General features: G+C 37.6%; 2 protein-coding genes and 2 pseudogenes across 2 annotated transcripts; all 4 read left to right on the forward strand.

Moving 5' to 3' along the window:
• The first annotated feature begins 2803 nt into the window (after positions 1-2803).
• Positions 2804-4448, forward strand: KRTAP24-1 (keratin associated protein 24-1). The gene has a single exon (XM_003927682.3). It carries the CDS (start codon positions 2822-2824, stop codon positions 3584-3586), a length of 765 nt encoding a protein of 254 aa, XP_003927731.1. The 5' UTR covers positions 2804-2821; the 3' UTR covers positions 3587-4448.
• Positions 4449-13401: 8953 nt separating this feature from the next.
• On the forward strand, positions 13402-16501 carry LOC101029247 (large ribosomal subunit protein uL2-like; annotated as a pseudogene).
• A 12260-nt stretch (positions 16502-28761) lies between these two features.
• On the forward strand, positions 28762-29863 carry LOC101029562 (farnesyl pyrophosphate synthase pseudogene; annotated as a pseudogene).
• Positions 29864-58687: 28824 nt separating this feature from the next.
• On the forward strand, positions 58688-60818 carry CLDN8 (claudin 8). Its single transcript, XM_003927683.3, has one exon. It carries the CDS (start codon positions 58893-58895, stop codon positions 59565-59567), a length of 675 nt encoding a protein of 224 aa, XP_003927732.1. The 5' UTR covers positions 58688-58892; the 3' UTR covers positions 59568-60818.
• Positions 60819-72089: the final 11271 nt, after the last annotated feature.

Consider the following 72089-nt stretch of genomic DNA (forward strand, 5'->3'; position numbering starts at 1 on the left):
CTGTAACAACTTACCACAAACTCAATGAAAAGGCATAAAACAATAAAAATTCATTTTCTTACAGTTACAGAGGACAATAGTCCAAAATCTGCTTCACTGACCTAAAGTGAAGTTATCAACAGTGCTGATTCCTCCTGGAATCCACGGGGAGAAATCCATCCCCCACCTTTTGTGGATTATAATGATTGCTGGCATTCCTTCGCTTGTGGCCACAGCACGCCAAACTCTGTTTCCATTCTCACATTGTCTAGGCTCTCTGATCTACTGTCTCCCTCATAAGAACCCTGGAAATTACGTCGGGCCCACTGAGATAAACCAACTCAAGATCTTCAATTTAGTCACATCTGTCCAGTCCCTTTTTGCCATGTCATGTAGCATTCACAGATTTCCCAGTATTAGAGGGCGGGCCTCTTGGGTGGGTGCATTATTCAGCCTTCTGCACACAAACAAATACTAATAAGGGGGGAATTAATGGAAGAAAATATCAACAATGAAAATAATATTTTACTAAGTAAAAACAGAGAAATGCATATGCCTCTCCGAAGTCTTCAGACCACAGTGCCATTCAAGTGACAACGGTCTTTATTGTCTGCTCAAGCCTGCCATTGCTATGAACCTGATGTTTGCTATTTTTCTGATGTGGGTGCGCTCCATCTCTTTCAAAGGTTGAGATTAGGGTACAAGATAGCTCTGTAGAGGTGTCATGTACAGAAAATGATGGCATGAATTGGATGGGGTGATGATTCCATATGTGTGTGATATCCTGAGTGAGGAACGAGATGAAACGTAAAAGCAAGTAAGAGGAGGTGAGCTAGGTTGTTTATTTGTTTGGAATATTATCTTACCAAAATCAATTAAAATCTGTTGTGACGGCTCATGCTTTGAATATTGGTTATGCCATATGATGTTCCACATTATTTTTTAGACTTACACCCGTGTGAATAAAATTAATTCAAACACCTCACTATTTAATGTTAAGATGGAAGGGAAGAATGTGGGTTTTACAGGTAGCTGACTTAACTCATCCTGTGTTTGCTAATGGTGTTTTCTCTCAAACGTGCTTCAAGGATGCCGAAGAAAAGAAGAGTAGAGACAACAATGGTACAAGAGAGAATGCACAAATAAAGCTTGATCAACCTCTGGCTTTTCTGTGTATCACCGGGGCTCAGTAATTTAGCAGAACTTGGCCATCAACTAACTGCCTATGTATCTTCTTTCCTATTTTTGCCTGCCTCAGGACTAACATTTTTCTGCACAAAATCCCAAGGCTCTCTATAGCCAAACAATTTGCTGTAAATATGCTTTCCCAATTGTGACCTTTGTCACCTGAGAGAAACTGCAGAAGGCAGCAAAACATGTTTAATACAGAGTTGCTTATTGTCAACTTTCAGAATAAATACTGAGAAAAGCACCGAGAAAATGGAGACTTTTTTTTTTTTTAAAAAAAGAGAATATCTGTAGGTTTAAATTAGTGTGCATTTGAAAAATATAAATGTGGTGTGCATTTGAAAAATCTAACTGAAAAGTAATAGAAAACAGTGAGAGAAATCTAATAGTTTGCTATTTAGAGGGTTTATTTTTAAAACTATCCTTATAGCAGATCCTACCTGAAGAAGTCTGTTCTATTCTATGTCTGAACACTTTTACTGTTAATAAATGCATTGTTTTTTTCAATTCAATGGAGGCTGGAAGTATAAATTATAATTTTATATTTTAAAGAACAAAATTTCAATTCTTCAGTTTAAATTAAAATCTTAAAATTCTTTACCCTTCACCATGAGGAGTAAAAAGTGCTCTTTAATATACACAGGGTTCATAAGAACTACACAGTTTATTCAGATAAAACTTTTAAGGAGTTATTTCCTTTTGTTGACATAAACTAAAAATAACTGCATTTTTTCAATACAGGAGTGAAATAAGGTGTAGGCGCAAAAGAAAACATGAAGAATAAGAGAACTAATTTGGGGAAAAATGGGAAAAATGTTTACATCTGACAGCAATTGGGGTTTATAGCAGGCGACGGAACACATGACATGTAATCTTAGTTAGGAAGGTATAATCTTGCAAAACTGGATATATTTAATAGTATATATTGCAGACACTTCTTTAAGAAGGGATTTAACAGAAGTCTCGGTTGCTTAGCAACCAATGCCCCCTGGGAACAAGTTCATTTTACGCCTGGTGTAGGTCACAGAATTTCGCAAGTATTGCTGTGAGTCTTACCTATGGACTTCTAATACATTAGATGAGAAGTTGTTACCACTATACGGCCTTGCACAGTAAGAGTATAGCACATATTTGTGGAAACCGATTCTTTCTTTTAAGAGATCAATGCCTGCTTTTGAGTAACTGTGCTGAGACAGGCAAACTACTTGGCTTATTTCAGAGTATATGATTACGTCCTTCAGTGTTTTACAATAGTTTAAAGGCTGGAAAAGTACAGGTTCCTTGCTTTTTACTTGAGTCCTTGTGAATCTTTAAATAACCACATTGCAGAAGCCCATAGACACCTGAACTCTTGTTAACCTCTGATTGACAGATGAGAGTTTGCCTATTAACATGAAAATCACTATTCGCTGAAGCTATGGTCCACAGATGATGAGTGATGGGTGATGGTCAAAGTGATGATTATGGATACTTTGAAGAATTATAATAAACTTATTTTTACATGTGTGAAAACATTAGCCTCTGTGGCTAAATAACACACTAATGAGATGTTGCTGTGTTATTGCCCCAAGCAGGGAGAAGGAAGTCTGGAGAAGCTTTTGACAGATATAAAATGTCCTAAGGCCACAGCCACACTGCACAGTGACCACTGAGCATGCATGCAGGCTCCATGTCTACTCTAGGCTATCCTGGAGTCTGCAGTACCACATCATACAGAACTCACTGCTATATCCCAGTGACTCCTTCTATGGCTCTTAGCTCCAATGCTGTAAGCCCTACCTTTGGACACTGCTTACCTAGTAGCTACCAAGGAAATCTCTGGCTCCTGGATTACTGCCAAGAATCCTACTGTGAAGCACCAAGCTGCGACCATCCCATCTGTGAGCCCAAGACCTGCAGCACCGCTGGTTGTGACCCATCAGACTCCTCCGTGCCCTGCAACGCCCCATCATCAGGCCAAGTCTTCAGTGTCTGTGAAACCACCAACATCAGCCACAGCCCCAGCTGCAGCCCATGCACGCAGACCAAGGGGTATGTATGCGATTGCCACACACCCACTCCATGTGCATCCAAAGCCTGCCAAACCCTATGCAATGGTTCCAACTGCTTTGGACAACTTAACTGCTCATCCAAGAGTCTCCAAACTCTAAGCTGCTGCAGACTGAGTACTCTGGGGTATAAAAGCTACCCAAATCCTTGCTTCATACCTAGCTACTCCTCACCATTATGGTATATTTCCAACATCAGCCAACCCCAAAGCTATTTAACGGAAAATTATCACTATTCAAGCTACAGGCCTATGAGCTGCCGACCGCTGAGCTATTTATCTAGAAGCTTCAGGTCTTTGAGCTGTATACCCAGTACCTTTCCACCTCTGAGGTACTTATGCAGTGGTAGCAGACCTCTGAAATGCTATTGACCAACTTACAGAATTTATAACAAGTGGAAGTTGCCCAGTGAAGAAGATTCTACTAAGTAGTAGAATGTCTAATTTTCTGCTGAATTGCTTTATTCATCCTAGGAATCTTGTTACATTAAGTTCAAATATAATCCCCAGGCTTATTACCCACAGTCAGTATTACCTGCTAGCTTTTTTTTTTTTTTTTTCTGTTTGTTCTGTTATTGCTCTTTGTACTAAAAGCTGATCCTGAAGGTAACATCATTATTTCTGAGATCTATTACAATGGACTTACCAAAGAGATTCCATTTGAAATACAAGCATCACCAGCTTTCTTACTTTGGCTGTCACTGTCACTTGTCTGACAATGTGATTTTCACCTACCTTTCCTGATGAAATGGGGCCTCCATGGTTTGACTGCGGATTCCAGCATGCAAGGTCGTTCAGATGGTTTTGTTTTCATTAATATTTTTGTCAATTACCTAACCAGCACCTTACTAATAAGGTGAGTGATAACATTATCTTGAGCATAGTATGTTGAACTATTTCATCCTTTCCCTACTGACTCATTATAAGAACAGGCAAATAACAACGGCAACTAGAGCTCATAAATAGAAGACTTCGGCAAATCGTCTCTTCCAAAGAAGCCATAAAACAGGATTCATTGGTACTCAGCTTTTGTTCTCCATGCCTGAGAAGAAGCCTCAGAATTAGCTAAAGCACGAACATTATTTGTTGAAAGAACAAATACTGTTAGAGACTCTTTACGATTATTGTTAATCTATGTTCAGAATTCTCCTATCATCCTGCCTTGCCAATCTATTGCATTCTGACTTTGGAAAATATCCTAGCTCCTAGTCAATAAACAAATTTCTGTCTGGAAGTAATGGCTTTCTTTATGCTTGATTTCACATTTACTAAAATTTCATCCATGTTCTGGGCAATATGCATAGCACTGTCAAAATGCTACTTTCCTGCCATTTAGTTAAAGAGTTTAAATTAAAATATAAAGAAGGGGCTGGATGCGGTGGCTCATGCCTGTAATCTAAGCACTTTGGGAGGCTGAGGTGGGTGGATTACCTAGGGTAGGGAGTTTGAGACTAGCCAGACCAGCCTGGTGAAACCCCCATCTCTACAAAATGCAAAAAAAGTTAGCTGGGCTTGGTGGTGTATGCTTGTAATCCCAGCTACTTGGGAGTCTGAAGTGATAGAATCCCTTGAACCCAGGAGGTAGAGGTTGCAGTGAGCCACAATCACACCACTGCACTGCAGCCTGGGTGACAAGAGTGAAACTCTGTCTCAAAAAAAAAAAAAAAAAAAAAAGGTAGAATATGGAATCCCAAGCTTCTGACTTGTTTTCTTCTGTTTTTAACATATGTTTACCTCACCTAGAATGTCTGTAATAATATTGATATATAGAAATTTGGAAATATATATAAAATAAATCAATTTAATACAGAGTACTTAGAATATTATATATATACATATACACATATATATTTCTCAGCACAGTAGTCTATTTATTGGTTTTGTAGATAAGGTTTGAACAGTTAAATAAATTTAATATTGAACCTCCTAGAAGTGGTTTAGCCTCTATAAAGTTATCATCCAAAAAATAAATATAAAATAATCTATTTGAGTGGTAAAAACAACATGGTAAGTACCCTGAGCATTTTTGTAAATAAAAAGCAAATCATATTTAAAGAAAAATAAAATGATCGCCAGAGATGGGTGTAATTGAAGTCTGGAAGGATGGAGAAGAATCCCCAATATCAAGAGTCTGTGTCCAAAATTAAACATAAAAATATTTTATTCACTGTTATTCACTAATACTTATTTATTCCCTAATATTTTATTCACTTTTTCATTAGGACTACTGTGTATACAAAGGGCTTTAGAAGAAATATTAATGCACTGCTTCTGCTTGAACACGTTTGGGGATAATGAAGTCACTCCTTTGTGAATTTGTTCCATTTTCAGAGAATCCTATTTGCTGAAAATTTCTTCTTTAGATTGAGAACAATACTGTATAGTTGTCCTTACCAGTGATCTATTGACCATAAAGGACCAGTTCACTTCCTTTAACCTAGGATAGGTGTTGAAGTATTTGGAAATAATTACTATGTGTCCCAGATGGGCATTCAGTTGTCCAAACTAAACATACATTTTTTTTCCCCCGTGACAAAAGTTAATGGTAAACATATTGTTTGAGACACTGAGTGAGACTCGTTGGGGATATCAAGATTTATAGATTCTGTTCTCAAGAGCTATTCTGAAGAGTAATATACTGAAACAAACATAATACTGCCTTGACTATTTTAAGTACAATATAAAAACTTCAGGGGAAAGAAAGAAGAATACTTTTTTTTTTTTTTTTTGGCAAGACTCTCTGGCAAGCAAAAAGATTGCTTCTTCTTGAAGAATAAGAGAACACTCAGGGGAAGAAATGACATGGAAGTGACATCTGCCTGCTGAGGTTACTAGGGTATGAGTACTCAATGGGAAAAACAAAGGGTGAGGTGATAGGAAAATTTAAAAAGAGGTGTAGGCTGGCCGCAGTGGCTCACGCCTGTAATCCCAGCACTTTGGGAGGCTGAGACGGGTGGATCACGAGGTCAAGAGATCGAGACCACCCTGGTCAACATGGTGAAACTCCATCTCTACTAAAAATACAAAAAATTAGCTGGACATGGTGGCGGGTGCCTGTAATTCCAGCTACTCAGGAGGCTGAGGCAGGAGAATTACTTGAACCCAGGAGGCGGAGGTTGCGGTGAGCTGAGATCACACCATTGCACTCCAGCCTGGGTAACAAGAGTGAAACTCTGTCTCAAAAAAAAAAAAAAAAAAAAAAAAAAAAAAAAAAAAAAAAAAAGATGTAGCTAAATTTAAGTAGAGAAAAGAAAGTCTAAACTAAAAAAGAGAAAATATAAGACGTTACCTTAAAGACTTTGGATAGGAAAGATTTTTTTTTTAAAAGCAAATACAAAGAAACAAATAAACAATAGTTGTAAAATAAAAAAATAGCAAATATGCCTACACCAAAATGAAAAGCTCCTGGTAATACGAGATATCAAAAAGAAATTAAAAATAAAGCAAGAGCATGTATAGGGATGGGGGATGATAACGGCTAAAAGAATTCCATGTACTTCCGACTCGATGTTTCTATAAATATTAAGCCTACAAAAATAGCCTATTAATGAAAAAATCAAGCTAGCAACAAAACATAGCAAAAATAGCCCGATATAGAGAAAATATATACAATATGTACCATAAAATTACCACCCATTTTCAAGAATGCCTACAAATAAAAAGAAAGAACAAATAATTCAATAAAAAATAATCAAAGTATATAAGCAATTACAAATATGATTTAATAAAAATATCAAAAAGTGTTAAACCTCATTAGTAATAGGTAATTCTAAACACAAAATATTATTTTTCATCCTTCATCTGGCAAACGTTTTTAAAGTTAATCATATGTCAACTTAAAAATATATTTTCACATACTGTAGATGGAAATGAAATTTAACAGAGTCACTGTATATGTGAACATTTAAAATACACTTTATGACGAGGTAAATTCACTTCTCAAAGTCTCTCCTATATGAACATTCTTTCAAGTTCTACATTATTCACCTCAGGACCACCTGGATACTGAAAAATTGAGAACAATGAAAAAAATCCATCAATTTGAGATTGTAACTTAAACTATAATATAGTCATATGAACAAATACTTTACAACAGATAAAAGGAGTGGCATAGATCCATATGAATTAATAGGATAAAAATTATAAAATTAACAAATAAGATTTATAAAATTACACAGAGTGGCATATTTTATGTATAATCACTCACATATAAACAAATATTTCTCTGTTATGTATTTTTATATTATAGTATATATATGTGTGTGTACATATATAGAGATAAGAAAAAAGCTTTACAAAAACACAGCCTACATAAAAATTGTTAACTTTGGAGAAGTTTTGGAAATGAGGATTGGAGATTCTTAAAGTGATTTTGAGACAACATTTATGTCTTGATGAGCAATTAATTTTTAACATTTAGAAAAAATAGCAGCACTGAGAAATAAAGTTGGTCCCATCCTAAGTAGTACTAGAGTCAACAACAAAGTATTATTAAGGGTTGAATAGCAAAATGAAATAGGCATCACAGCACATTGCCTTCTAGAAAGCCATAGAATGTGAGGGTTCGTATGTGTCCGTCTGATTCGTCTGATTGAATTTTAGTTAAATTTTAGTTAGGCAAAGAATGTGCTTAGTAAATAACACATTATGTCCATAGCTTCAGTGACAAGAACTCAGGTGAGAGCCTTTAAAGGTGTGTTTAAAAATATACAAATGAAACTTTTTTCCCATAAATTTCACTGCATAGTTGACCAAAATTTTCTACCTCCTAAATAAAAGCTATGCTAACTTTGTGAATAATTGTGAATATGCATGTGAGCTTATAGATGTGTGTGAATAAATACACATATATTTCTTTTCATCATGATTCTTAAACCTGTTATGTATATATCTGGAAGTCATAGTTCTACTATTTTTGAAAATACATATTGACCACTTTTTTTTTTCTGTGTTAATTATCAGTTTAACACTTGGGCATAATTATCATAATAATGTTATCCCCATAACTTGGAACCAACTGTTGATAAAGAAGAGAGAACTTAGCCGGCATATTTTTCTTCCTTTTTTCTTGCCTCTCTTGAAAGATAGGTAATAGAGATTTTAAGCATAGCGGTGCAATCCAGCCTGAGGCATGGAACATCCACAGTTCTCTTTGCTTTTAGAAAAAAAAAAAACCATAGTAGTGTTTTTATGAAATATTAGTAGAAACATAATATAAAAACACAAGTATTCCAGGGAACGGGTATGACAGCTCTATCTGATCAAAATAGTTGTGGTGGTTTTCAAGGAACATTTCTCTGCTCATTCCAGAGAACACACATGAACTCACTTGTCTAAAAAGTACCTAACCAACCTGAATGTAAAGGCACAGTGAAGGTGTTCTCAGCCACAGCTATACCGTGGAAGAAAAACTCTTATGTACAATTTCTGGGAGAACTGGTCATGTTGGCTTGATTGAGCTTGTAATCTCGGCTACTAGGAAGGCTGAAATGGGAAGATGACTTTAGGTATGGAGTTCAAGACCCGCCTGGGAAAAATAGTAAGACCTTACCTCTAAAAAAGTAAAAGAATATAAAAATTACCTGGACATGGGTATGTCTATAGTCCCAGCTATTGGGAAAGCTGAGACAGAAGGATCACTTAAGCCCAGGAGTTTGAGGCTGCAGTGAGCTATAATTGCATCCCTCTGCACTCCAGCCTGGGCAACAGAGCAAGACCCCTGACTCTTAAAAAATAAATAAATAAATTAATTAATTAATTAATGACAAATATTCTGCAAAACATTTCCAGGAGGCACATACTGAAACAATAATTTTAGATGATGATGGCAAAACCAGACACAAAGCAAGCCCAAATCTTCCTTTAATCTAAATTTAGGGCTTAATTTTATTCTTTTGATTCCAGTGTAGATTCTCTACGCTAATGAAGAGCATAAGGAGTCCTCAACCCCACTCTCAAACCCTGAAGTACTGTTGTTCTCAATGACCGCAAAGCATCAGTCCATGCTGTCAACATCTGTTTACCAAGTTATGTAGTTTTATTCCGTACGTGAAAATTTGTGCGTATTTATCATCATCTCCATGTAAATAGCTTTAGAAATGGTTATGCAACATATTCTAAAATAAACTGTTAAAGGCAGAAGTTTTCATGATCACTACCAAATAGGGTTGAGGATGTCAGTGAACAAGATGGTTGGAACCATTGTGTTGATTTTAAAAGTCTGAGTCTGATCACAGGCATGCCCTATATATTTTGCTATCCTGAGACAGAACGTGGAACCAAAAAAGCAATTTCAGGGGTCATTTAAGTCTTTAAAATATAAAAGCAATGATTTTTTTAAGTGAGCAATCCTTCAACTTTTCTACATAAAATCTAAAGGCCATTTGGATAGCTGCCTGGTGACTTGTGGGACCACACACATATTTGTGGGAAGGGGAGATGATGCCTGTCACCGCAGCCAAGTCAGGCAGATGACTGTAGACAAGAGACACGGCACAGCGTTGTACAAGGAGACTGCGCTTGGGAATCAGAGGTTATTCTTTAGTTCTGGTATTGCCACATTTTGCTTCTGGGCCTCAGATTCCCTACCAGAAGAAAAAAAAAAAGGTTGAATTTAATGAGCGCTTGTACCTTTGAATATGATGATTCTATCACTCCTGACACAACCTGTGTTAAAATATTTAAGGTGTTTGACTATGCATTCCTTCCACATGTTCCCTTGCCGAAGTGCTTATCAGCATCCATCCAAGCCTAGGCAATGTCTTTTAATGATACAGGCATATTTTAATTACATGTCACAAATAAACCATGACATCAGTAGAGACGCATTTAGTTTTGTTACACCTTAATTACTCAATTGCCAAGAGCTACCAATGCAAGCTTTATACCTAACTTACGTATTTCCTCAAGACACTTTGTTTGGGCTAATGCTAGTTTATATTTCAAGATAAGAAAAACAAAGGAAGTGCCGTAAGAGACCAGAATTTCCTCCATGAGTTAATTTTCGGAAGAGAAGCTGCAAACTGCAGTCATTTCAACTCAGAGACTCCGTCCTTCTTGTAAAACACATGTACCTAAGTGTACTAGTAAAATCTGCCTGGGCTCCAGGCCAGATGGCTAAAGCTTTCAGTAGACACCAGGCCCTATGTCTGATGGAACTGATTTCACAACTAAAGACACTAAATATCTGGCTCAAGCCTGTAATCCCAGCACTTTGGGAGGCCGAGGTGGGTGGATCACGAGGTCAAGAGATCGAGACCATCCCGGTCAACATAGTGAAACCCCGTCTCTACTAAAAATACAAAAAATTAGCTGGGCATGGTGGCACGTGCCTGTAATCCCAGCTACTCAGGAGGCTGAGGCAGGAGAATTGCCTGAACCCAGGAGGCGGAGGTTGCAGTGAGCCGAGATCGTGCCATTGCACTCCAGCCTGGGTAACAAGAGCGAAACTCCGTCTCAAAAAAAAAAAAAAAAAAAAAAAAAAGACACTAAATATCATAATCAGGTAATAATAAGGTACGCTCTAACCTTGCCCATTTAAATTCTACAATTATTAACCTTTTAAAAGAGTAAAATAATAAAATATCTGATGTATTTTTGCAAGCAACATATTAACGCTAGCTCGGTTGGGCTAGACTTTCAATAGCTGGTGAGAGAGCTTATCAAGTTACGTATTTCTCCTCGATATGAAGATCCAGAGACAACATGTGTGTATTTCTACAGCCATAAAATAGAAGGAAACTGCAAAGAAAAAAAGGACAGGCACACTGATAGATGAAGTCATCATACTTAGAAACTCAGGGAATGTTGAGGATCAAAAGTTGATTATAGCCAAGCACCAGAATATACGTGATCACAGGGAGAGATGGTAAGCAAAGAGAGATTCCATGAAAGGATTATCATTAAAAACAGTAATCTTTCACAGGCTAAATAAAAATGAAAATTTTAATTTACTTTTTCAAACTGCTGTGTGAGATTTATTATAGTTGATAAATCAGTCTGAAGAATGGAATTTCAACATAAGGCAACAATGAGCAGTTCTGTTCCCTTTGCCCCCTACCACTAAATATCCTTTTTCTTTGTCTCTTTCTCTTTTTATCCTTGCCTAGAGGCAACTTTAGTTGTAAAATAATGTATCTGAGAAAGAGTTTTAAGGAATGCATAAATAATTTAAGTGAATTTCTCAGAAACCAGTTCATATTGCCGGCTTTTGACTCTTGCCCTAATTGCAAAGATACGATGCAATAAGTATGGTCAAGAGTTTTTGTTTGGGAACTTTTCTTCTTTAACATTTTACTTCTAGAAGTGCTACTGACCACCAGTCTGTTCACAGGACTACTGATTTGATGAGTGGGTGACACTGACATGTTCTCAAACTGACTTGGATAATGGACGTTATCTATTAGCTGTGGACCCAGAATGGCTGGAGAAAGACCCTTTGGGAGTTTAACTTTTCCTAAATGTATATGATATGCTTAGCATTTGGCAACTGCTCAGAGTCCATGCAGGAGAACAGAAAACAGGGCAATTTACTATAGAGGATCGATAAGGCAAGCATTAGAGGACTAGAAACGCCACGAGGAGGGGGATAGTCATTGCAGGAAGCAGCCTCGCCTGTGGGATCCGGGACAAAGGGAAGAAGCCAGGGTTGCTAGAACCCAATGAGCGCTAGGGGAGTGAGGCTCTGAGCTCTGAAGACAGGCACAGTTCAGACGGTGGAATGGGGGACCCTGTGGGACCCTGAGCCAGACATCTATGGAGGGGGCACTGCTGTTGGGATGTGCTGGTCTCTGTGGTGGGAATTCAATGGGACTAGTTCTTCGAATCAGAAGGTGGGAGGAGACTGGAACCAACTGCCATTGCCAGGGTGACGTTAACAAAAAGAAAGTCAAAGAAGGGAGAGTTGCTTTCTTCTCCTGCCTGCCAGTTACTCTCTAGTGCCCCCTGTTGACAGAATGTAACAAGTAACATCTGAAAACGGTCTATAGCTTCATAACCATCACAGACTGACTCTGCTCTTCTGAGCTAACTCTGAGACTTTATGCTATATATTTGTCATTTTAGGTTACCTCTATAAAATCGTAAGTGCATTTAATATGTAGTTGAACAGAAGACTTTTTTTTTTCTTAAAGAAGAAAATATTTTAGGATTTTGCTAAAATTATATCTCAAAGGCCCATGGTATGAGTCACTATCCTATAGCTATGTGAATAAACTCTTGGGTGAGTGTTGGAATAGGCACACATTGTAATAAATCTCTGTCTGGTGAATTGTAATATTATTTCAGTATGAAAGATGCTTGTTTAAAAAGCAAGACTGGCTCATTATTAAAAGCAAACTAATACACAAATAAGACATAGATAGCAAATCAGAATTTACATGACCTTAAATTAGGGAGTTCAGCCTTCATATCTTCTAAACTACTCTTGCATGTTTCTATAGGGCCTTAGAGTTTTGCTACATAAAAATCGATCTTTTCTTATAGTTCTGGAGTCTGGAAAACAGCAAGGCACTGGGAAATCCAGTATCTGATGAGGGCCTGCTTCCTGGTTGAACACTGTAACCTCACTCTATCTGTCTCTGTATCCTCACAGAGTTCAAGATCAGCCTGTGCAACACGGTGAAACCCTGTCTCTACTAAAATACACAAAATTAGCTGGGTGTGGTGGCATCACCTGTATCTACCTACTAGGGAGGCTGAGGCAGAATTGCTTGAACCCAGGAGGCTGACGTTGCAGTGAGCCAAGATCACAACATTGCACTCCAGCCTGGGTGACAGAGCGAGAGTCTGTTTAAAAATAAATAAATAAATAAATAAATAAATATATAAATAAATAAATACACTTCTGTTATTCATAACACACTGAATTGATGCTACTTCTGTTATAGCAACCCCAAAGGGCTAAGACATCCACCTGGAGACGGACAGCACGAGACCACTGGAGGCCTAATCACACTTAGGAGAAAAGTAGAGGAGAACAGAAGGAAAGGGGGTGCTGAGCAGGCGTGACTAATTCCATGTTCAAGCCTATTGATCCAACAAGAATGTCTCCCTCTACCTGCCTAATGGACAGAGGGAGGTCAGAAACTTTATCTTAGTGACCCTCCTATCACATGGATGTCAACACTGAGAGCTGAGACTTGGAAGGGTCATTCTACAGATCCTCTAACCCCACTGGTGATAACGCCATGGAGATCGTAAAGATATCTGTCTTGCCATCAGATCTTCAGTGCCTAGATTCTTGTCTGGCAATGAATAATCCCTTAATAGTCATTTGTTGAACAAGTTGAGAGATCGATTCTTACATTTATGGAAGTGTATATGTTTAGAAAACTTAAATTCAAATTCTGGTTTTGATACTAACAAACAGTGTTACTTTGGGCAAGTAACATCTCTAGACCTCAATCACTTGTCTGTCATATGGTGTGATAGGTCTTTCTCTAAAATTAATTCTGGGATGCATTCCAATTTCACAATTCTGTTAGTCATCTTCTCATTAGTGCTTTGGATAACCTGTGGCTGCTTTTATAATCACGGTTTGTAACATAAACAAATGCTAAAATAAATATGTTTAGTGGGTAGCCAGAAACATATGGGCTGATTCTCCATACAGGGGTTTCCTTTGTTTTCTATTCTCTTGGTATTTTATTCTTCATGAGAATAGTACCAGAGGTTAGAAAAGAGGACTTATTATCCTACGTCCTGCCTTCTAGGTGCCTTCTTTGACTCTAGCATGAACATTCAAAGTCCAGTGCAGTATTTGGGCACATCTATCAAGTAACCAACATGAAATCTATAAATGAGTGTAATTTCTAAAGAAGTGGTTATAGAAGGCAGTGCTGATAAGCAGAAATATCATTTTAAATGGTAGAGGAAAAACATCTGAGCTCTCTTCAAACCTTGTATTTCTCTGTGGAAACTTATGGAAGTCATTTGAATGCTCAGATACTCCAGTTTTACCATCATAAAATAGGAGGCTAGAGTACCTCTCTGTATTCTTTCACCTCCAACATTCAGCAATTCAGACTAATGCACTGAAAAATTCAGTGTATTTTATGGCTAAAATTTGTCCCCAGGAATACACATTTTAAAACCTGAGATTTTGGTTTTCCTGATCGAGTAGGTAGAAGAAAATAAAATACAGAGCACCACTAGTGTTAAATATTTCTGTTAAAAATTTAAAAAAATTTAAATTATATAACTGCATAGTACTTGTAAATATTTGTGGGGTAATGAAATGTTTTGATACAGGTATGCAATTTATAATAACCACATCATGGAGAATAGGCTACCCATCCCCTTACACACAATCTTATTATACTCCTTTAATTCTTTTAAAATATATGACTAAATTATTATTGACAATTGTCACTTTTTTTGGTATAAAATAGTAGGTCTTATACATTCTTACTAACTATAATGGGAGTTAAATTTACAGAGAGCCATTTTAAGGGCAATTTGAAATCAGTTGCTAAAATTTAGAATATGTAAACCTCATGGCTCAGCTCTCCTTCATCGAGGAGCAGTATAGAGTAGTAAAGCATAGTCTCCAGGCAGAAGTGCCTGAGTCTGAATTGTAGGCCTACAAGCATGTGGCCTCGGTTGCTTCTTTTAGCTTCTCCATGGTCAGTTTCCTTATCTGTAAAATGTGGATTGCAGTAAAGTTCCATCAAGTGATGATAACAGCTAAATGAGTCAATACATATGTTTTAAAGAGCTTAGAAATGTTCCAGGAATAATGTAGCCCCTCAGCGAATGATAGGTATTACCACAACTACTGTTATTACAGGTTGAGTATCCCTTATCCAAGTGCTTGGAACCAAAGGCATTCTGGAATTCAGATTTGTTCGGATCATGGAATATTTGCATTAAAATGGTTCAGCATCCCAAATTTGAAAATCCCAAATCCAAAATGTTCCAATGAGCATTTCCTTCGAATGTCATGTCAGTGCTGAAAAAGTCCTGGGACAGATGCTGCAAACCACCATGGCACATGTTTACCTATGTAACAAACCTGTGCATCGGCACATGTATCCTGGAATCGAAAACACAATTTTTAAAAAAAGTTTTTAATTTTGAAACATCTTGAATTTTGGATTTTCGGATTAGGGATACTCAACCTGTATTATTATCATAGATAATGGTGTGAACCTGTTCACAGAACACATGTTTAAAGATTTTCATTTAACAAGGCTTTCAATGAAACCACAAAAAACGATCAGCTAAATTACTGCCAGTGGTGGAATGCAAGTTAGGAAGATGACAGAAGATGAATAATTGATATGTGATACGGGTTCAAACCCAGCCATGTGAACATAACTGTAAAGAGAAAGGAAAGGAGATACCACTGAGAAATTTACGGAGAAGTGTTTAGGAATACCTGGAGAATAGAAGGTGATTCTGAGCATGTGTAGGAAAATGACAGCTTGGAGCAAAGGGTTTGCTGCCAAAAATAGGGAGAGAGAAAGGTTAGGGATGTCGACTTGTTTTTGCACTACTCTTATTGCTAAATGTTCTGAAAAGATCATTTCCTGCCCCATGACAAAAATTGCTCCATCAGCACCAGCCCAGGGTCTTCACGAAAATCAGAATGGAAGGTGAATCAATCAAATTCAGCAAGAGAGGGACTTGCCACTGCAAACCTCCGTTGATTGTGGGAAGAGGTCGCATTTTGTGGAAGAATATAGAGACATAGTCTTTTAAAAAATTCTCGTTAAATTTTCAAACTATGAATTGAAATTCTAGTGCCATTATTATAAATTATTCAACCTCATTTTAATATTCGATACTAAAATGTCACCCAGCTCAACACTGGCAATGCTTTCCCTGTGGGCACCAGACCTGAGGGTAAATCATGTGCTGCGTGGTAAAGAAGACTAGAGACCGTGGCAAGCTGACCCAGGGATCAGAGAACTATGCCATGCTTCTCTCTTACAACCCTGAGACTGAGAAGACCCATGCAAAGCTGCCCCTTGGCTCCAAGAAGACTATCTCATCAGCCAACAGAGTTGCAGTTGATGTGGTGGCTGGAGGTGACCGAACTGACAAACCCATCTTGAAGGCTGGCTGGGTCTACCACAAATATAAGGCAAAAAGGAACTTCTGGCCACAAGTATGGGGTGTAAACACGAACCCCGTGGAGCTTCATTTCAGAGGTGGCAACCACCAGCACATCAGCAAGCCCTCCACCATCCACAGAGATGCCTCTGCTGGCTAAAGTGGGTCTCACTGCCTCCCGCCAGACCAGATGTCTTAGGAGCCAAGACAATGCAGGAAAAAGAAAACTAGTGCTGAGGGGCTCAGTAAAGTTTGTCCTTATGCCACCACAAAACAAAAACAAAAACAAAAACAAAAACAAAAACAAAAACAAAAACAAAAACAAAACAAAAACAAAAACAAAAAACACACAGAGAGAGAAAATACAAAGAAGCTGTGAATCATGGTAATTGGTGCTAAATCATGAAGAACTTTTGCGATTTTTTTTTTCCTAAGGGGAAACTTGCAATCCGAGATTGCATTTATACATCTGTTTACATTTCCATCTCTCTATCTTTACTAAGGGCCTATGGTAGGCATAACGAGCAGAATAAAACATATCTCAGCATAGAGTGGATAATGTCTACATGGACATATCGGATTCAATATCTGACATCTAAGAGTGTTGCCCGTATCTCAACTACCCTAAACTTTCATTGTGGATATTAGATGAGATCTCTGGGATCAATTAATTGTTTTTCATTGTTGTTGTTTTGACATCAAGTCTCGCTGTTGCCCAGGCTGGAGTGCAGTGGCACCATCTGAGCTCACTGCAGTCTTCACCTCCTGGATTCAAGCGATTCTCCTGCCTCAAGCTCCCCAGTAGCCAGGCACCACACCCAGCTAATTTTTGTATTTTTTTAGTAAAGATGAGGTTTCACCATGGTGGCCAGGCTGGTCTTGAACTCCAGACTTCATGTGATCCTACCTGCCTTGGCCACCCAAAGTGCTGGGAGTACAGGCGTGAGCCACTGTGCCCAACCTGGGATCAATTAATTTCTAACAGTACTTTCAACCCTCTGCCAATGTTCAGAATCCATAGGAGAGTATCTATGGCAAAGTGAGTAGACACCTGATTTTATTTAAGAAGTTCTTGATTGGATCGAAGGATGCCTAGATAGCTGGTAAAGTATTGTTTGTGGGGGTGTCTGTGAGGGTGTTGCCAAGGAGACTGACATTTGAGTCAGTGCACTGGGGACGGAAGATCCATTCTCAGTGTGGGCGAGCACTATCCAGTCAGCAACCAGCATGGCTAGAACAAAGCAGGTGGAAGAAGGTAAGGCAAGCTGACCCATGAGTCCTCTGGCTTTCACCTTTCTCCCATGCTGGATGCTTCCTTCCATTCCTCCTGCCACTGGACATCAGATTCCAGTTTCTCTGGCCTTTGAACTCTTGGACTTACAAAAGTCCACGTTTGCCGGGGGCTCTTGGGCCTTCGGCCACAGACTCCAGACTTCACTGTCAGCTTCTCTGCTTTTCAGGTTTTTAGTCTTGGACTGAGTCACTGCTGGCTTCTTTCTCCCCCAGCTTGCAGATGGCCTGTTGCGGGACTTTGACTTGAGATTGTGTGAGCCAATTCTCCCTAATAAACTCCCTTATATGAAAGGAACGTTATTATAAATTAGTTTATTATATATTATTAAAATTAGTTTATTATATATTATATATTATATTATATATATTAAAATTAGTTATATACAAAGAAGTTAATCAAGGCTGGGCATGGTGGCTCACCCCTGTAATTCCAGCACTTTGGGAGTCAGGTGGGTGGATCACCTGAGATCAGGAGTTTGAGACCAGCCTGGGCAAGGTGGTGAAACCCTATCTCTATTAAAAGTACAAAATAAGCCGGGCATAGTGGCACATGCCCATAATCTCAGCTGCTTGAGAGGCTGAGGCCGCAGAAGAATCACTTGAACCCGGGAGGCGGAGGTTGCAGTGAATAGAGATCGTGTTATTGCACTCCGGTCTGGGTAACAAGAGTGAAAGTCCATCTCGAAAAAGAAAAAAAGAAAGAAAATAAAAAGTTAATCAAAACATTTGGAGAAACATTTATCATCAAGCGTAAAAGTCCCTGAACCTATTTCTAATGACAAGGGCAACCCAACTACAAGGAACCATTTATTTACACCTTGTGTTGATTTACTGATAGGAAACTGGTAGTAAATTATTCAACACCTTTTTTTCCTGGAAAATGACAGGAAAGAGATTGGCAAATCTTCTCCTTGTTAAATTAGTTGCCTTTTAAAGAGACTACAGACTCTCAAGTTTTCAGTGCAGAACCCAGCAGTTAATAAGTTAGAATCATCTTCTTGACAGTTAATAAATAATTCTATAAAATAACCATAAGTTATTCATGGTTGTGCCTTAAGCATGATTAAAAAGGACTAATTTGATTTGGAAGAAGTAGGTGGGCATTCGAGGGAAAGAAGGGGAAAATGAGATTTTTTTCTGTAAGGGACAAATAATACTCAGATGGAACCTGAGACTGGAAAACTTTAGAAATTATTCATTGTTTGCTTGTTCATATGTTGTTTCTTTTCTGTATTTCCAGAACTCAGAAATTTTTTTTTTTTTTTTTGCTTTAGACAACCTCACTTTGATAACTCAAAGCCTTACTTTAATCTCTCCCTGCTCTAGTTTTCTGCAGGCTTTCTTTCTCAATGAACAAATATTTATTGCACACATATATTATATCAGAAGTTTGCGAGAAGTTTGTACGGGAAACAAGACAGAGGCACATTATAACTGATAATGTATTTTCATATCGCCCCTCTTTAAGGACACCAAAACTGGTCACAGAAGATAACAAAGAAACACTATTATGATTCTCATGTTGGCTCAGTCATTTTTATAGACATAAAAATAATACCTGTAAGGGTTCAAGTTCTGTAATATGAAGGCCTCCAAAATGTTAATCTTCCCTCAAATATATTATCAGACAGACACAGAGTCTTTTTTTATAAAACAAAAAACGCAGAAACTTTTCTTTGGATTTGTTAATTCATTCAACATATATCTGTTGACGATCTATTTCACACGTAAGTCTTCAGGGACTACAAGCCTTATTTGGGTCTGCTCTGCTTTCTTTTTTTAGAAAAGTTTTATTTTAAGTTTAGGAGTATGTGCACAGGTTTATTATATAGGTAAACCCATGTCATGGGAGTTCGTTGTACAGATTATTTCATCTCCCATTTACTAAGCCTAGTACCCAATAGTTATTTTTTCTGCATCTCTCCCTCCTCCCACTCTCTACCCTCAAGTAGGCCCCAGTGTCCATGGTTCCCTTTGTGTCATCATTTAGCTACCACTTATAAGTGAGAACATGTGGTATTTGATTTTAGGCTCCTGTGTTAGTTTGCTAAGAATAATGGCCTCCAGCTCCAACCATGTTCCCGCAAAAAATATGATATCATTTTTTATGACTGCGTAGTATTCCATGGTGCATATGTACCACATTTTCTTTATTCAATGTGTCATTAGTGAGCATTTAGGTTGATTCTGTGTCTTTGCTATTGCGAATAGTGCTGCAATGACAATTTGCAAGCATGTATCTTTATGGTAGAATGATTTGTATTCCTCTGGGTATATATCCAGTAAAGGGATTGCTGGGTCAAATGGTAGTTCTGTTTTTAGCTCTTTGAGGAATCACTCCACTGCTTTTTTTGCTTTCTAAGAGAGCAATCTAAGCTAATAGATTATCATTTGTTTTATTCTTCTATGGAAACCATAGAAAACCATCTATTTCCGAGATATGAACCTTTCACAGATATTTTATTCCATTTCATTCTCCTTTCTTAATAATCATATAGAATATCTTGTCTTTTCCCCTAAGTATCTCTGTTAGAGAATAGTTTGGTTGTAGGTACTTAGATAAATAACCCAGATGGCATGTGTCTATGATACAATCTCTATAACACTATGATCAGGGTCTGTATCTCAGACTTCTTCCTTAAGTAAGGCAATTATATGTATATATAGTTTAGTAACCCATTTGTAACTCAGGTATCTTCCATCTCAGCTTAGGAAGCACAGTCCCCTCTTACTGTGGAATCTATTTATATTATCTTATTTCTTTCCTTCACTTTCCTTATATCTAAATTTAGAATCCAATAGTCCACAAAATACATTCCAATTCAGTGTATTTTGATCTACAAGGCTCATACCAAGGCACAAATCTCTAATCCCATGATTTTACTGCAAAAGTTGTAAAGTAACATAGGGTTGGATTTACTGCAATCCTTTCGAAAGTGTCGACAATGTCGAAAGTTCATATGAGTAAATTCTGAAGGAATACTGTACCTAACAAGATGCTCTAGCTAATTAGACATGTAAATTGGGTGTGGTATTTGGGAAAGATAGAGGAAGAAGAGAAAAATTGAAACCGATTTCTACCTTCAGAGAACTTCAGTGTGTTCTCAGGGCAGTCTCTGTCTACATTATACAAATCACCCAGGGTACATCTTTACATATAAAACTATAAAGCAATTTTCCATTATCTTATTAGTAGTTCATAGTAAAGAGACGAAGTTCTTTGTTTTTGAGAACATAAGTTCTTGGGTTTAATCTAAGTTTAACTTTAAAGTTGTTCCATTTATATGTTTTTATTAAGATGAAGTTGCAGAGGAGATAAGCTTGTAAAGTTGGGTAGACACAGAGCTGTGTTTGAATTAATTTTTTTTTTTTACTATGAAGAACTTTTCCCAAGAATTCAAGAAATTGCTTGTGGTAATGAGAACCAGAGAGAAGACATTAAAGGCCTTCAATGAATGATAGACCCTTGAGATGCCTAAGTGCCCATGACAAGAGCTGGCCAAGTGCTGCAGAAAGATCCCTGTTATGGTCCGCTCCCTTAAACACTGATGGATTTGTGAGCACCTAAAGATAGCAAACTTGACACAAACATAAGATATCTCAAGAGAGACAGTATTTACAGGACAGTGGAAAAAGTCTTTCTGCCAGCTCCAAGAATAAGGACATTTGACCCAAGGGAACTGAATCAGGAGGGGAATGTTTGATGGCATTCTGTAACTATTTTAAGTGACTATTTGCATATATACTGAGTTATTTTTTGGCATAACAGAAATATTTAAGCAACAATTTTCGGTTATGAAACAAAGTTACTAAAGGCATACAATTGTGCCAATGAGTAGCAATGCAAGAAATGTCTTGCTTCTACTGCAGAATGGTTAAAATTGTATGTAAATTTTTTGTATCAAATACATTTTTTATTAGAATTCTGGTATATGTCTTTCAATTTAATTTGAAAAGGTCTTTATTCCTTTTGAACTGAGAAAGGTTAATAAAAATAGTGATAATAATAACATGTATAGTAAATGCTTAATATGGGGATACTGTGGTAAGTGGATAAGCGTTTTGTATGGATTAGTTCATTTAGCCATTACACCACCCTAAGGTGAAATTTCTAATTTTTACTATTGTATATATGATGATACTTAGGTATTAGAGAACCTAATATATAGATTTAGGATACAAAGCAAGTCCGATTAACTCCAGAACCTTTGAACCAATACGCCAGGGTCTGACAACCTCAGCACAATTGATATTTGGACTGGTTTATTGGTTAAAGATGGGACCTTTACTGTGTATCATAAGATGCTCAGCTGCATCCCTGGTTTCTACACACTACATACCAGTGGTGCTGGTACCCTCCCAAACACACACACACACACACATGTCTGCACACACACACACACACACACACACACACACACAATGTGAAAATTGCCAAATGTGTCCTAGGTGCGGTTGGAAGGGAGGCGAATCACCTGTGTTGCGAACCACAGCTTGACACTATATTGCTTCCCTGCAAATTCGGCAGGTGAAATGGGAAGCACAGGACCACTGGGAGAGATACTTTCAGTAACCCCTGAAAGTTTTAGAAGACAGGGCCCTGAACATGGCCTGGGAATTATGGGGAGCACCTAATTAATTTGATGTCTGTGCTCCTTATCTACCCTTACTTAAGAGTTGAGGATTCAGGAAAAAAAGATAGAATTTGATGTTAGCGTTTCATGCCCAGTTTGTTTGACATGTCTTTCGCATTGGGGTTTCTGTAAGCATATTTTCTACCCAACCTGGCCCAGCTAATGGCTTGAGCCAAGAGCAGTTTGAGCAGATAATGAAAATATCCAAATCAGAATTTAAAGTGGAAAGATAAAACAGAGAGAGTAACTGAGAGGTTAAACTATCAGGGTGGCCAATGGAGAAGCTACATCAGACCTTGTTTTGTGGCCATTATCTCTTTAGGACAGAATAAAAGGTACCTCTCACCTCTCCTAGGAGGGCAGCCAAGCTTTCACTTTCTTAAAGACAACACATTTTACCACCAGGCAGCAGGTGTCAATTAGCCTTCTGAGTGTAAGTTGGGCAGCCCTGGATGCTAAGAACAGAGAAAATCTGCTATTTGGTCAAGTTCAGTATGAAACTCTATATTGGGGGTAGGAAGTTGAAGATTGAGAAGGAGAGTGCTTTTTGCCACCTGAATACTGAGATTAGAAAGGACAGCATCTCTGGATGTTCTGAATCCGGAGACCTAGGCCTGTTTGCTGGTGAAGGGAAGATCAATGCTGCAGTGAGCCGCGATCGTACCACTGCGCTCCAGCCTGGGTGATGGAGTGAGACCCTGTCTCAAAAACAATATTATCATTTTCTAAAGGATTTAAGAGATCTTTAACAGTAATGTTAAAGGTATGCAATTATTTCCATGTGTTATGAAACTGGATCTTATTCTCCGGATTCTTTTTTTGAAAAAAAAAAAAAAAAAAAAAAAAGGCTGGGAAAAATTTGGTAAGGCCTTGAATAGCTTTATCAGATTTACCCTTCATTCTATAAATTAAACCCACTTCAGAAAGATTAAAGAATAAATTTTAATCAAATTTGGGGCAATGAAAAATCAGAATATAAGTGAGTCACAATATATATGTTTTTAACTTACACAAATCTAACACTGAATTCAGCAAAAAATTATACCAATTTAAAAAATGAATTATATATTTTCTCATGTTTTTTGTTTAATGCATATAATCATGTACATTATATATTTATCGATATATATAACTGTCCAGATTGTACACAAACAAATGCATATTGGATATTTGCTGAAACACGAAGCTTGTCACATAACAATGTAATTGATGTATTAGTTATTAATCCTGTTAATAATGCTGACCAGGTGCAGTGGCTCATGCCTATAATCTCAGCACTTTGGGAGGCCAAGGCAGGAGGATCACTAGAGAAACAGAATCAAAAGAGTAGTTATAGATAAAGAAATTTATTATGACAGGTTAGCTTATGACTGTGTGGAGGCCGAGAATCTCCATGATCTGCTATCCACATGCTGGAGGGGCAAGAAAACCAGTGGTATAGTTCCAGCCCAAGCCCAAAGGTCTGACACCTGGGGAACAAAAGGTGTAAGTCCATGTCCAAGTTGAAAGGCCAGAGAGCTCCTGAGATCTAATGTTAGAGGATAAAAGAAAAGAGATGCTCCAGCCCAGCAAAGGGAGTGAATTTGCCCTTCCTCTGTCTTTTTGTTCTATTCAGGCTCTCAGCAGATTGGATTTTTCCCACCCACGCTAGGGCAGGCCATCTTTTGTACTCAGTCTACGGATTCCAATACTAATGTGCTTCGAGGGACACCTTCACAGACACACCCAGAAATAATACTTTACCATCTATATGGAGATCTCTTAGGCCTGTCAAGTTGACAAATGAAACTGACTGTCACATCTGATAAGGCCTATCCCCTAAACTAGGTACCCACAGCCTAAGTGCCAGCCACCGTGGGCAACGGGGAGCTCCTGGAATGGAATGTGTCATGCTCTTTCAGGCCCCTTCCTATGCTACAGAAACACTTCTCTTCTCTTCTATCTGACTTGTAAGAGTCTTTGTGGAAGCTTTTCTTTGCTTCCCTGGTGACATTAGTTCTCTTCCTTCTCTTGGCCCATGGGAGTTTTCTCATTTTTCCTTCCTTGTCCCTCTCTCTGCCTTCCCTTCTTCTACCTCTGTCCTATTCCCTCTCTCTGTTCCCCCTTCTTTCCTTCCTTGCATTCTTTCTTTTCTTTCTACCTTTTCTTTCTTTCTTCCTCTTCTCCCTAATCTTTATACTAGAATTATTTGTTGATATATTTGTGCTTCTGAAAATCTGTGAGTTCCTTGCAACAAGGCACTTTGTGTTACAAAGAACCCGTTTTTTTGTTTGTTTGTTTGTTTGTTTTTCTTTTTTATACTTCTGGAATTAAAATAAATACAACCAAAATGTGAGACAAATATCTAAATGTGAAGTGCTTATATTTGATATGATAGAGGTATAAAGAGGTTAATATCTTCGGTACATAAAAGGCTCACTCAGATGTGTATAAAATACTGTAACATTTTATCAGATAAATGGGTAAATAATATGAATAAACATTTGTTCAAGGGAGAAAAGGAAAAAACACTTGGGAAAATTTGTCCTCACTGATATTCAAATACATGCAAATGAAAACAATTTGACATTACATTTTTTACCTGTTGGAGAAATGCAAACATTTTAAAGGAATTAATACCATTCTACATTTCTATTCAGTGCACATTTATTGCTGATAGAATTGCAAATTGGCATACACATTTTGGATGTAGATTTGAGAGAAAATACTGAAATTTTAAGTGCCTGCCTTATTCTTTGCCCATTTCTAAGGACAACAATTCCTAACAGTTGTGTTTGCATTGTTTGTCATGGTTCACAGGAATCTTCTAAACCCTCCCTTAATTCCTGGCTCCTCACAGGGATCAGTGAAAGTACAAAGAGTAAGTATTACACATCGGACATGAAAGAAGCCAACAGCCTCTAATACATCAGTGAAAAACATTTCCCACTTTAGTATTTCATATTAGAGAGTAGCAAACTGACCAAATCAGATTATTTTTATTGGGAAGTATGAATGCCAGTGTGATGGTTAATTTTATGTGTCAACTTGCCTAGGCTGTTGTGCCCAGTTATTTGGTCAATTATCAATCTAAATGTATCTGTGGAAGTATTTTTTATATGAGAGTCACATTTACATCAATAGACTTTGAGTAAAGTAAAGCAGATTATGCTCCATATTATGGGTGGGTCTCATCCCGTTTGGGGAAGGCCTTGGGAGAAAAAGACTGGGGTCTCCTGAAGAAGAGGGAATTTTTCCTCCAGACTGCTTTTGGGCTGGCAATGCAACATCAGTTTTTCCCTGGGTCTCCAGCCTGCCAACCTGTTCTGTGTGGGTTTTGAACTTGCTCGTCCTCACGATCATGTAAGCCAATTCTTTAATATTCCTTAAAATAAATCTTGACTAATTCATCTAGGATAGATCACCTAAGACCAAGTTAACTATTGCTATATTCTTCTCCTCTGTGATTCTATATAATAGAACAATCTTGAAGGCATACCACTGGAGTGATTTATAGGAAAGATGGAAATAATCTGTGCATTCAATTTCAATCTATTCTTATTACTAAGATAGAAATCCATGTAATGATTATTCTCATTATCAGATCATATCAAACCTGAAAATTGTGTCAAGATCATAGTAGTGTACATAGCCATATATCCCATACCTGAAAAGTCACTTAAAAAATAATAATCAGGAGGGCTATTATCTCACTTTTTTAAAGGTCTTTCATTCATCAGCTATATAAGCCACTCAGAAACTTGATGGTACCAAACTGATGCAAACCAGTAACTTTGTCTGTTCAGAGATAAAAGGTTTACTGGTCTGTTTTCACACTGTCAATAAAGACCTATCTGAGACTGAGTAATTTACAAGGAAAAACAGTTTTAGTAGACTCACAGTTCCATGTGACTGGGGAGGCCTCACAATCATGGTGGAAGGTGAAATGCGCTTCTCACATGGTGGCTGGCAAGAAAAGAGCGCTTGTTCAGGGAAACTCCCCTTAATAAAACCATCAGATCTCATGAGACCTATTCACCATCACAAGAATAGCACGGGAAAGATCTGTCCCCATAATGCAATTACCTCCGACCAGGTTACTCCCACAACATATGGGAATTGTGGAAATTACAATTCAAGATGAGATTTGAATGGGGACATGCCAAACCACATTAGAAGGCTATTTCAGATTCAAGTCTAAGTCACTATTTGCTCAAACTTCTGACTTCAAAGTGCAAAGTCTCCATCAAGCATATATTAACACCCTCTTACTATGATAATTTGCTACTTCATAGATCCTCATAGGTACTATCTATTTTTGTTCATGGTCTGCAACACTATGGCTTTTTTTCTATGGGGTTTTAATAGATATTTTCAGATTTCAGAAATAGATGGCTTCTATTTAAGAGTGCTATTATGGTTACTTTCTATTAGCTCAATATAAACCCTATCATCCTTCAACCCTGTCATCTCTTCATTGTGAATTGCTATTGTGAATATTTCCAATTCGTGCTTCATGGACGATTGCTGTTTGACCATTTCTCCATGTTTGGCTTACTCATATTCATATTTAGATCCCAACATGCCAGAGTCCCCAGAAGTCAATGAAAAATCTATTCACTGATAATGAATCAGTGGACCATCATCAGTGAATAGATTTTTGATATGGGTAATGTGTGATCTTAATCATGTGATTGTTTTCTGAAGATGTATTACAGTAAACCTTTTCAGTCCTCAGTAAGTCACATTTCAGTGGACTTGCTTTCAAATGCAGAAGATATCTTTCTTTGAACCACATTCCTCTCTAATGAAATGCTTTGAACCACATTCCTATCTAATGAAGTGCTTTCCATTGTAAAAGCCATCCATTAAAGTCGAGTGACTCAAGAGACAATGCTAATGAAAAAAAATATTGTTTATTATTTTTTAAACTGGTGTTTCATAATTTGACAATAAAAATTAGTGACTTCTTTAAAAAATTGTAATATCATTGACTACATACACCTCAGAAAGCAAATGTCATTATTTCATTGCATTTTAGTAACATAATAAAGTTTGCTGTTAAAAAGTTGAGTTCTAAGTGTAATTTTTGTTATCATATTTTGCATTTGTTCAGGGATTCACTGACAAGTTTAAATGGATACTCTTTTCCTTAGCATCTTCTATACATTAAAACTTTTAATTGTTGAATTAAGTGCATGAGAGCTTGTGTCAGATGGGACACTATTAAAAAGCAAATTAAAGCCTAATTCTCATTTCTCCATATAGTCAGGGGAAGCCAAAACTTGGAGTTTCATTAAATCTAACAGACTTATTTTAGTCATTAGTTTCAACCTCTTCCCACTACCAAACCTGTGGTCAGAGCTGCTTAATTAACTAATTTGACTTTTCCCCGTTCCTTCCCTGAGCCCTCCTTCTGGGGATAATGAGTAGCCACATGTCTAGTAGATGGTCAGCAGGAGGGAGGCCATGGATAATCAGCCCCATGAGAAGCAGATTATCTTTTACTGCATTTCTCTTCCATAGATTGATAAAATGAAGGAAAGACCTTTAAGTGGCAAAAAGTTTAACAATTAATTCAGCTATTGCAGGAAGATGCTACATTCCCAGAATTTTTAGTCTTGGAAAGTTTCTTAATGCATGCTGTTTCTTTAGTCTACACGGTCTTCTCTTTATGCCCAGCAAATTTCTATTTATCTCCACAATCCTACCTAAAGCATTATCTAAATGTCTCTCTGTATTAGTTCATTCATACGCTGCTGTGAAGAAATACCCAGACTGGGAGACTTATAAAGAAAAGAGTTTTAATTGGCTCATGGTTTTGTAGGCTACACAGGAGGCATGGCAGCATTCGCCTCTGAAGAGGGATAAGGGAGATATTACTCATGGTGGAAGACACAGTGGGATCTGGCATCTTCCATGGCAGGAGCAGAAGACAGAAGGTGATGCTTCACACTTTTGAACAACCAGCTCTCAGAACTCACCCACTTTCAACCTCTTAATCCAATGGATGCTACCACCCAGTGGACGGTGGTAACCCATTCATGAGCACTCTGCCCCCATGATTCAATCACCTCCCACCAGGCATTGCCTCCAACACTGGGGATAAGAATTCAATGTAAAATTTGCTGGGGGCACTGATCAAAACCATATCACTCCCAGACATCTCCATGAAGAGTTAACCTCACAATTCGGTGTCTCTCTGTTCCTTTCGCAGGTTTTTATTGGACAAGAACATACTGACTGCTCTTTGTGGAAGGAATTATAGCACTCATCATATTATGGTTTTAATTACTTTAAGCTAATTTATTTCTGTGAATACTATAGCGTCAGAGAAAGGTGAAAATAATGCATATTACAGGTTGGTGAATCATCAAATAGTAAACACACTTGTGTAATCAGCTCTTGTCAGCAACAGGACATCATCAGCCTTCCAGGAACACCATCTCAGTTCCTACATGTCTCTCCTTTCCAAAGATAACCACAGCCATGCCTTTTGCCATTAGTTTTCCCTATTTCTGTATTTTATATAGAGTATGTGCTCATTGATACCTATGTTTTGTTCCAAATTGTTAGTAGGAGCAGGAACCCGCATCCAGGAACAGAGCCCTTTGCTCCTCCCTCAGAATGAATGGAGACCAGAAATCAGATGTTTATGCCCAAGAAAAGCAGGATTTTGTTCAGCACTTCTCCCAGATCGTTAGGGTGCTGACTGAGGATGAGATGGGGCACCCAGAGACAGGAGATGCTATTGCCTGGCTCAAGGAGGTCCTGGAGTACAACGCCACTGGAGGCAAGTATCACTGGGGTTTGACGGTGCTAGTAGCATTCTGGGAGCTGGTGGAGCCAAGGAAACAGGATGCTAATAGTCTCCAGTGGGCCCTGACTGTGGGCTGGTGTGTGGAACTGCTGCAAGCTTTCTTCCTGGTGACAGATGACATCATGGATTCATCCCTCACCTGCCGGGGACAGCTCTGCTGGTATCAGAAGCCAGGCGTGGGTTTGGATGCCATCAATGATGCTATCCTGGAAGCACGTATCTACCGCCTGCTGAAGCTCTACTGCCGGGAGTAGCTCTATTACCTGAACCTGATCGAGCTCTTCCTGCAGAGATCCTATCAGACTGAGATTGGGCAGACCCTGGACCTCATCACAGCCCCCCCAGGGCAATGTGGATCTCAGCAGATTTACTGAAAAGAGGTACTAATCTATTGTCAAGTACAAGACGGCTTTCTACTCCTTCTACCTTCCTGGAGCTGCAGCCATGTACATGGCAGGAATTGACGGCAAGAAGGAGCATGCCAATGCCAAGAAGATCCTGTTGGAGATGGGAGAGTTATTTCAGATTCAGGATGATTACCTTGACCTCTTTGGGGACCCCAGTGTGACTGGCAAACTTGGCACTGACATCCAGGACAACAAATGCAGCTGGCTGGTGGTCCAGTGTCTGCAACGGTCCACTTCAGAACAGCGCCAGACCCTGAAGGAAAATTACGGGCAGAAGGAGGTTGAGAAGGTGGCCTGAGTGAAGGTATTATATGAGGAGCTGGATCTGCCCGCCGTGTTCTCGCAGTATGAGGAAGACAGTTACAACCACATTATGGGTCTCATTGAATAGTACGCAGCGCCCCTTCCCCCAGCTATCTTTCTGGGGCTTGCTCGCAAAATACACAAGCGGAAAAAGTGACCTAGAGACTGCAAGGGTGGAGAGGAGGTTCTCAATAAATAAATTATTGTATTAAAAAATTGTTAGTAAGCAGTTATATACTATGACAGAGTAAAGAAATCACACAAAAAATCAGCAAGAACTTGAACAAACACTTCACAAAATAGAATATCTAAAATAGTCAAAATACTAAATAAAAAAGCAGCCAACCTCATTGGTGATCATAGAAATGCAAACTAAAGACCTCAGAGAGACACACCAGGATGACTGAAATTAAAGCAAAAAGAAGTCATGTCTTCTTCCTGTAGTTTGATCATTTTCATTGCTGAATTATACATATTATCCTATGTGTTAGATTGGTACCAAAGTAATCACATTTTTACCATTAATGTTAACTGTGAAAACTGCAATTACTTTTGCACCAACCTAATATAATTATTTTGTTTATGTATTCTAGTATGATGGGCATTTAAGTGGTTTCCTTTTTTTTTTTTTAACTATGACAAATAATGCTGTTATGAACATTATTGCATATATCTCAGGTACATATATGCTCACATTTCTGTTGAGTGTATACTTAGGAGAATTTCTTAAATACTGGCCATGCTAACATTCAGCTTTAGTAAATACTGACATATACTTTTGCAAAGTATCATTAATTTATACATTCCCTGAAGTATATAAGAGGTTTAGATGTTCATATCACATGCTCAGCAACACTTGCTCTTCTCAGTATTTTTTAAATTTTTTTTTACATTTTTTGAGCTGAGGAATTGCCTCCGCCTCCAGAGTAGTTGGGACTACAGGTGTCTACCACTAGACATGGCTTCTTCTTGCTTTAATTTTAGGCCTACATGGTTTTACTTTGCATTTCTATGATGACCAATGAGGTTGAATGCCTTTTTCTTTAGTATTTTGACTATGTTAGATATTCTCTTTTGTAAAATGTTTGCTCAAGTTCTCACTGATTTTTTATGTGTGATTTTTTTACGCTATCATTGTGTGTGTGTGTGTGTGTGTGTGTGTTATTTATCTATTGCAAATATCTTTTGTGATCTGAGGTTTGCTTTTTCACTAATTTATTAGTATTTTTAAGTTCTTAATTGTAAGATGGTCCTTTTTTATTTTCTGACTTTATATTAATTCTTATTTTGATCTTTTAAAAATTGCTGCTTACCTCTAAAGCCATGAAATTAATCTCTTTTGTATTCTAGAAGTTTTAATGTTTCATATTTTACACTTAAATCTGTAGTACACCTGAACTTACTTTTATGGGTAGTGTAATACAGGGAGACAAGTTGCAATTTTTTTCCTAAGAATATGCACTTTGGACCGACATCATTTACTGAGAAACCATTCTCCACCACTCTGCAGTGAAACCTTTGTTATGAATCAAATATTCATGCATGCTAGTTTCTTTCTGGACTCATTTTTTTATTGATCAGTTCATCTACCATTGTAACAATATCTTCATTACTCTAATTACTCTAGCTCTGTAAAAAGTATGGTTATCCTATATTTTAAGTATTCTAGCTTAATTTTTCTTTATGTTATCTTAGCTATTTTTTTTTTTTGCCCTTTGAATTTGCTTCCACATTTTAGAATCAACTTGACAGTTTCTAAAAAATATTTTTATGAGATTTGGATTGAGATGGTACTGAATCTATAGCTCAGTTGAAGAGAACTGGCATTTTAATAGTATTGCATCTTCCAATCAACATACAAGGTAAATGCATGCTGTATTTATTTAGTTTTCTAAAAAATTAAATTCATATTTATGTATTTGCTTAAATACATTTGTAAAGACTATTTTTAATTAGTTTCTTAAACTTTACTGCTCACGTAAAGAAATACATTGATTTTGTAGTCATTGTATTCAGTAACCTTTCTTCTTCTTCTTTTTTATTTTTCCATAGAGAATCTCTCTCTGTTGCCCAGGCAAGAATGCAAAGACATAATTAGAGGTCACTGCATCCTCAAACCCTTTGGCTCAAGTGATCCTCCCACCTCAGCCTCCCAAGTAGCTGTGATTACAGGTACACACCACCATGCCCAGCAAATGTTTTAATTTTTTTGTAGAGACAGGGTCTTGCTATGTCGCCCAGGCTGGTCAACTCCTGATCTCGAGCAATTCTCCCACCTCAGCCTCCCAAAGTGCTGAGAGTTACTGAATACCAGCATGAACAACCATGCTTCCCTATATTTAGCAACTTCTTTGAGTTCATTTATTAATTCTAATAGTTTATCGGGGTGGTTTTTTTTGGGGGGGGGTTACTTTCATATATAGCCAGACCACTTTGAATAATGTTTGTGTTAATTACTCTGATATGTCCTTATGCTCTTTTTTCTCCTTGAGTTATTATACTGGATAAAGCTGCCAATACAACATTACATAGCAGAACTAATTTTAAACTCCTTAAGTATTTCTCAGACTAAAAAGTAAAGGATTTCTGTATATCACCATTGAGAAAAAGTTTGCTGTATATTTTTTTGTAAATATCTTCTACCAGATTGAGATAATTCTCTTGTTATTTTCAGCTTGCCATTTTTTTGTTGTTTGCTTTTTTTTGGAAAATAAAGGTTAAATTTTGCAAAATGTGTGTCCTGTGCCTATTGAGAGTATCTTAGGCTACTTCCTTTTTTCCTTCATGTAGAAAATATAATTGCTTATTTTTTAAAATATTGAAGCAAAATTTACATTTCTTAAATAAGCTTTTAAAAAAAAGCATTGCAAGTTTTAATTTTCTAAACTTTGGTTTAAAACTTACATCTTGCTTATGCTCGGGAGGTTGAGGGTGCTGTGAACCATGATTATGACACCACTCCAGCCTGGGCAAAAGAGTGAGACTCTGTCTCAAAAAAATAAAACTAAAAAGTAAAACGTTTACGTCTAAGCCAGCACAGTGGTATATTCTGCAGTCCCAGCTACTCAGGAGGCTGAGGCAGAAGGATCTCTTGAGCTCAAGACTTTTGAGGCCAGTCTGGGTCTCTAAAGACCTAGTCTCTAAACAACAACAATAGCAACAACAAATGCACATCTAAATTCAAATAAGAGAATGACATTTTTGCAATGTCATTGTCCAGTTTCCCTATTGCTGTATGGACCTGTGAGGGTTTCCATTATCTTTTCATTTATTTTTTCTTTGTCACATTTTTAATCCACTGACATTTGTGATTTAATACAAAATTTTGTAGAGGGTTTTCATTGATGTTATTTTCTCTAGATGATTCCTTTTCATTTTTGGTAGGCAGGTAGATGAATATTACATTAATACTTTCTGTGTTTGAGTTGATTTAAGGGTGAGTTGCAGCCTTTGTAAGATCAGATATGTTCTGTCTCAACTTTCAGAATGTAGTTTTTCAGGAGTACAGCTGAAAGCCTGGGTTGTTTACTGGTGATCCTCCACACACAAATCCAATGTTTATCCGATACTGAGAACTGCCAACAGTTCTGTGTAGCTCTCCAGTCTCTTAGGAGTAGCTGTTTTACTAAGCTTCTCCAGCTCTTGCTCTGGACCACATCTGAATGAATTAATGCCTTGAGGGGAAAGTGGCTCAACCATTGAGCTCACTTCTCTATGCTTCTTTTCTCTCTAGGATCTTGGATTCTCAATTACTAGCCACTCTGGTAATGCTGAATATGAATGAAGTCTCCAACCTCAATAACTGTCAAAACCTCTTCTCAGTATTTTTAACTTTTAGCATCAGCTTTAGCTTGAATTCTCTGCTTTTCCGTCCGCCCCTCTTACAAACTATCAAATAACTTGAGCAGAAATGCGTTGCAGAAGATTAAACTCACCCTAGTGAGTGTTTCTCATTTGTAGGCTATTGGCCACTCAAGTCCTAGCTCCCTTGGTTGATCCCCTGGGCCTTCAAATAGGTGCCCCTGCTCCTCCAGTAGAGATGATAAAATTTTTCATGGTGGGAGGATTGTTCTGCTGCAAGCTAGTTCATCATAATCTGAATCAAACTTAATGATTCAAGATTTGAAATAAGAATATTACTTCTGTGTCACCTACTACCTTTCTTCCCTCTAAATCTGAGTTTTTACATTTTTTACATTTATAAGGCTACATTAAGTTTTGAATAATTAGACACCTCTTTCGAACCTAAATTTCAATGGTCTTGGAGTTCTGCTAGACTCTAAAAGTTGCAATCTATACCAAATCCCACTGCCCACTGTCTAGCTTTAGAAGAGAATTCAGATTTTCTTAAATACAGCTTTATAATCTTGAATCAACTTCCTTCAGACAAAAGCAAGCCCATAGAACTTGACACACCTTCCCCATAAGCACAAGCGGTATTTTAATACCACCTCTATACAACTAAGAACAGAATGTATCTGTGTGTGTTTGGATAGCAGATAGAAATTGCAAAGCAGTAAAACCAATAAGCAAAACAGCAAATTCTAGAGTTCATATGCCCTGCCTCAAGGAGTTATCTCAGCCTTCTTCTTCTTTCCACACCAAGCTACAGCTCTGTTGCAGTTGCCAGCCCTTTCCCATAATGAGCTGATCCTGAACATGCCTTTTCTGTGCAACGTAAAGTCTCAACTCCCCTTAAACCATAGACATGAACAAAACAACTTTTCTAAGAGGAAACACACACAATATTAGAACACAATCTCATCCATTTCAAAATTGATAACTTTCTACATTATTTTTAGAAGCAGTTTGGCTTCTGTTTACGGAATCTTAATTTCACAATAGAGTCTTTAGTTTTTTGGGGGATTTTTTTTAGATGGAGTCTTACTCTGTTGCCCCAGGCTGGAGTGAAGTGGTATAATCTCAGCTCGCTGCAGCCTCTGCCTCCCAGGTTCAAGTGATTCTCCTGCCTCAGCCTCCTGAGTAGCTGGGACTACAGATGGGTGCCACCACGCCTGGCTAATTTTTGTATTTTTAGTAGAGATAGGATTTCCCCACATAGGCCAGGCTGGTCTCAAACTCGGTGGCTCACGTCTGTAATCCCAGCACTTTGGGAGGCCGAGGCGGGTGGATCACGAGTCTTTACTTTTATCTAACTAAATTCTCACTAATGCTTTACTGCATCCTCACCCCATCCCAATCTCTGCAAAGAAAGGAGCTCTCTACTCTCAACAGTTCAACTCTCCAATTTTAGGAAAACACTTTAAATATTTAAGGCATATTTCTTGTCCTAGGAAATTTATAAGGCAATTTTCCCACTGCTGGCCATTGAAATGTCTGTAAATACTGGAATCTGGTCTAAACCATGGCATCCCCATATATCAGGTTTACTGAAAGAATGAAGGAAATAAAACAAATCTCACACAACATAGTAAGTGATGGCCCAGGTGTTTTTTGAGGTTACCTTGTACCACCAGCACTCAATCTAGACAGATTCGAGTGCATAATGGCTTCTTACTAAGTGCTAAAAATAATCAATGCAAGATCTCAGACTAATTCTGTAGACCTGTGCTCTTTCCACATTACCCAGTTATTAACCTTGGTTGTTACCTGCCAAATGAATGTATTCAGAAAAACACAACCATTTAAAGAGCCTAAAGGCTGAGTCATTTTTTTTAGTGGCCTTAATTGTTCATCTATTTTCATGAGCAATGTTGATTAATTTGATGCACCATAATCACATTCCAGGCTGGAAAAAATTGTTTGCCATTAATTAGGTGTCAAGACGTGAAAGACCATTTGGTAGGATTGGGAGCTCATGAATGCACTCTGTTTAACTGAGTTCCAAAATCAAGAAAAAAATCCCTTGTAGCTATGTTGTGTTTGATGTGAATTGACAAGAGTAAGTAATTACAAGGCCACAATTAAGTACTTGGCTTAAAAGGAAGAAAAAGAGACTCCTTTGGGGGACTCTGGTGCTGACAAGTCGAAAAACAACATATTCCTACTCATCAACTTATGTAGATACAGTCCTTGTTCCTTTAACGCAAAATGTTTTTGCTGTGGACAAAACCATTTTTTTTTTCAAGTGGGTAAGAATATGAGAAACTAAGTATGATAATCATAGATTACAAATTAGGACCATATTTAGAATTCATCTGCCCTACTTTCCTCTATTTCTTATCCAACTTCAGAATGTAATTTATCATTTTTAAAATATGATTTAACATAATGCATTCTGGAAACAAGCTGATAGAAGCATAACTTGACTAATTTAAGTTTTAACAACTATTAATTTAAAATGGGTCAATGCTCATGGCTTCTTTATTTAGTTTCAATGTGCTTAAATGTGGCATATTAAGCACGGTAAGATGTCCTAGCCTTATGAGCTCTCTGTTCCTTAAAATGATCAGTTTTGCCTCAGTGGGTCAGTCCCTGCCCTGTAGTTGAAGACATGAGGAACTATAAATGGATGGCTCTTTTTACCCTGGGAAGTGAGAATTGAAGCTCTCTGTCCATTAAGCTCAATGTTTTCTACAATGCAAATTTGACAAAATGGATCAAACCAGTCATAGGTTAAAGACAACAATCATCCAAATAACTAGTAATCCCTGATATGTGTTTTTCTTTCAATATTTTTTTATTATTCAACAATGCAAAATGACTGGTATAGTAAAAAGAGAATAGAATCCTAACTACCTTTCTGCATTTATAAAAGAAGGATAATACATGTACTGTCTTGAGGCACTGTTGCAAGTGTTAGAGATAATAGTTGCATGGCACACAATACCTGCTACACAGTTTATTCAGTGGGGATTGAATAAACACCAACAGTCATGACAAGAAAATACCCATACCAATACATCGAGGCATGGTAATGTTGAGAATCTTGGGTGCAGCATTAAGACTGAAAAACAGATTGGGGCTGGGCACAATGACTCACGCCTGTAATCCTAGCACTTTGGAAGGCCGAGGAGGGTGGACTGTCTGAGCTCAGGAGTTCAAGATCAGCCTGAGCAACATGGTGAAACTCCATCTCTACTAAAATACAAAATACATTAGCCAGGCATGGTGGTGGGCACCTGTAGTCTCAGCTACTTGAAAGGCTGAGTCAGTAGAATTGCTTGAACCCAGGAGGCAGAGGTTGCAGTGAGCCAAGATCATGCCAAGGCACTCCAGCCTGGGTGACAGAGGGAGACTCTGTCTCAAAAAAAAAAAAAAAAAAAAAAAAAAAAAAAAAAAAAAAAAGGCAGATTGGTTTCTTCACTAAATATAACTCAATCTTCTTCTCAGAGCTAAGCTCTGAAACTACTGTGCACACCTCAATAAATTCCCTATTTGATGTCTACCTACTCCTGATTCATAGCTGTTCCTCAGTGAGCAGGTCTAGACAAATCTGCCCCTAAAGGCTGAGGAAGCTGAGGCAGAAAAAAGAGGCTGACAAATCCAGTATCTCAGAAAGAGACAACTGATAAGACACTTAGGAACACAAGTCATGTTTCAGGCGGCTGAGAGAGAAGACGGGGGATCCCTGCATTGTCATTGCCCAAATTCAGGGCTTCTATATCACACAGAATTTGCCTCAGGGCAAGATGTATAGTGAGCATGTGTTTATGACAACATCAAAGCTGTTGCTGGGTGCGGTGGTTCAGGCCTATAATCCCAGCACTTTTGGAAGCTGAGGCGAGAGGATTGCTTGAGGCTGCAGTGAGCCATGATCACACCACTGCCCTCCAGCCTCAGCAAAAGAGAGCAAGACCCTATCTAAAAAAAAAAGAAAAGAAAAGAAAAGAAAAAAGAAAAAAAAAAGAAAAGAAAAAAGAAAAAAAACATACATGAAAGTAGAAATCTTAAAGGCATTCCCAGAGTTGGGGTTAACGAGAAGTCAACATGGCAGATCAGCATCCCATATGAAGTTGCCTTAGCCTTCACAACAGCCCGTAGGTGTTCCCCAGCAAAGACTGTGGCTGTAAGACACTTGCCCTACCTCTTCCCTGTCACTGGACCGTTTCACCATGAATTGATAGTTCTCATCTCTCTTAGTATTTACAGTTTAGATCAGTGATGGTCAATAGATTTTTAAAAGACAAAGCAATTTATCCCTAGAGAATTGTTTTGAAAAGAATTCTAGGGCCAAATCTAAGGGTAATAAACAAAAATCAATTGGCAATGAATTGTGCCAGTGTAAATAGGAAAGGGACACCATGACTGGCACATATTTTCCATTCCAAATCTATAGGGTTATTTACAACAAATATTTGCGGTCACTCAAAGAAGTATATGATTTTTTAATATACCAGTAAATGGCATTTTTTAATATGACGTATTCCTAGCATAATTTCGATATTTACTTACGCATATGTTATTTTTCATTTGCACTAAAAGGTCAAAGAGACATAAAAGTTCATTATGATTTTATTGAATGCAATAGACCACTTGTTAAGGACAGCTTTAGCAAAGTGAAAATAGTTAAGTAATTAATTATTGTGGTCTACTTGTTCCAGTTTTAAATTACTTACATAAAATAATACATACCATTTTTTCAAATTTGGAAGAACGTGGGAAGTGGAGCGTAGGTCACAATTGCATGTGTGAAAATTTGCAAATTTGCAGATATGTGCCAATCATTGACTTTTTTCTTTTTAATGGGTTTACTCGAGTGGAATCACTTAAGTGAAAGTATCAATTTGTCTCCTTTGCAGGTAGCAGTTAAGAGAATAAGCAAATGAATAGACTCTTAATAGACTACCTATCAGGCATTGCAACTCCAAGAGTGTCTCTTATTGACATTATTTCTGTAACAAATTTGATAATCCTACTTAGTTAAACCAAATGCACATATTCATTTTTCCAACAATCTTAAATTCTAAGTTGTCTTAAGCTATTTTTCCTCTAAGTCATATTTATGTTTTGGTTTGAAAAATGAATTGCTGTTCTGGAAAAAAAAAAAAAACAACAACAACAAAAAAAAAAACAGGGAAAGGAATAGAATATATTTCTGAAGATTTGTTGCGTAACACATAAGAAAGCCTGTATAAAGACAATTCTTTTTTTTTCTTTTGAGATGGAGTTTTGCTCTTGCTACCCAGGCTGAAGTGCAGTGGTGTGATCTCAGCTCACCGCAACCTCCACCTCCTGGGTTCAAGCAATTCTCCTGCCTCAGCCTCCCGAGTAGCTGGGATTACAGGCACGCACCACCATGCCCAGCTAATTTTATTATTATTATTTTTTTTTTTTTGTATTTTTAGCAGCAACGGGGTTTCACCATGTTGACCAGTGTGGTCTTGATCTCTTGACCTCATGATCCACCTGCCTCGGCCTACCAAAGTGCTGGGATTATAGGCGTGAGCCACCGCACCCGGCCGAAGACTAATTCTTAATGTGGCTTAAAGTTAAATGCCTTCATTAAGAAAAAACTTTTTCATAATTATGCAGGGCAAGCATCACTACTTAATCACAGGAAAAGTGGAAGGTATTATAGTAAACAGGAAGAAAATAATATAAATATTTAACGATCATCATAATTTCTCTGAAGCTATTTTCTGAACACATGTTCAGTATGTGATCTCAAAAAATGCTCTTTTCAAAACTAAGCCATCTCCTTTCTGTCTGTATACATTTTATTATTATATTAAGTACAGTAAGATAATAAAGGTTTCCTCCGCCACATAAATTTTGTATGTATTAAATAAAGACAGGGAAATACGCATGTAGCCTCAAGAAGTTTAGAAGGAACTAGCTATTATTAAGGCAGTTAGTTTCACTATTTATCTTCGTAGTTAAGGGAGCTTTGATAAATTGAGCTTAATTAGGAGCACAGCAAATTTTAAAAACAGTGTTCTCAAAGAGTATGTAATCATCTATCAGAATTCCTTCATAGCAGCATCTCCCATTTTCCATTTGTGAGGGAATTTAAGCACTAAGAGGCTGCTAAATATTTGCATAACAGGATAGTTAACCTCTATAATTTACATAAAGATATGCATAAACTATGTATTTCATACTTTCTTACAACAAACTTTCACAGCCAGGTACACTTATTAAGCCCTCATATACTGAGTGTTATATAAAATCGTATGTTAAATATAATTATTAGATGCAGTTTCAATTTAACAAAGTGATGCTAAGTGACTGTAAGTGTAAACAGAGGTTTGTCTGGAACTCATATCATAGACTTTCAGTTTATTTCAGTTGATGATACCCCCTCCAAAAGATGACCGTCCGCTCTAGGAATTTAAAAGACCCCATTTAAAATCACCTCTTTCTAGATGTTTTAACTTGCACAAGCTACTTAACCTTAGTTAATTTTTCTTACCTTTTAATATCATTATACGCTTTAGATCTTAGTATAGGTGTGATAATTAGTTTAACAAAAGTGTTTTGAAAAGCTGTTGTTACACAGTAGGAGCTTCCTAATTTAATTCCATTCTTGGCAGAGACAAGATCATGACACAGAACAAAAAGTATGTAAGATCAGCAATGGTCACATGGTCAGAAAACTATTTGTGTAGGTCATGTGACTATTATTTGGTTGAGTAGCCCTGCCTTTAAAAAATTAACAACATAGTCTGCTCCAAAACAAATATGGCCATTGTCACCATCACTTATATAAAAACAGGGAGTCTTCTAGTCAGTGTTTGTTACCAATCAAGTCAGAGCCGTAACCTTAAGTGCACTCAGCTTAGGCCTGTCAGTTCAATCGAGAGGCATGCCACTGATGCAGACTGTCATTTTTTTATACCAGCCGTTCCTGAAAAGTCAATGTAGTCTCATGCAACAGACTACAGTGAAAGAATTTACTGAAGTTTCAAGATAATTTTGTATTCAATTTACATATGTGTAATATGTGGAGGTTTTGTCTTGGTCAAATTTTCTCTCTGCTCAGTTTCTTTAGAAATGTAGTCACACAGATGCTTCACAATTTAGACATACTCTTAGGTGCGTATGCATTAAGGACTGAATTTTCCTAAAGCTGAGTGTTTGGGTTCAGAAAATAGTTAAGCAGTTTTCCATGAGCCATAACTTCATTCAGCTTCTGGTAGTTCAGCAGTGGTAAAAGAGTCAAACCTCCATTTGCCATCTGTTCTATCAAGATGGGTCCTGAAAGTCTGAACTTAATGAGTAAACCAATGGTAAGTGTTTTTTTTTTTTTCTTTCTTTGAGTTTTTGAAGCTGTATCTACAGATTCTTTTCATATTAGCTGAAAGGTTAAATACTTTGGAGTCATTGGGAGTCTTAGAGAACATCGTAACATCAAAAAGTCCCTGAACTGAGAGAGATGCTTATGAGAACAGCAAAACCACTGAGAGTAGTCTGGGCTATGTGAGGTATGTGAAATTTATCAGGCCCAGAGAGACATAAGGATGGGACTTCAGTAAGGTTCTTCTCCTTCACCACCCATGCTCAGGGATGATTGTTCAAAGTCATTCTGTTCCTGACTGGCTTCCCTGTCCATTATTGTCGTGTTCCTGGAATTCATGATACGAAGAACAATATATAGTCAATCAATAGCTTTTGTTATTTTAATGTAAATTCTTGGTAAACAATTTAGGAGCTGCCTCTTTTTTTCTTTTAAAAATGCACTTGGTTTGCCAGTATTTTATTGAAGATTTTTGCATCGATGTTCATCATGGATATTGGCCTGAAATTTTCTTTTTTACTTGTGTCTCTGCCAAGTTTTGGTATCAGGATGATGTTGGTCTCATAAAAACTTTTGGAGTGATAGCTCCCAAAAGCAAAGAAAGGCATGTCTCTGAAAGATGGCAGCTGAACCCTTAGCCACACCTTCAGTTGCAGTCATGACGTCTCTTAGAAAGCCTATCTCTTATTTTGTTGCAATCAATGCAATAATTTTTTTCATTCTAACACGTCATGTGTTTGTTTTAATACTCGAATGAGTATTTTATAGCATCAGGTCAGTCAATTAGTTTAATTATCCTAAATTTCTGGAAAAGTAGATAATTCAGAAAGGTATTTTCTGTTACTCCCCAGGCACAAATGTCCCTGTCATTTCCCCTCATCCTTACCTTCAGCACACCACTGTACTGCCATATGCATAAGCTCATTTTGAAAAGTAAAACCATGATTCTTTGGTATTTGATCACGTAAACATGCAGAATATTTTTAACATCAATTACTTCCTCCATTTCATCAATGACCTTGATTTGCAAAGCTCAGATCATAATCACTCTTGACAAATGAGATGAAATGTGAAGTGTGTCATTCTTCTCTATGACTTAATTAAACATTTGAAATATTCTGTTTTCTAAATACTGCTGTCATCATAGGGGCCACACTGATGTCAATGACCTGATCATTTCCATGTTTAAGACAAAAGTTTCAAATTCCTTACTGAGGTGGTTAGTGCTCACTGGTTTATAAATACTAGCGAATCAGTTTGAAAGTGTTTCATGATTTCAAGATATCTCAGGAAGTCAGCACTTAGGGATTGAGACAAGTGGGCATAGCTTTACTGGAAGACTATCTTGAGTAAACCTTGTGGATTAGAAAAAAAAAAATCTAAATTTAGAAGACTCAAGTGTTGCCAAATATTAGGTGTGTGATTAGTTTCAATTACCCCACTCATAAATTTTAGATGATAAAAGCTATCAAATTCTCCTTAAAACTATCCTTATATTAAGGATGAAATGGATATTTATATTTCTTTCCAAGATTAAAACATAGTTACATGAAATGACATCTATATATCTATCTGTGTTTAAGATGAGAAAGTTGGTTCAGGAGATTAGTCATTGATTAAGCAATAATACTTTGAATTACTTCTAAGTTACTGCTTCCTCTGGAAGAACAAAGTAGTCAATGAAAGGGATGATTCACTGGGTTCAAATCATGTGCTACACTTACAAACTGTGTGGCCTTGAGCAAGTTTCTTAAATTCACTAAGCTTCGGTTTCTTCATATGTGCGTGAAGCTAATAATAAAAATACCCGCTGGAGGTGTGTTAACCAATTATGATAATGTACACTAATGAATTATAATGACTGGCACAGAGTAAGTTCTTAAACAGTAGCCAATGACATTGACTAGCGGTAATAGTACTAGTAAAAAGCATCTATGTTTTGATTAACAAACAATCTTTTTTCTAGAGTGAAATAAAACATTATGCTTCTCCTAAAGGTAATTACATACTATTCTCATGATCTTATAGCAAGAGCAGGGACTCAGGGAGGGAATTAAGCTGTTATATTGAATAAGGTGTAGAAACATAGAGTTCGGAGCAATGGGGCTATGTAACTGCACATTTTTAGCCACATCTATGGTGTGTTAGAGAAAATTTTGTTTCTATAATGCCAGGAGAGGTAACTCAACACATGAAGACTGTTCTTGCAGCAATGTTCAAGACACTGAAGAAAGTTCAAGGCACTGATGGCATAGAATCCCGACTCTGCTCTCCACCTGAATCAAAGGGTGATTTGCTCTATTGCCTGCAATAAAATGTTTATATCAAATATAGCCCTATGAAAGATACCTAGAGGAACATGGAAGTTTTCTTCATTTCTTCCTTCTTGAGGAACTGGCAAGAATTTATATCTGGTAGAATTAAGCAAACTTTCCCAACGCTGAATCTCATGCTGTTCTCATTTAACTTAATCACTTAGGGGTTTCTGCTGCTATCCGCAGGCTCCTCCTTGCTAAATTTTGGATATGGCTTATGTATTTCCTCAAATCTTTATTAATTGAGAGATGGAAGCTAAATATAACACTTCCTTGTAGCATCTCTCTGAAAAATTCTCCCTTTACCCATGAATTGCTGGAGCACTTTGGCATTCTCTACTGGATCTAATGTTTCAACCTTCTCTGCAGGAATCAATCAATACCCATCTGCTTCCCAGTAAGGAGAAAAGGATTGAAATGGCTAAAGTACCTTGGCTGGAAAAAGTCTTCCTCCTGTTTGGAAGTAAGAATAACATCTTTTTATTTGCACACAGAATGATAACAATTTAAACATCACATTAATAACTACCTTGTTGGGAAAAATGAGTTGAATTACAGCATTAAATCATACCATACGTAATACTGATCACCTTAAATAAAAGTAACATCACGATTTAATATTGTGTCTAAGAAAATAGTGGTGGAAAATGTTATATCACATACTAATGACAGACTCTCTCCATTTAATCTAAGAGGTGTGCCTTTTGGCAATATGGTCCCCTTTTCCCATTACTCAGCTTCTCCACCACTAACAGTCTCTTTTTTTACGTGTACTTACACATCATCAAAGCCATAAAGCCAAATTCTGTGTTATATTAACTTCCTTTCAAGGCCTACTGACTTTTACAAGAAGTTTCTTTATCAGGTCAAGGATTACAGTCTCACTTTTGCTCTATTTTTTATGGGTAATGTTCCCAGAGGTAAAAGAGCTCCCACATCAGAAGCTATTACTGAAATTATCGAACATAGAGGGGCTTAAGTGGCTTCAGCAAGATCTGGATTTCCGCATGTGAGATCTATTTCGTCTTCTGTACAGTGATTGAGAACCTGATACCAGTTCTTTTTTTCTTTGTAATTTTAATTTATATTTCAGATTCAGGGGGTACCTGTGCAGATTTGTTTCACGGATATATTGTTTGATGCTGAGTTTTGGGGTACAATTGATCCTGCCATCTAGATACTGAGCATAGTACCCAACAATTTTTCAGTCCTGGCACCCCTCCCTCTCACTCTCCTCTAGTAGTCCTCAGTGTCTATTATTGCCATCTTTATGTCCATAAGTACACAGTGTTTAGCCCCCTCTTATAAGTAAGAACATGCAGTATTCAGTTTTCGGTTCCTGCTGAGGATAATGGTCTCTAGTTGCATCCAGGTTACTGCAAAAAACATGATTTCATTCTTTATAATGGTGTATCATATTCCATGGTTTATATGCACCGCATTTTATTTATCTAATCCACCATTAATGGGCACCTAGGTTGATTCCATATCTTCGCTACTGTGAAGAGTGCTTCAATAAACATATATATGCATGTGTTTTTTTCAGCAGGCTCATTTGTTTCCTTTTGGATATATACCTGGTAATGGGATTCCTGGGTTGAATAGTAGTTCTGTTTTATGGTTCTTTGAGAATTTCCAAACTGCTCTCCACGGTGGCTGAACTAATTTACATTCCCATCAACAGTGAATAGTGTTCCCTTTTCTCCACAGCCTCACCAGCATCTGTTGTCTCCTTGCTTTTTAATAATAGTCATCCTACTTGTGAGATGGTATTACTTGATGGCTTGAATTTGCATTCATCTGATGATTGGTGATGTTGAGCACTTTTTCTTATGTTTGTTGGCTGCTTGTGTGTCTTCTTTTAAGAAATGTCTGTTCAGGCCTTTTTACTACATTTTAATGGTACTATTTGTTTTTTGCTTGATTAATTAAGTTTCTTACAGATTCTGGATATTGAACTTTTCTCAGAGGCATAGTTTGTGAATATTTTTCTCCCATTCTGCAGAATATTTGTTTACTCTGTTGATAGGGTTTTTGTTTTGTTTTTTGCTTTTTTTTTTTTTCTGTGCAGAATCTCTTTAGTTTGGTTAAGTCTTACTTGCTGATTTTTGTTTTTAGGTACTTAGTCATAAATTCTTTCCCAGGGCTGATGTCTAGACTGGTGTTTTCTATGTTTGCTTCTAGGATTCTTACAGTTTGAAGTCTTACATTTAAATCTTTAATCCATCTTGAGTTCATGATTGCATATGGTAAAAGGTAGAGATCTCATTTCCTTCTTCAGCATACGGTGAAGGCAGATATCTCACCACCGTTTATTAAATAGGAATTTCTTTCTGTGTTGCTTATTTTTGTCAACATTGTCAAAGATCAAATGGTGGTAGGTGTGTGACTTTATTTCTGGGTTCTCCATTCTGTTTCATTGGTCTATGTATCTATTTTTGTACCAATACCATGCTGTTTTCGTTACTGTAGCCTTACAGCATAGTTTAAAGTGGAATACTGTGATACCTTCACGAAATTGCCACTTCTAAGAAACTGGTGGATTTTAACAAAGAGATATCTTTTTTTTTTTTCCATTTCTTTTTCCTAAAAGCACAGTGCCTTAGAATATAACATACTGATTTCAACTTAAAGCATTTGTGTGTTTTATGTACATTTGCTTAGAATCCTTCTTTTGTACTTTTTATTTTTTATTTTTTTCTGGAAATGGAGTCTCACTCTGTCATCCGGGCTGGAGTGCAGTGAGGCATTCTCAGCTCACTGCAACCTCTGCCTCCTGAGTTCAAGCAGTCAGGCTCCTAAGTAGCTGGTACTACAGGTGCACACTGCCATGCCCAACTAATTTTCATATTTTTAATAGAGATGGGGCTTCACCAGTTGGCCGGGCAGATCCCAAAGTCCTGACCTCAGATGATCCACTCACCTTGGCCTCCCAAAGTGCTGGAATAACAGGTGTGAGCCACTGTGCCCAGCCCTTTGTATCTTACTGGCTCTGCCGGGTTCTGCTGGGCTGACCGGCTCTTCTGGGACTGGTTCTGCCCAGTCCTTCAGCTCAATGTGTTTCTCAGCATTCTGTTTATTTTTCTTTCAATAGACCCATAGTTATTATTGTTTACCTTACGTTTTACAGCACACGCTGCTTTTATTTTATTTAATCATCTATTAGTGAATCTATTGTCTTTTGCATATTTGTATTCCTTGTCATGTTGTGAAAAATCATTTTTTTAAACTTGGGGCAGAGCCATTTTTCTCAAGCAGTTGGTATATACAAAGGAGCAATGCTGCAAAGTGCTCTTAATTGAAATGCTTAAGAATCCTGTGTTTACATTTATATTATAACTCGGGTCATAGAAAAAAACTGTTTTCGGTCAGAGCAGAAGTCCCAGCAATCCATTGTAACCACATATGTAGTTATTCAGATTTATCCCCAATTTGTTCATAGGCCTTTATTGGGGGAGAGGCAGTCTTGACTAATTTACATCTCTTACACATAATATTTGAGAGAAGACTTTTTAAAAAATCACTGTTTTTGATTGTATTATTCATTCAACATATGGTATGTTCTCTTCTCTGTTCAAAACTGGGTAGTCTGGATCTCTTTAAAATATGTCTCTGTCATGGGCAGTTGTGTAATATTCAAAAGGCACGGTGAAGATTAAGATGAGTAACAGGCCATATCTCCAACTACTAGCCTGACCCACACTTGATATTGGCTTGCTTCCTAAGCACTGGTAAAACCGGGGAAACGAGAGAGCATGCAATATCCTGGCACAGGTAAATAAGAGGTTGTCTGACCAACAACCTTAATGAAGTATAATCTCTTGGGGGAAAAGTGAATCAATGGAGAACAGTTTTGCTATGTCCACGTCCTTGTTTTTTTGGGTTATTAAGCAGTGGGAAATCAGGATGGGGGACTCACTCACTGTCATCGCTCCAGCAGACATACTGTGTTCTATTAGAGAACTTGCACGTGTACCAGCTAATCTCCTTTTCTCATCTTTAACTCTAAGTCCCCACAAAAATTTTGAGCAGCTGGTAAATAATTAAGATAACCTTTTAAAATAAAGACTGTTTTAGAAATCAGATTTCCATTTTTCTTAAGAGACTTACAAACTCTTCTAGGTAATTTGCAGATAAATTAGAGATGTGTTAGGAAAGTTCTAGAAGTTGATAGCAATTAGCTCTAACTGCTTTCTCCTTCACTGTGTGCAACATGCAAAACTGACCTGCCATGGTTTGGGTCAACTAGCACCACAAAATATTACTGATTACAATGTTTATTTGCACAGTTCCTTTATCCAAGAAGATCTAAGTCCTACACAGGGCCATTAATTCTTGTAACATTCCACGGAAGCAGCAGGTTCTGCTCTCCTGCTGTTGACAGAGGATCTAAAACATGGGTGGATTCAACGCCCATTCAAAGAAGGAGCTTTCCTGATGGCAACTGATACCTAGTGGTCACTGGGTTTTGACAAGTGGAAACTGGCCAACCTTGAGCCAAATTTTTGTCTCACATGTTTTTTTTCAAACCCCATACTAGTGGCAACATTAAACAGAGAAGATGTGTGGTTTTTCTTTAAACACCCAGATTTCTGACTGGTTAAGAATGGAAAGATCCAGTAACACTAGAGTCCACTCCCATGGGGCCAAAATCTACTGTATTTGTGTAGCTTTTGCTTCATTTGAGGAGCAAGCACAATTTTTACCTGTCCTGTTTTACTTTTTCCTCTTTCCTCCCTAGTCCCTGCAGGCATTTGTATCAGGACACCTTGTCACAAATCTTGTGATTTTATAATCAGCTGAAAGGCTGTTCATGCCTGCAGCAACTGTTCTCCCCTGATTAGCCTGCAACTTCCTTGAGGGAGGTAGTGTGCCTTCTTCATGGTTTGGTTGCCCAGTACTTTTCTTTTCCTTTTTTATTTTTTTGAGACTGAGTCTTACTCTGTCGCCCAGGCTGGAGGGCAGTGGTGCAATCTCAACTGACTACAACCTCCGTCTCTCAGGTTCAAGCTATTCTCCTGCCTCAGCATCCTGAGTAGCTGGGACTACAGACACTCACCATCACACCTGGCTAATTTTTGTATTTTTAGTAGAGATGGGGTTTCATCATGTTGGCCAGGTTGGTCTCAGCTGAAACTCCTGACCTTAGTGATCCTCCTGCCTTGGCCTCCCAAAGTGCTGGGACTATGGGTATGAGCCAGCGCCCAGCCCTGGTCTCCAGTACTTTGAAGAGTGCCTGTCCTGTAGTAACTAAGTAATCAACATTTGATGAATTTAAAAAGTGATGAAATAATGAATGCTTTAAAGTGACATTTGAGTCAAGCTGTTAATTACTGAAACTATTTATGCTAGAGAACTCTCTCGCCACATGGAAAATGGACTCAGGAGGCTTTCAGAATTGGACTTGGTTAATTGATTTTACGTTTTCTAAAATGACCAGTGTCTGACAGAAGAGGCTCGGATCAGTTGGGATTTCAACTCTAGAGTCAAGGTGGTAAAGCATGGCCATAGAAAATGATAACCATGTAGATGAGTGAAGTTCAGTGTAGTTAGATAATAGATTGTGCGAACAGAGCTTGGAGGTTTGGAAATGCAGCCGTTCTGCTGCCTTGTTCTTCTAGTCTGCTCTATTCTAGATGTTCCTCCACCATAATTTCTGAGCATTAATTGTGAATAGCCCCAAGGAAAATGTCCCTTCTTTTGTAAAACTTGCACCAACAACTTCTTTTAATGGCAGAGTCTATGGCAAAGGGTATTTTTCCATTGCCAAGTTGAGGAGTAACCTAATTTAGTTACAAGAATGTATGTAATATTTCTTGCATGTGATAGAAGATTAATAAATATTATTTAAATGGAATCTGGATCTCAAGTGAACGTTAAGAACTATATTTGAATTTAGATAGATGTTACATGCAAAACTGTACTATATGTTATTTATTTTTGTACCATGTGAACATAATCTCAAGTTCTGAATTCTATCACCATAGAAGAATGCACAGCAAAATCTGAAAGTGATTTTTCATGACATCATACCCAATAGGCTTCTGTTCACATACGCATAGACACATCCGGGTTACTATCTAGAGGATAGCTATTATCAAAAATTTGATATAACAAAAATTTGATATAAGCTTTTTCTGTTTTGCTAATTATAAAAATAGTTGTTGAAGCTAGCATAAAATTTGAAACAATAGTTGATTGAAAAGTAAGGGAAACACAGGAACAAACGGTAATCCATGCAAATTTCTAATTATCTCCACATTAAGTCACAGATTCAAGTTTTATACTTAAGTTAGCTTCTTCTTTGGAATCCAAAGAAGACACCAATAATGGCTAACTGATGAACTTACTATTCACTTACTTATAGTGAAGTAAGTGCTCCTTTTCTGAGTTTACAGTAAATCACAAGGCAAATTGAGACAGATAGGCTAATACAGTTGAGATTGCTATTTAAGTAGCTGAATGCTTCTTCCAAATGAAACCTCAATCTTAACAACATCATTAACTCATAAGAATTCTAATTTAGTGATGATCAAAAAAACCACTAAAGTTCTCTAAGACATCAAACAACTCCTAAAAAGTAACAGCAAAATAAAGCGTACTTCAATAAGAAAGTGCGTAAAACACGCATGTTATTTGCATAAATATACATATAAGTTCTCTCTAAAATTTAAAAATATATGTGTATTGATTTTTATGATTATGCATTATTCTAAATAGTGTTTTTCTGTATTTGTGTTAATGTACTTAGAGAAAAATAATTATAATTAATGATGCCTTGGTATATTAAAATTATATATTAAACAAAAATGGTGGCCTAGAGTCCATCAATATTTGCCATGGTAATTGGAAGGATCTTGGATTAATAATAATAAGCATTGGAAAAATGGAGATTTTCATACTGAAAAGAGAAAATGAGATAGAATAAATGAGAAAATGAAGATCAGTTCACAGGGCATACTTAGGAAACATAAAGAAACCTGTAGCAAAATTTATGAACCCACTGGGACATAATGTTTACCTCTTAAGAAAGCATATTCAAAGGCGTCATGATGGATCAATGCTGAGTATTATTTTAGGTTCTTCTGTGCTTAGCTATCCACCTGAAAAAAAAGAAAAACTAAAAATATTACATAACATATATAGGAGAGATTTTTTTTTACAATGCTTGATGTGTAGGTTATTTTTCTTAAATTACATTCTTCTTTTATTTAATAAATATTTCCTGAGCTCTTACTATGAATGAGGTGATGTTTTAGTAGTTGGAGACACATTATGAGCAAAACATAATCATGTTGCCCATGACATTTATATTCTATTTTAGGGATTTTTAAAAAGACAAATACATAAATAAGCAACAGGTAGTTTACTTGTCTACAATGTCATAGTTTTCCAATTACCAAGGGAATACCAATAACTGGGTGCAGAGATTTCAGCATTTTCTGTGTGGTGTTAGACAAATACTCGGTGCTCTCTATTTGCTAGGCACCACACAAGTACTTTGACACAAAGATGAATAGAACACAGATGGTTTCTGTCTTCCTGGAGCTTTTGAGCTCCTCATGTTCAGAATGAAGTGTACATCAGATGATCCTTTAGATCTGCTCTGAGTCTAATATTTCATCCTGTTTCCATGTACAAAGGCAACATGTGCTTCCCTGTTCCAGGCTCTTGACTTGGAAAGAGGCCTTGTTGGGGGGACCAACCAGTTTAGTGACGCAGGATTAAGAGAAAATGTTGTTGTCCAGTGTGAGACATCAGAAGTCCAGTTGAACCTATGAGAGACATGCTCAGAAGCCAATCAGATAATCACGTACAGCTCCTTATAGCAGTAATTCTAAAGATATCTGGAACATGGATCAGAGAAAAAAGGTAAGAACAAGAAATAGCAGTTGAATGAACCAGGAAGTTGTATGAAAACGTGAGACAGCCAGCTTACCTCTGCTGAATGCTTATAGACTCCTGACAATCCATTTCATGGATTGTTTGACTTTGTTTAAAAGGCACCAAAACCCTGGAAGCTGCTTTTTTTTTCCCCAGTGGAGTGAAGGGTGGCTGTTCTCACCTGTTTGTGCAGTTACTCATATGCTTTTTCAAGGTGAAAAGAATGGTGTGGATGATTGATACAGTGTTTTACCATGAAAACAGCAATACCTACTGACCAAATGAATACCAAATCCATGACTCTGACTCTTCTCGGCACAGAAGTTACCCAGGGTCTTCTTTGGTCCAAGTGCTGGTGGACATGAGGAATACAATGGAGAGGAAGGCTCCTGTTCTTGAGGGGACTAGAGTCTGGAGTGATGCAATGACACTGCAAGCCTATGAAAACACACAGGTGCTCTATCACAAGGCCCTCAAAAGCAGTATGTGTTAGTGTTCTTGAAACGCCTTCCAATGGACATACCCATAAAAGAACAGCTGTTGTTTAGCATGCTCAAACAGATAAATCCAGTATCTTTAAAGCAGGATAATAATGATGGACAGACATTATTATTATTTCATCCAAATGACTTGATTTAATAAAGTGAAACCAATGTCAAAAGACACTGTGACTTTTCAATAGGACATTGTTCTATTGAATGTCATTGGTAACAAGTTTAACCAATGACAAAGTTAATTGACTCAGCAGTTCTTTCTTCCACTGGCCCCTCAGTTCTGTGTATGTAAAATTACAAAGAAAAAAACTATATCTCATATTTCTTGGTTCCCAGAGTCTATCACAGGGCCTGGTACATAGTATACTTGCAGAATGGCGGGAAAAGAAGTGTGCAGAAGATGTTTTATAAGACATCATCTTGAAAATTTTACAGAAAGTAAAAAAACTATAAATATTTGAGATGATTTTTAGAACAACTTTTAGTTTTACTCATATTCTCATTGAAAAAATTATTAGTGCACCCAGTATATTTTTATGTAGTGCAGTATTTTCTCTTAAAAAATAACTGAAAACCAAGAATGCCATGCACTGCTTCTTCCAATAATATTCTCACCCAGTGCAATGTAAAGTTGGTTTTAAGTAAGGCACTTAATGTCTAGCCCTATTAAAATCTGCAAACACTGGTTGCCTAAGGCAGACAGAATCTTAATTTGAATTTTAAGTGGAAAGTTAATTGTTTTGTAAATTAATCAGTAATGTGGCTTAGCTCTATTTGCCTGGTTAATTACTTTTCCCTGTCCTGTTAACTTTGACTTTACAAGGGGAAATAGTTTCTTGTGCTCCTATTTTCATGGTTTGCTTATAAGAATTTTGTGTGTCTGTGTGTCTGTGTGTGTTCGTATGTGTGTGTGTGCACACTTGCATATGTTTTTCATTTGTGCGGACTTTTCGCTTATGTCTTATAATTTTTCATATTAAACAATGCATTTTGCTACAGAAAATAGAAATACTTCATTTCTCTTTATACTGCTCAAAATCCTACTGAAAATTCACAATGTGAAGGACATTGTTTCAGAGAACTACTGATCTACCAAAGCTTTTATGCTTTATAAGAGATAAAGTTATGCAGTAATGCAAGCTTTCAATTAGGTTTATAGGTAGGTCTATAAAGGTTTGTGGCACATAGTGGGTCAAGAGTATAGCCTTAGGTGTCTGAGAAAATAGAGTTACCATATTGGCCTTTTTAACAGTTTGTTGTGAGGCTTTGGGTCAGTTATTTAAACTTTATAAATTCCAGTTTCCTAGTAAAACTGATACAATAATAAGTCCTTTCTAATATGGTGGTTGGGAGGCTCATATCATACAGTTAATTAATCATGATAGCACTTAATACTTTTAATTGTTCATATACTTCATATAACTTAGTAATTATTAAGTAGTTCTTATGATTAGTATTAAGTAATGTTTATTAAAATATATTATTTTAAGCATACATGGTCATATTAAATACATTATCCTACATGCCTTTTCTCTTCTTTTTTATAATTAACATGACTTAAACTTGTTGTTAATTGCTACGGATTCAAAAAATAATGAAAAACGCTCTGTTTTGGTTTTATTCATTATCTGATGTTACCATTTCTATTGCTAATTACAGTCTCTGCCTGTCTGGAAACTTCTGCCATGGACCCTTTGATCTCATTCAAGGCTACATATTATGCTTTATATTTCAGTAGAAAGGATTATTACTGGAGATTAAGAGATTTTGTTTAAAAATTTGTTTTTCAAGCAGTTCCAAAAATAAGCATGTGGAATACAGCTTTAGGCAACCTAAAAATGTGTGTGTGTGTTTTTAATTTTAGCCTTTGGAAAAGGTAAAACAAAAAGTTGTTAGTGAATCACCTGAAAAAGCAATTTTAATGGACTAATGAAGATGACCATAGACTCATGCACCTGTTGGTCACTAAGAAGTCCCTATAAAATCAAAGGAAAGTTTCTCTGTATTGGTATTAGCTAAGGACTCAGAGACATGAAACTGTTCACTCCATTGCACTGAAATTAATACTTACTTTAGCCAAATATTTGTTCAGTGGTGGGTAGGTCATTCAGTATCACCACCTAGTGTGTAATTAAGGAATTATGATGATGGGGACAAGCATGGAAGGTGGAGAAAGGGATGTCAATGATAAATTCAGCACAGGGAACTCTCTTAAAGTCTAAATAAGGAATAATTTTATAGAAATTGCCAAGATTTACCCAGTAGAAACTCCTTTAAATAAAGCAGTCGATTTCGAATTTCAGTGAAGCAGGTGTGTTCTAAAAATTGCAAAGGCTGGCCATGCAAAAGTTTTTCAACAAAGTGCTAAGCAAAGAAGGAAAATGTTTTAAACACATTTTATATCCTAATTAACCATGAACATATATGCCAATATACGAAATTCCATTTCTCTAGCTCTCTTTGAGGAGACGGTAGGTAACACAGAAAAGAACGTGAGCTTTAGTTCTACCTCTAAATTGTATTTCCATAGATTCAACCAGCAAAGTCTGTGTGGCCTTAAAAAAGGCAGTCTCTCCTGAGTTTTAATTTATTCAATTATAAAAGGGGAGTAATGACCCCTGCTTTCTAAAGCTGTTTTAAATATAAATTAGAGTGATATAAAGAACCTTTTGTATAGAGAACATTTAATACTCAGCAGCTGCTATTACTAGCAAATTCTTCCTGTTTTAAATTTTTTTCCAGAAATCATTAGAATTAGGGTGTTTCATATCAATTCTGCACATATAAATTATTCATTAATTTATAGGAAAATTTCCGCAGTATACAGCTTTGTTTCGGATTTCCAGTACTTTAGTAGAGACATCAAATATATCACACAAAGTACACAGACCTGTCCTTCAAATACGTCAGAATTCATCCTACAATCAGGTTGTAATTTTTAAAAATGCAATGAAAAGCAGGAGAAAGGTAAAATCATGTCCATAACACTATTTTCATCATTGATTTTTAAAATTCATTTTCACCAGGCTTTATTCATCTTGGAAAAATGAAATATTTTTATGGGTGATATAATATGGGTGAAGCTCCTAAGCACGAATAGACCCTTCTGAATTATACAATTTCAATTTTTTGAATTTGTTAGTAGCTAGATGTTATGGGCTGGATATTTGTGTCCCCCCTAAATTCATGTGCTGAAATGTTAACTCCCAATGTGATGGTATTGGTGTGAGGTGTTTGAGAGTGAAACTTTGGGAGTTGTAGATGAGGCCATGAAGGTGAAGCCTCCACAATAGTATTAGTGTCTTTATAAGAAGAGAATGAGACTAGAGCTTACTCTTTCTCCCTGCTCTGTGAAGTCACCTCATAAAGACAGTCTTCTGTAAACTGGGAAGCGGGTCCTCACCAGAACCCAACTACACTGGCACCCTGATCTGGGACTTCAGAAGAATGAGAAATAGATTTCCATTTTTCAAGCCACTTGGTCTGTGGTATTTTGTTAAAGCAGCTTGAATTGGCTAAGATACTAAGCAATTTCTATGCAGGAAAGAGTCCGTTTTTAAGCAGAGCAATTGAAAACAGATCACACAGAGGTGGTGAAAAGAGCGGTCGAGCAGGATGGTTCACTCCTGTAATTCCAGCACTTTGGGAGCCTGTGGTGGGTGGATCACTTGAGGTCAGCAATTCAAGACCAGCCTGGCAAACATGGTGAAACCCCACCTCCACTAAAAATACAAAACTTAGCCAGGTGTGGTGTTGTGCACCTGTAATCCCAGCTCCTCGGGAGGCTGAGGCAGGAGAATCACTTGAACCTGGGAGGCAGAGGTTGCAGTGAGCCAATTTGAGCCACTGTACTCTCCAGCCTGGGTGACAGAGACTCTGTCTAAAAAAAAAAAAAAAAAACCAAAGTCTCTTTTAGACAGAGACTCTGTCTAAAAAAGTGCTCTACAGAGCACTTTGAGGATAGAGAACTGGAAGCACAGCTGGCCATCATGAAAAATGAACAAGATGGTGGCTCCAGAGAACATACAGCAATGCACAACATTGTTTTGGGAGTAATGCAGAGATCTACCGATATGTTCATGTATTCTCTCAGGACAAGATGGTTGGCCAAGTATGGTTAATTAACAGTAAAACATAGTTAAAAATAAACACACTTGAAAAACTGTCATCACAACAGAAAACTACGAAGCAAATCCAGAAAACAAAAGAAATTGACAATTGCTTGATAGGCAGAAGCAAAAATTATTTCAAACAGTCATAAGAATCAATAGAAATTCAAGACTACAGAGTTGAGTTAGGTTAAGGGTTACGGGGCATAAAACAATCTGACAGTGATTTGTATGCTGTCATTTATGAATAAAAAGTATTTGCCTGTGTTATGCAATTTTCAGGGCTGAATGTGATTAAGCAAATTTAATTACTAAACTTAAATCATGCCTTATGATAATTTTGACAGAAAGAAAAGCCCAAGGGAGGGTGCACAGGGGGTCGACATGAGCTCTCATTTCTCTATTGGATTCCTGGTAATATTGTGGTTCTTCATGGAAATGGAAGTACAAACTATTGAATAGTCGATGTTTCTTGCTCTGTAGTTCTAAATTAGAGTAAAAATGTTGTTAATTTGTTGTGTCTCTATTACTCCTGCCTGAATTTTGTAGCCAAGTTAATCATTTCAGGAGTACAGAAAAGTAAATAGTTTACTTTTATCTTTGAATTTAGGCCCCCTCTGTTTTTAGCAAGCTTAGTGTTACCATTTGTTTTTCTGTCTTTTTATTCCAGTGGCTTGTAGGACATGATTATTTAGAAGTATTACGGAGTTAACTGTATCATTGTCTGATAAGAAACATATTTGGATGCCCTGGGTCATTTCCTAGTAGGGAGTTAGTTCTACAATAATTCTAATGTGAACCTAGGGTTAATTTCTCATTCAGATCCTCATCTTTTGGCTAGACCAAGATGAGTAGTAAAGTAGCCAATATTTTTGAAAAAAGGAAGATATTTTAATGTAAAATAAGTTCCTGATAAAGTTCAAGGGTTAAGGGAAGAGAGGTTTAGAAATATACAAAGCCAAGAAATATGAATGCATACCTGGGACACAGCTCTCACAATGGCGGAGGCACTGAGAGGCAGAGCTGTGCTTCTGTCTCATGTGTTCCTGTATTGATGTGAAAGATCAGCACTATTTAAAGAGAGCTCCTAAGAAGTATACTACACAGGAATTTAGAAAAGAAATTTCAAAGAATCAGTATATGCCTTGATGTCCCTTACAATGTAGCTTCACTTAGTTCTTCAGTATTTCAATCAGTTATATCATTTCTTTTTTATTTTCAGTTCTGTCAATCCTTCCCTTTTCCCAGTTTGACAATTAAAGATTAAAAATATTTCCTGTTTAGACGTCATTTTTTCTTTTGTGTCTTTTTTTTTAAAGCTGTACTTCATTTTCTTTTCTTCTTCACATCAAAAAAATTACCTTTTCTGTACAATTTCACTTTCTCTCTGCTTCATTGGATGACCTTAAATCCTAATATAGTAAACAATGTTTTGGGCTCATTTCTTAAACTTTGAGAGTTTAAAATCTTATTTTCTCAAGATTAACCTAAGTCCCCCTCCACCACAAATCTGTAACTGATAGAAACTTGATGAAGAAAATGTCACGTTTTCTACATTAGCCTTAGGGACACCCTGAAGTTTAGCACTTAGCAGGTCAATGAATGAAAAAATTTCTGTAAATATTACATTTTTTTAAACCTTTTATGACATTCATAACATCAGTGTGATAAAATCATAACTCAGAGTACTGTGCATCATACCTCTTTTTTAGAAGACAGTTTACTTTATTCTCCTTTCGCCCTTCCTACCATAGTTTTTGTTTCAATAATGTCCATAAGTAACTCAGATTTTTTGAACCATTAAACTCTCCAAGTTTAATAAGCCAGAAGAAAACATTTTCTCCCATATTTGGATTTAAGGTAGTCTATTCAAGCAGAGAGAAAGTAAAATTGTAAAGAAAAGATCAGTTTTTATGATGTTAAGGAGAAAAAATAAATGAAATACAGCTTTAAGTTTGGAAAGATCGGACGGAGAGCTCAAGCTGATCTCCAAATGAAAATTGCTAGTGGAGTTTTCTCAGATAAACATTTATGCCTAGTATAGCACCACTGTTAGATTATCATTATTTTGAGAGGAGAGTTCCAATTGTCTTGCATTTAGGGGTTTCTATGTCCTACTGCAGACATGATATTAAAAAGTTGGAAAGCAAATTTGGTTAACACCTAATATAATACAGTTTAGTAAATATAGTTCCCTTGTCTTGTAAATATTTTATTTTGAGATATCGGCCATTTGCATAGACCCAAGGCTCTTATGCCATCTGCAGAATTCTAGTTCCTTGAGCCCAGGAAGACAAAACAGCAAGAATAACACCACAAAATAAGCTCATAAGCTAGCAAGCTGTAAACCACTTTATAGTTTAAATGCTATAGTGCTGGCTACATAAGAAAATCATCTGGTGAGATTTATTTTGGCAAAAAAAGATTTTATAAATGAAGATTATCAAGAAAATGCCAATGAGTAATTTTTCTGGCTTAAAAAACTCCAATATGTTTTAGATGCCAAGGAGAAGGACAGCCTTGTGTATTTAATTACTTTAGCTTATTTTGTCTTCTAGTGTGATCTGTTCCCTGATTTCACCCCAGCCTAGAGCTTGCTTTGAAGCTGTAGACAAATTAAATCAATCACTTGGATCACATGTGTCCCAAAGAATGTGGTTTCCCAGGTAAAAGCAATCTTTCAATCTCCTATCCTCGTTTCACTTTGGCATTTCGACAGCGTTGCAGAATTCTTCGGCAGATATTTTATTTTATCCCTTGGTCCCAGCAGCTCTTACTAAGAGTATCAGAATTGCCTGTACAAGGTGCACCTTTCACATTACAAGGGATTGGCTCATTTCTGGATGCTTATGCAACCACTTACAATTATGCCTAAAGGTAAACATACTGCTGTCTTCTTGGAAGACTGCGAAGTATAAAGAATGTTTATGTGCAGGTCTAGCCGTTCCAAGTACCCAAGTGTTGGTTTAGACACACCTGGGTTACCATCCAACTCTCATTGGCTGAGAAAGTTGCCACACCTGATTTGTAAGTTTCCCTGTTGAAGTCAATAGTAGGGGTAGCTCAGCCAGCCAGCGCTGGATTTTATCTAGCCAGAAGTAGCAAAGCAGCTCTTATTTGAAAAACCACTGGGTTTTTCATTACTACAGGAAAAACTGTTCTATCCTGTGGCACAGTGAACCTTGCTTCAAAGCAGACCTGGCAGCTCAGGAGTCCAGCCGGCTGAAAGCCATCCCAGACGATAATGGCAACCTATGCCTTACAAATTGCTGGACTGGTGATTGGTGGTGTTGGCATGGTGGGCACAGTGGCTGTCACCGTCATGCCTCAGTGGAGAGTGTCTGCCTTCATTGAAAGCAACATTGTGGTTTTTGAAAACCTCTGGGAAGGACTGTGGATGAATTGCGTGAGGCATGCTAACATCAGGATGCAGTGCAAAATCTATGATTCTCTGCTGGCTCTTTCTCCGGACCTACAGGCATCCAGAGGACTGATGTGTGCTGCTTCCGTGATGTCCTTCCTGGCTTTCATGATAGCCATCCTTGGCATGAAATGCACCAGGTGCATGGAGGACAACAAAGCGAAGGGTCACACTCTCCTGACGGCTGGAATCATCTTCATCATCACAGGCATAGTGGTGCTCATCCCTGTGAGCTGGGTTGCCAATTCCATCATCAGAGATTTCTACAACCCAATAGTGGATGTTGCCCAAAAACGTGAGCTTGGAGAAGCCCTCTACATAGGGTGGACCACGGCATTGGTGCTGATTGCTGGAGGAGCCCTGTTCTGTTGTGTTTTTTGTTGCAATGAAAAGAGCAGTAGCTACAGATACTCGATACCTTCCCATCGAACAACCCAGAAAAGTTATCACATGGAAATGAAGTCACCAACTGTATACTCCAGAAGTCAGTATGTGTAGTTGTGTATGTGTTTTTAACTTTACCTATAAAGCCATACAAATGACTAAATTCTCTATTATTTTCTCAAAATGGTCCCGAAGGAAACTCTGATTTGCTGTTCTTAACTGCCTAACCTTAATCACAGGAACTGTATATCAGCTATTTATGATTCTACAAGCTATTTCAGCAGAATAAGATACTGTTCTAGAAAGTACTAGATTGTTCTAGAAAGTACAGCAATTTGTTTTCTAAGACGGTTCAAGCATTTACTCTTTTTATCAGTTACTTCAAAATGACATTGCTAATGACTGTATTATTTTACCACTGTAGTTTCTCCATGACTTAGCATTATATACATAGATGAGTGTAACAATTATATCTCGCATAGAGACATGCTTATATGATTTTATTTAAAATGAAATACCTATCTATTACACTGAATAAATACAACTCAACTATTGTTTTTCAGGGAAATCATGGGTAGAATTGAAGAAGGTTAATAGTAATTGTTTAAAAACAGCTTAGGGATTAATGTCCTCCATTTATAATGAAGGTTAAAATGAAGGCTTTAATCAGCATTGTAAAGGAAATTGAATGGCTTTCTGATATGCTGTTTTTCAGCCTAGGAGTTAGAAATTCTAACTCCTTTATCATCTTCTCCCAGAGGCTTTTTTTTTTCTTGCATATTAAATTAACATTTTTTAAAAGCAGATATTTTGTCAAGGGGCTTTGCATTCAAACTACTTTTCCAGGGCTATACTCAGAAGAAAGATAAAAATGTGATCTAAGATTGTTTTAGGAAAGTGAAAATTTTTTTTTTCCTATTATGTTTTTGTATTTGAAGAAGAATGATGCCTTTTGGCAAGAAATCATATATGTATGGGTATATTTTAATACATATTTGAGTACAGGCCTTGAGGTTTCATCAGCATAAGTAAAAGAGCAGGAGAAATGTCTTGGTTTTCAGCTGGCTACCATAAAAACAACAACAACAAGAAATGAAGTTGTCCTTTGAAAACTTCACCTGCTCCTTTGCAAGTACCTAAGTCATTTAGTGTCATTTTAGTTCTGTGAAAAATAAACATCCTACTTGTTCCGTTTCTGTTTAGTTTTACCCAAATCTGTAAATAGTTTGTGCGTTTATTCCAAATTTGATAAAACTGACAATCCAATTTGAAAGTTTGTGTCTACATCTGTCTAGCTTAAATAAATGTGTTCTATTTGCTTTATACTTTTATATTAATAAATTGTACCTTTTTATAATTATTTGACATTCTTTCACTAGTCTCCTTTTGTTTTATTAACTTGTAGAAGAGTTGAAAAACCTGATATTTTTTATTCTCCAAATTGAGAAAGACTGTCAAGGTTACCTTTGAAAGATAAACATAGCATTAATTTTTGAAAATATAAATTACTCTAGGTTATTTAACAGCAATGTACCTTATCATCATTTGATTTCTATACCAATATTCAATGCAGATAACGTATTTATAATTTAAGATAGTACTATAGATTCACACAAATCTATATGTTATAAATATTATGTATGTAACAGCTGTGTTTTAAAATTTTTCTGTAGCTAAATGTATATTTCTACTTCTGGGAAATAATAAATAATAGTGGCTAATGTTCTGGGAGCATGTATTACATTATAGGACCTCTACTGCTCATATGAATTATGTTATTAAATCTTTTACGAGGCTGATAATGTTATTAATTCAATTTAAAGATGAGGCTATCTCTGAACAGTTCATTGATTACCCAGTAGAATCAGGAGATTTAAAAAAGGGCTGTCTGACCTTATAGCTCAATACTTTCTCTCAGGGAAAGGGAATTTTTTTTCAGCAGTGTCTAGTTTAGAAACTAATTTTTGTGAAAATGACATGCTTAAGTACTATGAGTTGGGAAAACTTATAGTTAGTTATTTTTTTAAATTGAGACAGAGTCTCACTCTGTCACCCAGGCCAGGGTGCAGTGGAACAATCTTGGCTCGCTGCAACCTTCATCTCCCAGGTTCAAGGGATTCTCCTCCCTCAGCCTCCTGTGGAGCTGAAATTACAGGCATGTACCACCATTCCCGGCCAGTTATTGTTTTTCTCCGTATGGGTGATTCCCTTATACCCCAGTGCTCATTCATCTTAGTCAATTCTGCTTTTTTCAGGTTAAAACATTTATAAAAGGAAAAATATAGCAAAAATAACTGAGCACCTTGGAGAAGAAATCCGTAGGTCCCATCTTCTAAATACCAGTCAACTATTTTTTTTTCTTTTACCTAGAAAGCCCTTTAATTTCTCAAACTCTATTATTTATCGCCTCTTTTCTCTAAAACAGAATAACACCTCTAGTTTTTCTTATGGGATCACTTTGAGTATCTCTGAAATCTTTCTACAACTTGCCACCTTTACTTCAGCTCATCTCTTACTTACACAATTGGAAAAGCTTCTAGACTTGTGTTATTGTCTGCAGAGTCTTTTTCCATCAACTGTCATCCACACTCTTACCTTAGTTGTTTCTAAAATGCAAGTCAAGTTCCATCACGGTCTGCCCATAAGCTCTGTAAGGCCATCCCATTGTCTATAAGGTAAAGTCCAAATGTCTTCGCATATGCTATTTTCTGACAGAAAGGAAAAATTATCTTATAACTTTCAAGGCAAATTTTATCAGAATGTTTAACATCCGTGTATAACCAGTATAAGAACAATTATAAAGTTAATGTGCCTAAATTAGAATAATTAACATGCCGGAGGCCTCTTTAATATTCTGAAAGAGATACAACGACAACTATGAAATGATTCAACTGGTGGAAAATTACATGCAACAGAAAGTTTTATAATGTATTTGTATGGGGAAAAAAGTCCTGTGATGGAAAAGATAGGAGAGGTAGAGGAGACGTTGTTATATTCACATTGTAGCTAGTTGGTTTTATAACTTGAGGCAAAGTTTAGAATCCAATGTATCTCAATACAATTATTATTTTTCAATTATCAGACAGAGTAATAGGCCATAAGGTCCAACAGGATTATAACAGGATATAACATTCATTGTGTTAGTGAATTTGGAACATCAAATGTGTTGCACCAATGAAAGGCAATATAAAGAGAAACAAGTTTTGAAAGAGTCAAATGAGAGAACTACCCCATACCCACCCCTAAGCAGTAAATTTAGAAAAGTTCATTAGCTTCAGCCTCAATCTCTCCTCATTCATAAAATGAAGGTAGGATTATTATAGGAAAGAATTATATAAAATAACTAGTCCAATGCTAGAGTGAAGAAATAGTGGATCACTTCTCTTTTTATAATATTCCTCCTTAAAATTTCTTGGAGTTGTATGTAAAACATGCACATAAATAAAATAAACTAAAATGGAGAATAAAATATTGAAATAAAAATTTTTTACATCAGATATTCATTGTGAATCTTACCAACAGGTTATTTCATAATAAATTATATTGCCCTGGAAAATGGATCTTCTACTGAATTAAGAAAAAGATAGAGGTAGTTTAATAATTTTACCATTAATCCAGAAAGCAAAAATGTTACTATGCTAACATCTTTTTTTCCCAGTAAGATTTAGATAACTGTTTTAGGATATGCATTTAAAATATTTTTCATTTATTTTTCTAATCCATTTGTCCAACCTTAAATTACTAACATTATTTACAGCACACAAAATTTCCAGATGTTTTGGAAATGTTGTGTTCTAGAGGGCTTCTCAATACTTATCTCATAGACTGCTCAAAAATAACAGTATGCCTTAGTAAGTATGTTGAAGATTTGTTTTAAAAAATAAAAAATAAGAAATGTGGTGATTACGGAAGCTATTGTCTTTTGATAATTATTTCCTTTCACATGGGAACATCAGTTAAGTTAGGAACCCATTACATTTTCTAAAATGTTTTAACCTTGCCAAAACGTTTATGTGTTGGATAAACATATTACCATTTCATTAATGGTTATGCTGTATGTGGTTTGGTTTGTAGTGGTTTGGAGCCCAGGAATGAAGTCGGCAATTGTATACAGATCCCAGCTGTGTCACTTACTACCGTGTGGCCTTAGGCAAATTACTTAAGCTTCTAGTGTTCTGCGGTCCTCATCTGTAAAATGGGAGTCAAAATTGTGCCTGAGTCCTAGGGTTGCTGTCAAGATTCACTGAGCAGATATATGCCAAATCTTTAGCACGGTACTGGGCAAATAATAAATTAGGTATCAATCTGGGCTATTCTAGCTACTTTTTCAAACCAAAACATTAATAATAATAAAAAAGAATATTTTAATAATAATATTTTTAAATTATTATATCACATTAATTTAATGTTTTTTTCTTTTTCATACTATACTACTTGTTACCCTCATCATGACCCCCCTTCTGCTAATTCTGTATCCAAAATGACTGCCTCGTGAATTGTGAAACAGCTATTAAGCTACAGCACTCTAAGTGCTGGGGAATGCAATGATGGACAAGACACAGTTTTTGCTTTCAAGGAATTTGAAGTCTAATAGGAAGAGACAAGAGTGAGGACTGTAGCCTTACTGCATACTACCTATGTTTTTGGTGTTTTTCTTTCCTTACTTCATTGATCCTTTAAAAATTCTATGAATTAGATATTAAATTATGAGAACCTGGAGTCTCAATTTTATATATATACATATATATGTATATATATAAAACATTATAATATATATAATATATTACCTTGAATTAGGGAATATATATATATATATATATATATATATATATATATTCTCCCTAATATGCATATAGTATGTCTCAAGTCTTCCCTGTGACTCACAGGTCACAGCATTCTTTCTCCCTGCACTGCAGAGTGACCTCCTCATCCATCTTTTCTACATTTTCACTCCTTTCTCCTTCCCCTCCTAACCTCTAGATGATTTACTGCTTTTGGTGTCTTACATCTATTACCTTCACCTGTGGAATAACATTCTATTTTTTGGACTCCAATTGTGAATCTTCTACTTCCATTCACCAGGCCTCCTTTTCTTGTTCTGAGAAGGACTTTCCTTTCAGTATCCCTGCAACCCCCTCCTACCAACCGTGATCCAACTGCTGAAGCAAAGCCAATCAGTTGCAGAGGCCCAACAGGCAGAGGCTGGAAGCTTTCTGAGAAATGTCGGGAGCTGTTACCTTCCAGGAAGAAAGAGAAGCATTGTGTTCAACCGTGAGTCTAAGAAGAAGAAAGGGATTCCTGGTGCAGCGGCCCAAGGCCAGGCCTGAATCTCTGCTAGAATTGAGAGAGTGGGAGAGAAACTCAGGCCCTCCTTGATTAACAAGTAGTCCTGGAAGGAGGGAAGCCTTTGTTCACCTGTGTTGTCTTAGGGAGATAACCGTGGGGGCAGAAAAGCCTTGGGAGACTTATTCATAGGCCTGGCTTCCTACTTAGCCTGGGGCCTTGGAGATTGTAAGACCAGAGCATGAGGACACTGGAGAGATGGGAGTGCTGGCTGCTTACCAGGCTCCTAGTAGCCAGACAGCAGCTTCAGGTCACTAGATCACCACCTACAGCAAGAATTCCTGCCACTCCGGGGTTGGCTATTGCTGGTGGGAGCAACTTGACTTCCACAGGGTAAAAGATCCTGAAATTCTTTAAGGGAACACCAACTAGGACCCAACAACTAAAAAAGTGAAAGAAACTACTTCAAATAAGGCAAAGTTGATCCTCAAATTCAGAACTCTTTTTTCCTAGCCCTACAGACAAGTTCAGTATCTTAAATGTGGAAAACCAAACCGGATAAACAAAACCATAAAACATCAAATGGTCTAGCCTTCTCTTTTCTTCTGGTTTTCTGCCATGGGCCCCACAGTGCCTATATTCTGGTCTTGTCAGACTCCATGTCACTTCTTTGCCATCCAGAAATTCTGTCCTTCAGGTATTTGATCACCAGCAATCCCCTCGTCATCCTTTATTTCAGGGCTGGTTGAAACCCCGAACTCTGCTTGTCCTCTTCCCTCCTGGCTGCAGCCACCTATCTTCTCCTGTGCCAGACCATGCTGTACTGTATTAGCCCCGTCCTGCTGTGAGAGAGAAGTGTGTCAACCACCCCACGCCCCTACATTATGGCTCTCTGGGCTCCCTTTCTGTCCTTCAATTCACCCTGTATTGTATATCCCTTCACCTACGTGCACACACCTATGGGTAGATACCTCTTCATAGCTATACTGGGATCCTCTTTGAAGAAGCAACTATAATTTATTAGATGCTCATTGCACATTGCTAAACCCACTCCCTGACCCTTTCCTAACTGCTTGCCTGTCTCCCTCCCTCCCTCCCTCCCTCCCTTCCTTTCCTTCCTTCCTCCTTCCTCCCTCCCTCCCTTGCTTTCTTTCATGTAGGCTGGAGGGCAGTTGGTGCAATCAGAGCTCACTTCGTCCCCAACATTTCGGGCTCAAGCAATCCTTCCACCTCAGCCTCCCAAGTGGCTAAGTCTACAGGCTGGAGCCGCCATGCCCAGCTATTTAAAAAAAATTTTTTTAGAGATAGGATCTACCTATGTTGCCCAGCTGAACTTGAACCCTGGGCTCAAGCAATTCTCCTGCCTCAGCCTCCCAAACTGCTGCGATTACCAGGATGAGCCACTGCGCCCTGATGATTCTTTTTCAGATGCCAATAAAGTACATATGAAAATGTTGAAAATGAAAATAACTTTCTAGAAAAATAAAAAATAGCATAATTGAGCATTTTCTGATTCAGGGAAGAGTTTATACAACCTTTCTTACCAGCGAGCTAAAATAAAATAATAATTGGCATTTCTCGTTTAACTTTTTTTAAAAGATAGAATAAATGATTAACACAGGCATAGAGCGAATAATCTCAATCCATCTCCGTACTCAGCTCTTTCTCTCTTGCTTGTTTTTTCTGATACCCATCCTCCTTCTTCCCCATCAACCTCTGTGGTTATTAACTCTGTTGCCTAGGGTTGCTGCTCTCTTTACCGACCTCTGCATTTTGCAGTTAAATTGTTGAAACCCTCCTGAGAGGGAAGGGAGTCCATGATTGAAGTTCTTTTTCCTTCGTTTTTCTCTGTAACCTGGTACAAATATATTTGTGTGAGCATTACAAATGAATCTTTTCCCCTATTGTTATTTTTTTATGTTGCTTTTTTACTTTTGATTTGAAAGTATTGTTTCATGGCTACATGGAGATCCTCTTTGAAAAAGAAACTGTATTTTATTAGCTATTAAAGTAAAAAAAAATGCTTTAGAAATCAAACTGCTCTCCAGCTTTAAAGCTGAGAAGCTCTCCGAGGAAAAGGAAGCCTAACCTCATAGTTCAACTGCAGCCCCGCACTGAATCTTAATACAATGCTTTTTTACTTGTATTAAAGGAAGAAAAGTAAACAACAAACAAAAAAAAATGATTCCGCATTGGGCCCTGCTCTGACTATGAAACCGTCTTCACAGAATTAACAAGAACTACATATCAGCTTCTGAAACAGAAATATAGTTACAATTAAGCATTAATCAGTCTTCACTTTGGTCCACTTCCTTGTAACCAAGAGTCACATAGCACCAGACACTGACACTTTGCATACCCACTGTTTCTCTAGATAGGATCTCTGAAGTTAGATTCATAAGGCTTTTGTTTAAGAATTGCTCAAGATGTTCTTGAGATCCTGAATTCCAGCAGAAGGCTGATGTAACCAGTTTGTAGAATCCCAGAGAAGAAGGAAATCAGCATGATGAGGCAGTTCTTCCTCTCCTCACCCCATGTCTTCATTCTGCACTTTTCCATCAATCAAGGATCCCACATTTCTGCTCTCTCTTAGTTCCTTAAAACCTCAAGCCCCATACTCCTTGGAGAGGCGGGTTTGAGGTTTCCTGTCTTCTCCTCGTGTGATGATTAAACTCTGCCACCGTCCCTGGTCTCAGTATATTCACTTGCTGTGCATTGAGCAAATGAACCTATTATGGCCACAATCATTACTTGCTATATAACACAAAATCTCACAACTTGGTGACTCAAAACAAGAACTATTTTTAGATACCATGATTTTATGGGATAGGAATTTAGGCGGGGCTGGGCTGGCCTGCAGCCTCAACTTCAGCTAGCAGCTGATGTATAAATTGTCAACAATCTTCCTCACTGCCTGGTGCCTTGGCAGTGATTCCCCAAAATGTGATCTTAGGGCCTCTCCAGCCTGTCTTTTCACCAAGGGAATTTGTCAGCAGGACAGCTGAGAGCTTTAAGAATCCAAGGAGGGGTGCCGGGCACGGTGGCTCAAGCCTGTAATCCCAGCACTATGGGAGGCTTAGGCGGGTGGATCACTAGGTCAAGAGATCGAGACCATCCTGGTCAACATGGTGAAACCCCGTCTCTACTAAAAATACAAAAAATTAGCTGGGCATGGTGGCGCATGCCTATAATCCCAGCTACTCAGGAGGCTGAGGCAGGAGAATTGCCTGAACCCAGGAGGCAGAGGTTGCGGTGAGCCGAGATCGCGCAATTGCACTCCAGCCTGGGTAACAAGAGCGACACTCCGTCTCAAAAAAAAAACACAAGAATCCAAGGGGTAAAAATACAAGTCACTTTTACCATATGCGATTGGTCAAAGACAGCCCCAGGTCAAGGAAAAGAAAATAAATCTTCTTCTCAATGGAAAGACCACCAACAATTTTGGAATCATCATTGGTCAACTCCAGGCACTCAGTAGAGTTGTTAAGAACTTAAAGGGAAATTTTTCTTTCACAAATACTTATTTCTTGAAACTTAAGTATAAAGGTGTGTTTCGGGCCAAGCATGGTGGCTCATACCTGTAATCCCAGCACTTTGGGAGCCCGAGGTGGGTGGATCACCTGAGGTCAGGAGTTTAAGACCATCCTCGCCAACATGGTGAAACCCTGTTTCTACTAAAAATACAAGAATTGCGGGGGCTGAGGGGCATGTTGGCTGTAGTGCCAGCCACTGGGGCGGCTGAGGCAGGAGAATCAGTTGAACCTGGGAGGTGGAGGTTGCAGTGAGTTGAGACTGCACCACTGCACTCCAGTCTGACAACAGAACAAGTCACCATTTCCAAATTAAAAAGGTATGTTTTATATTTTAAATGAGATAAAAGAGAACATGTGTTTCCTATTAAACAAAGACAGTTGAAGGGAACTTAAAATTTTTCCCCTTAAGGAAAGAAAATAACTTTTATCTGAGGAATGTGAGCTCTTTTAAATTAGCAGACCCAAAGAGGCATTATAGTGAGACCTCAGCCATGTCCTGTTTCCCTCCCTTGAGCTATATATTCATCTCTAAACTGCTTGCTATTGCCACAAATAGCTATACATTATTCTGACTGTGCCACACCAGACACTATAACACACACCCTATAGCTTAAGGATGTATAGCCAATTACTAATCAATGTTACTTTTGTAAACCAGTGAGAGTTCTTGACAAACAACTTTGTATCAGCCTACTCCCTATCCCTCTCGCTCCTTTTCATTTTTCTTTTCTTTTTTTTTTTTTTTTTTTTTTTTTTTTGACTTTCAAAGCTGAACAGAGCTCATACTCAAGGTTACTTGGGTCTGGGTCTTCCAGGCAGCCGATCTCTCTTTGGCTCAAGTAAACTCTTTAAATCATGATTTGTGCCTCAGCTCCTTCCTTCCTCAGCCCCTTCCTTTTAAGTAGACACCCTGAAGTTTTGGTAATTTCAGTTTATGAAACAAACTAATAATAGAGATTAACAGGGAAACAAGGTATACAGATGGTTGCTGCCTTTTTTTGTGTGTGTGTGAGAGACAGAGTCTTACTATGTCGATCAGGCTGGAGTGCAGTGGTGTGATCTCGGCTGACTGCAACCTCTGCCTTCCAGGTTCAAGCAATTCTCTTGCCTCAGCCTCCTGAGTAGCTGGGATTACAGGCGTGCACCCCCATGTCTGACTAGTTTTTTTGATATATTTAGCAGAGACGGGGTTTCGCCATGTTGGCCAGGCTGGGCTCGAACCCCTACACTCAGGTGATCCGCTAGCCTCTGCCTCCCAATGTGCTGGGTGTACAGGTGTGAGCTATAGTGCCCAGAGGATGAGGCTTTCACAACAGGCTGCATCCACAAAAAGAATCGGGGTTTGAGGGTGCCAGACAGGTTAGGGATGGAGAGAGAAAGAAAGGCATGGGGCAAAGGAGGTGGTGGTCTGCAGATGTCTCCCAGGCAGCAGCTCTCAGAAAAAAAACAGACAGTAGCTGTGGTAACAGTTTCTCTGTCAGACCTTCAAAGGTGTCAGACGTAGTAGTCTTCTCTCTGGTGAGTTACTCTTTCCTGGACCCAAACAAGGGGCCTTCACAGAAAGCCTGTTTGCATCTGCTGTTTACTTCACTTTATTTCCTCGGCATCCAAATTCCTTCCATAAAAGGCAACTTTGCAGAACTATTCTGTCTGCAGGACCTATACATAGCCATTTAAAAATGTTTCAGATATATTTTGGGATGAAGTTTTTTTTTGGTATTCTTTACAGGTCAAAGGACAAATACAAATTAAAAATCAGAGAGTTAGGCTGGGTGTGGTGGCTCACATCTGTAATCCCAGCACTTTGGGAGGCCGAGGCGGGTGGAACATCTGAGGTCAGGAGTTTGAGACCAGCCTGGCTAACATGGCAAAATCCTATCTCTACTAAAAAATACAAACAAAGAAAAATTTGCCGGGCATGGGAGTCCATGCCTGGAATCCCAACTACTCAGGAGGCTGAGGCAGGAGAATCACTTGACCCCAGGAGGCAGAGGTTGCAGTGAGCCGAGATTGCGCAACTACACTACAGCCTGGGCAAGAAGAGAGAGACCACATCTCAAAGAAGAAAAAAAGAGAGAGTTAATTCTCCCCTGTTACAAATTCTCCCCTGTTAGAAACTAAGATGTTTCTGCTTTTTCTTAGAGCATTAATTTTAATTATGGCTGTAAGTGTTTTGCACTCTCATAGAAATGTATATAAATCCTATTATAAGTTAGGCACAGCGGCTAACATACTCCCAGGCACAGTGGCTCACACCTGTAATCCCAGTATTTTGGTAGGCCAAGGCAGGTGGATCACCTGCGGTCAAGAGTTCAAGATCAGCCTGGCCAGCATGGTGAAACCCCGTCTCTACTAAAAATAAAAAAATTAGCCAGGCATGGTGATGGGTGCCTGTAGTCTCAGCTACTTGGGAGGCTGAAACAGGAGAATCACTTGAACCTGGTAGGCAGAGGTTGCAGTGAGCTGAGATCATGCCAGTACACTCCAGCCTGGGCAACAGAGGGAGACTCCATCTTAAAAAAAAAAAAAAAAAAAAAAAAAGTCAGGCATTTTGTCAGTTTTATGATCCAGGACTCCAGGACTATCTTGCTCAAGGACCTGGGGACCATCTCTTTGTAATGTAAATGTGAAAGGAGACAGCACTCCTATCGCGCAGTTTCTGGGGAAGGCTAGGAGCCTAACTTCAGTGGACATCTGCTCCAAGTTGCAAAACGACTCATGTCATAAAGACATGGAAAATTTGTTTCTCCTCTGGATGAAGCTAATTAGCTAACACAGATGGTCACTGCAATTACCAGGTGAATTTAGGATGGGCTCTGTAACAAAAGGTGCCAAGTTTTCTTCTTTGAGAACTAGGTATTGTGTATCTTGAAACCATATAACATGTTGCCTGTGCATGGCTATGCAAAAACGTAAGGTTCGTTTCTGCCTTTTCAATCTCCGAGTAGATTGTCTATGGTGTACACCACATTCTAGTTTAATGCTTATTCAAAAATAAGGCCGGTCACAGTGGCCCATGCCTGTAATCCTAGCACTTTGGAGGCCAACATGAGCAAATCACTTGAGGTCAGAAGTTCAAGACTAGCCTGTCCAACATGGCAAAATCCTGTCTCTACTAAAAATACAAAAATTAGCCAGATGTGGTGGCCTGTAGTCCCAGCTACTCAGGAGGCTGAGGCAAGAGAATCACTTGAGTCTGGGAGGCAGAGATTGCAGTGAGCTGAGATCGTGCCATTGCACTCCAGCCTGGATGAGACAGAGTGAGACTCTGTTTTAAAAAACAAAACAAAATAAAATTTAAAAAATAAAATAAATAAGATTGTTTCCTTTTTCCATGACCTTTGTAGAGATGGTGGATTTTGTTTTTAGTTACATTCTCCCCAAGAAGCCAAGCTTTTTTTTTAAAAAGGCATATGAGAAAAAAAATTTGTAATCTAGAAATGTATACTTAGTAATAATCAGAGATGTTCACTAAAGTTTTGTAAATGCCTATTAATCTCAGCATGACTTATAATGATGGAAATTTGGAAAGCGTCTATATGTTCCGCAGGGTGAAAAGTTAAATTAATGATGGTGCGTCCGTCTATTCAATACATATTTCCCTGTGACTGAGGAATCAGTATATAATGGTATGAGAATAGGACAAAACCAGTTCAAAAGTGCATAATTGCCATTATCATGATTTAAACTTCCTCTCTTTTCTCTTTCTCTCTCTCTTCTCTCTTTCTCTCTGTCTCTTATTCGGTCTCTCTCTCTCACACACACACACAATGCACTTACTTGTATATACAGGAAAGGATTGGCTGAAAAGAGAAAGATG

The sequence above is a fragment of the Saimiri boliviensis genome, chromosome 18 (genome assembly GCF_048565385.1).
Source record: "Saimiri boliviensis isolate mSaiBol1 chromosome 18, mSaiBol1.pri, whole genome shotgun sequence".
Lineage (NCBI taxonomy): Eukaryota > Metazoa > Chordata > Mammalia > Primates > Cebidae > Saimiri > Saimiri boliviensis.

Coding starts and splice junctions, on each gene's coding strand:
- KRTAP24-1 (XM_003927682.3), top strand. CDS start 2,822: ATGCATGCAGGCTCCATGTCTACTCTAGGCTATCCTGGAGTCTGCAGT.
- CLDN8 (XM_003927683.3), top strand. CDS start 58,893: ATGGCAACCTATGCCTTACAAATTGCTGGACTGGTGATTGGTGGTGTT.